The sequence below is a fragment of the Solanum lycopersicum genome, chromosome 7 (assembly GCF_036512215.1).
Source record: "Solanum lycopersicum chromosome 7, SLM_r2.1".
In the NCBI taxonomy this organism is placed as follows: Eukaryota; Viridiplantae; Streptophyta; class Magnoliopsida; order Solanales; family Solanaceae; genus Solanum; species Solanum lycopersicum.
In genome coordinates, this window is record NC_090806.1 from 42,344,092 (window position 1) to 42,416,180 (window position 72,089).

At 35.5% G+C, this 72,089-nt stretch overlaps 1 protein-coding gene across 1 annotated transcript; it reads right to left on the reverse strand.

The window, feature by feature from the left end:
- Positions 1-29,568: 29,568 nt before the first annotated feature.
- LOC138337438 (uncharacterized) lies at positions 29,569-30,615 on the reverse strand. Its single transcript, XM_069287348.1, has 2 exons — positions 30,433-30,615; positions 29,569-30,216 (listed from the first exon to the last, which is right to left on the reverse strand). Exons 1-2 carry the CDS (start codon positions 30,613-30,615, stop codon positions 29,569-29,571), a joined length of 831 nt encoding a protein of 276 aa, XP_069143449.1.
- Between the last annotated feature and the right edge of the window lie 41,474 nt (positions 30,616-72,089).

Genomic DNA, 72,089 nt, shown 5'->3' on the forward strand with positions numbered 1-72,089 from the left:
ATCGTAACTTGCATTTATAATGTTCTTTTAATGATCTCACAAAAAACATGTTCATCTCCTAACATATACACATATACACATCGTACATGCTACCGTAACATAGAATCATTATTTATAGGCTAACGTAAACATTTTAGAGTAATCACAACTTTAGAAGACTTGCCTCTTGCTTCCAAGAACCTTATTCAAAAACATAATTCAACATAAGACACTCATAATCATAATATAGTTGAATACGAAATATCAAAGTCAAGAAAAACTCTGCAAATCATATACATGATCAATGCATAATGTAGGGTAAAGGAAAGGGTTATTTAAGAGTTCATTCTTGTCTTAGTTCCAATCCCTACATTTTGATATTATCAAGTAGTAGAAAAAATCATAAGAAACCATCATCTACATAAGAACATGCTTCACGCGAAATTCAAATATAACTAACCACATACTCATCTGTTCGTGTGAAATAGAACATAGAAAGCACTTTTTTCATCAAAAATCATAAATCTAGGGTTAGGAAGAAATTTTGTTTTGTAGAGTAAAAACCCTAGAATTGAAATTCTTTAAAACCCATCTTTGAAACAACCTCTTGGGGAAAGGAATCCAAAGAGTAAAAAATACATACCTTATATATGAAGAATCAAAGAAAATTGGATGAAGAACTTGAAGTCTTTGTCGTCTTCCTTATACTTTTCTAGTTCTTCAATGGTGTTTGGAAAAGAGAGCGTTCTTGAGAGAGATGAGAGAAAACTTGTTTTATTTGATTTAGAACGTGTAAAAGTTGTCTAAAACTGACCTAATATTCATATATAGTCATCCTATGAATTACCTGAAAGACCCTCCACTTAAATGAGTCCTTTGAAGAATTTAAATTACCTAAAATACAACTTCAATGATTTGGAAAAGTAGCTGCGCGTCGCGGGGCAAAATCCCGTCATTTTTATTAAATTTTGAGGTGAGGCAGTGAGGAGAGTGTCAGCATCGCCTGCCTCCAAATCTTGTGGCAGTGACCTGCATGTCTGGCTCGTGTCGCACGCCTTGCCTCCATTTCTGCCTCCTCGCAGGCTGCCAGGCAGACTAACAACACATGTTTGGGTCCTCCCCAAGGACCGTTCGGGTGGTCCTTTGGATGTCGCTACCGGAAGTTTGAAATCTTTGAACTACATGCTACCTATAAATGGCCTCTTTACAGGTTTTGGACTTTATTTGACAATTCGAAGCCTTCCCCAAAAATAGGGACGTCAACTAGTTTGAATTAGCTAGTTTCCGGACGTAAAAGTCTTTCTAAGACGTTTTGGCTCTGACCTATTCCAAATGAGTTTATTACATTAATTAAACTCTGTAATCATCATTCCAAACAATATTTAATAGATTAATATTTATTCTAAGTCATGTCATTTCCGTAGTTTTACATTATCCCCCCCCATTGGGAACATTCGTCCTCGATTAATACTAAAATCTTTTGGAGGGTAGGAATAGACTTAAAACTAGAGGTCCAACCAATAAACAACATAGAATCATAATGACTCAATGCTCATAGGAGTATATCACAATCCTCAAAACACATACCATAACATTATCCTAGCCACAATAACCCATATTAAATCATTTTGCCTTCGGATTATAGTCAACCCAACAACAAAGTCCATATTGATGGATTCCCAATTCCAAGTAGGAACAACCATGATTTGGGTTAAATCACCCAGTTTAATATGTTCAACTTTAACTTGTTGGCAGTTTGGACACTTAGCAACAAACTCTGCTATGTCCCTTTTTGAACAATCCCACCAATCGATCTCTAAAAGTTCATGATGCATTTTGGTGGTACCCATATGTATAGAATTGCGAGAACTATGAGATTCTTCTCGAATTAAATTTCTCAAATCCTCAACATTGGGTAGACATAATCTCTCTTGGTATCTACGAACACCATCCCCCCTTGGGATAATGACACATTGAGCTTACCAAATACAAATTCCTTCAATTCCATCAATAGTGGATCAAGATGCTGCTTCAATTTAACGTCCACCACTAATTATGTGTCGGAATTATGATGGACCATGAAACAACTATTTCGAGAATCTTCTAACCCAACACCTAATCGAGCCAACCTATGAAAAGCTTTCAGAAGTTCTTCCATCTCTTCTTCAATATAAGACAAACTACCCATAGTCATACGACTCAGAGCATCCGCAACCACCTTCACCTTGCCAGGGTGGTAAAGGACACTCATGTCGTAATCCTTCAACAATTCTAACAATCTTTTCTATCGGATATTCAGCTCTCTTTGTGTAAACATATATTGAAGACTTTTATCGTAAGTAAACACATCAACATGCACACCATACAACTAGTTTTTCCATATTTTCAAGGCAAAAATTGGAACATCTAACTCAAGGTAATGAGTAAGGTAATTCTTCTTATGAACTTTGAATTTTCTAAAAGCGTAAGCTATCACCTTACCATGCTACATGAGGACACATTCCAAGCCCACTCTGGAAGCATCACAATACACTACAAATCTTCATTTCCCTTCGGTAAGTTCAACACCACAGCGCAGGTAATATTATCTTTTAACTCTTGAAAAAATTTAACAAGCTTCCGACCACTCAAACATCACGTTCATTTGGGTTAAAGCTATCTAAGGAGAAGAAATGGACAAAAATCCATTAACAAACCTTCTATAATTGCCGACTAGACCCAAGAAACTTCTTATGTATGTGGGAGTCAAAGGTCTAGGACAATTTATGACCGCATCTGTCTTCATAGGATCAACCTTTACACCATCACCAAAGCTTATATGGCAAAGAAACGCAACCGACCTTAACAAAAATTCACACTTGCTAAAGTTGGCATAAAGTTTGTGATCTCCGAGGACATGCAAGGATAATCTTAAGTGACTCTCATGCTCATTTTCATTATTGGAGTACATCAAAATATCATCAATGAACACAATCACAAATGAGTTGATATAATCTCGAAAAACTCTATTCATTAGGACCATAAATTTAGTCGGGGTAATTATTAACCTAAAAGACGTAAGTTGGAATTCATAGTGACTCTAGTTCGGGAATTTGTTTTGAGAACATCTTCACCTCTCACCCTACGATGGTGATACCGCATGTCACAACTGGTGTCTAGACCCTAGTAAAAACCAGCGTCATTGACCTTCCAGAGGTCGTAGACAAGCCTAGTTACGTCTTTATTACATTTGTTAGGTTAATTTTAGCTGAAAACTTGAAATTATTTGTTTTATTTGATGTGAACATAGACTTCATAGTTATAACATGCATATGCATACAAAGAAATTCATTTCTCATGTGTATCAACGTCTAATAAAGAGTCATTTAATATTGAAATAAATTGTTTTATAGAAAGAGTAACAATTGCAAAAATGTCACCATTACAAAAGTCTGAGAAAATAGGAAAAAATACTAGTTGAACACACTCCACTAGCCTGAACCAATTACTAAGATCAAAACATAAAGGTAGGCATCCTTGAATGCCTGAGGACCTACCAAGTACGGGTGAAAAGATCTGATGTCCAAACAGTTGCAATGAATGTCTTCAAAACCCTCCTTAACCTTGACTAAAAATAGTATAATAATATGGGATTAGTACACACTTGTACAACTATGGATGTATGTAAATACACGCCAAGGACATGCATGATAATGAAGAGCTCTCTCCTAATTATATAAATTATAGAAAGCCATGCTAGTTGGACTTGCCAAATCAGATTAGGAAATTCATGTTATGAGAGTAACATGCATCATCATTCTTTTGATATTTCACACAACACATAAAATATTTCATATAGCACGTACATATATTACATATCATTCGTTCATATACCGTGAGACCTTAGAATCACGAACTTAACATTAAGAAATTCCAAAATGAGGGCTCAACATATCGTACGTTCTTCCCTTTTATGTATTCATAGGCTGGTGTTAACACCAGTTGTACCTAGGATGTTGTTTAAGACTCTTCGGGTTCACTGTACAATGACCAAGAATAATCCAGCGTCATTACTTGAGTCTAGTTCAAATCTTCATTATCCTATCCACACACCTTTGTTATCATTCATTTCGTTATATTTCATACTTTGAGGAACTTTAACTTTAACGGACATATATCATGATAAAATCATGAATTTCGGTGTAATTGACACACCGAAAAGAGGTGGAGTCACTAGCCAAGGTGAAACCAAAACATCCCTAGCTCTCTTAGGTGGAGAACCACTGGCTAGTTGCGTATGTTGCCAGCATAATTCAAAGACTAGGAGATTACGTGAGACTCATAACCACAATGGTGGACAGTCTCATCTAATGAGAATTACGTAAACCTCCGCCATTCATGAAAGCAGGCATCACCACTCATAGCCCACCTATCGATGCTCCTTTTAAAGTTCCAATTTACATTCAACTAAGATATCATCAAAGCTTGCTTCTAGCATGTGGTAGTCATAGCTCAATAGATGATTTATCATCTCTTCTTTACGTATTAACTGTGGATTGCCCTTACACTTACATATAGAGTTTTATTGAGACTTGTCTCTTAGTATTCAATACTTTCTTAAGCGAGTACTTTTGGTCACCTTATATTGGCGTAGGCACAACTTGTTTCACTTGAACTAGCCTCATATTGTGGTGCACCTTGTTCTTTCTTATATCTTTTCACTTCATCTTTACTCACCTTTCATTATTTGTTCTCCGTATAACATACACATTCTCTCTTGGAATTTACATTGAGGGACATTAATGCTTGGTGTAGATAAAACTTTTCTTACTTGTACTAGCCTATCCTTATGTTGCCACTCTTTCTTTTTATATTATTCATCGTTTATCCTAAATATACTCTCTTAGAAATTTCATGTAGTGACATTGATCTTTAGGCGTAGATGCAGGTTGTCTCACTTGCACTAGCCTATAGTCAAGTCACTCTTTTCTTTAGCTTTAGCATATTAGCTCATCATAATTACTCACCCCATTATGTGAATGATCATTTCGTCATATGCCAAAGCACGTGGCCTTTTAGTGTGTTTCACACTTTTTACTTAACCCCCCTGGTGTCACATAAATTCATCATACTAGGACTCTTTGTTATTTATTTATTTTATTATTAATTATTTATTAAAAATCTGATTTTCCCTTACTTAAATCAGAAAGTTTAATACCAATTAATTCAACATAATCATTAAATACAAATTAATTCAATTTAATCATTGCTTCCACAAAGGATCGAACCGGGTGAAGCCTAAAAATGAGTCAATTCTACTAAACACTACAAGAAGTTTGCACTCCTTATATTGATTAATTAATTAATTAAATATTTAGGGTGATTACAATACTACCCTTAGCCTTGAAAATACCATTTTACCCTTAGACCCTCCAAACATAAGATTACCCCTTTCAAGTCCGATTAAGATTCATACAGGTGAATCTTAATATTCGGGTACCCTACAGGGCTGGACCCAATCTTTCCTAGCTCAACTAACTCACTAAGTTTGTTGGATTGGCTGATTCATGGGTTCAGAGTTCTTGTTACATGTGCATCAATCCGTGTGAATCCAGTCTAATGTAGGCATTCTAGGTACGTTAACCATTACTTAGCATAGTCAATTTCGGGTTGTTACATCCCGACCTCAAGTGAATCTTTGAAATATTAATAGCACCTTAGAGTTGATCAAATAGATCATCAATACTAGGTAGAGGATACTTGTTCTTTATGTTGACCTTATTGAGTTTGCGATAATCATTTTACATTCTAAGTGATCCATCCTTCTTCGTAACAAACAAGACCGGAGTACCCCCTGGAGAAATACTAGGTTGAATGAAATGCTTGTCTAGTAAATCTTTGAGTTGGAGCTCAACTCTTTAAATTTAGCCGGAGCCATCATATATGGAGGTATCGAAATGGGATATGTATCCGGTAATAAATCAATGCCAAAGTCAATTTTGCGTTACGGAGGAACTCCTCGAAAGTCATAGGAAAAACATTTGGGAATTCTCTCACCACATGGACTGACTCAGTAGAAGGATTTTCACATTCTAGGACCTTAACCCTCACCACATGGTATAAAAAACCCTTCTCTGTCACCTTAAAAGCCTTCAAACAAGTTATTTGACCTTTTGGCAGGGAATTTCCACCCTTCCATTGTAAGATAGGTTCATTAGGGAATTGAAACATTACTACCCTTATTCTACAACCTATGGAAGTAAATCATGCATGAATCAAACCCATACCCAAGATGATATCATAATCAAACATGTCAAGTTCTACCTAATAAAAATGAGTAACTCTATTGGGTGGCATTACATGACATTTCTTATGCACAATTTTTCCAACAGTAGAGTCACCCATTGGGGTACCAATCGCAAAAGGTTCAGTCAAAACATTGGGAAGTATATCAAACTTTCTAGATACCGAAGGTGTAACAAAAGGAAAGAGTAGCACCTTGATCAAGCAATGCATAAGCATTAATACAGAAAACTTATAAAATATCCATCACTACGTCAGGAGAGTTCTCTTGTTCAACCTAGCCTTGAGTGCATAGAAACGGTTCCATTTTTTATCTTCAGAATTAAAACCACTTGATTGAGCTTGGTTATTTTCCTTACATTGGATTCTCACAATAGTAAGATCTTTCACCGTATGACAACCCTTGCCACAACCATAGAAACTATTAGTCCCAACAAGACATTCACGCATATTTTTCTTACCGCACTTACCACAAGTTGGTGTCTCTTTCAGTGGATCAACATTTCTCCCCTTTTGAGGTTTAGGATTAGAACCTCTATCATTGAGATTCTTGGTGAAATTAGAAGGAACCTGATTTGAAAAGCTCCTCTTGAATTTAGGTTTGTCGTGAACATCAAGATTACTCTTAGAAGAACTTCTTTCCAAAGACCCTGCCTTCTTGGCTTCCCTATTCTTCTTCCTTAGACGGATATCCTCAACCTGTTGAGCATGAACCATCAACCTAGAAAGAACCATTGAAGCATGGTTTCACAACATTTTTCTTCAAGCTCTTCGGACATGCCCGTTACTAAATGACCCATTTCATTCTTAGCATTAGAAACCAAAGAAGAAGAATATTTGGATAGCTTGATGAATTTTGAGGAGTATTTTGTAACACTCATCCCTCCTTGATGAAGTTTCATGAACTACTCTACCTGAGCTTCTCTTTGTTCCCTTAGAAAGAATCTGTCAAGAAAGGCATTTCTGAAGATCTCCCAAGTCACGCGATTACCTCCTAAAGCCCTACTTTCCTTCCAGTGATTATGCCATGTCTGACCCACATCCTTAAATTGATATGTAGTAAGTTAATCCTTCTTAGTAGTGCTCAGCTCCTTAGCAAACAAAATCTTGTAAACCTCATTAAGGAATTCATGGGGGTCTTTATCAACTTTTGATCCAAAGTATGATATACCGTGGTTTCACGGTATTGTTAATTCTTTTCCTTATGTTTAGTCTGTGTCCAAAAGCCTTTTGGTATTGATTTTTATGTAACTTTAACCTTATTTGCAGGAAATATGTCAAAAGATGAACGTGGAAGGTTTTGAGTGAATAAATGTAGAAGAGACCACCTACGGAGCTTATGACAGTTTGTCGAGCTTGTGACGGTCCGTAGGTGGCATCATAGTGAAGCTCCTGAATGAAGATGGGGGAGTCTTACTTGGTCAGGGATTACGGAAGTCCACAATGGACCATAATATCCATGATGGTCCATCCTGCTGGTTCGTCGCAATGACCATAGAGTAGTCCAGTACCCAAATTCCAAGAAGTTCAAGTATTATGGAACAAAGACCCTCGAAAAACCATCGTTCTTGGAGCGTTCCATCATACCTGCAGCAGAAGGTTTTGTGTAGTATGGGACGATGGAGGCCATGACGGCCGGTCGACTTGGACACATTTTTACAGATTTTCATTAATTAGAATCCTTCTTTTATTAGGTTTTTGTTTTTATTATAAATAGTTCAAAAAACCTTGTTTTTGGGGTATGGCTTTGATAATGGACTCTTTGATATTAGACTTTTTGATAGTTAGATTTTTGGATAATCTTTAGTTCTCTTGTCCAAGAATTGAACGATTAATTTCAGCAATGTTACACTTTATCTAAAATTGATTGTTGGTGCTTTTGTAGATTAATCAAGTAAATTTATGGATTTTACTCTTTCTCATCAAAGTAATTGCATGAGTTCTTATATTAATTATATGAGTAGTGTCATTATGACCATGGGTAACTAAACTCCATAACTAGGGTTGTGGGAACCATGGGTGGATAATGAGGTAAAACCTAACTAAAGTAGCATTTCTAGAATAATGTCTTTCATGCATTGATAATTCTTTCGTTTAGAAGTAATTTTAACGGATTTCCAACGTTAGAACTCGCCTTAATGCTACTTTCTGAACCAAGGATATAGATAATAGGAAAAGAATTAGCAACATAGATTTAATGTATACTATCTAATAGACTAGTATTGACTGGTACGCGGTAATAACATAGTCAAATATCGAATACAATGCTTAATATGTGGTAAAGGTAAGGGTTAGTATAGCAACACACATAGCCGGACCAAGTTGCGGAGTGAAATTTTTTAGATGCCGAACAAAGGATTTAGAGATACATAACTTATCACTTTACATGCAATATATAATGAAAGAATTTTTGAAGTTAGGAACCAGTGGGAAACACTTATTAATTGATTAAGCTCTACGATTTGAATCTGTTAGCTGTTTACTTTAATTTAGTTAATTGCTTTCATTAATTTTTAGAAATAAAAACCTCCCTTTACTATCTTTTGTTTTCTAGGAAAATAATTGACTAAATAATAGTAATAATAGAATACAATTAAGTCTTGATTATTTTCCTCGTGGGAACGATCCCAACGTCATTAGTTGGGTACTTTACTTGATACGACCACTTTACTTCTTATTTTAGAACTAAATTTCAGCGTATCAAATTTCGGCGCTGCTGGGGGGGGTAAGTAGCTTTTTTAGATTAACTTTAAATAATTACTAAAGTTTAGTAAATATTTTGTTAGTTTTACTTTTCTATTGTTTTTTATTTTTGCAGAACTAACTTCCTTGTATGCCAAATACACAAAGAGGAAGAGAACCCTAGTTTCCCTACGATCACGAATTAGAGCGTACACTACACAATATGAATCGAAAGTTGGGTATTAACGATGATGATCCAAACCAGAACATCCCAGCTCCACTTTATGTTCATGGTCAGTTATTACCCGATGATCCTGACGAAAATCAACAAAGGGGACAAAATCCCGCTACACGTCCTCAAGAATACTACAGAGGCTATGATAATATTGCAGACTGTGATGGGCCACTTGTCTTGCCCCTATACCAAAAGGCCACACTGTTGTGGTAACTAACAGTCTGATGCAAATGCTCAGTGGTAGAGGTTTGTTTTCAGGGTTACCTTCTTAGTACCCACATGCCCATATAGCTAAGGTAAGGGAAATGTATAAATGTTCTGTAGGGAGGCCTGATTTAGATTCAGATGTAATAGGGCTAAGAGTATTTCCTCTCTCACTTATGGGAGAGGCTGCTATTTTGTTCAGTGAAATCCCTTATAACTCAATTTTCACTTCAAACCATCAAAGGAACGTTTTCTTAGCATATTACTACCTGGTCTCCAAGAAAATAAATCCCAATGAAAGAGTGAACAACTTTATGGCACTACCAGGAGAGTCAGTTAGCGGTTCTTGGGATAGATTCACTTTAAACTTTAGCTTCCCAAATCAGTGCATAGATTATGAGTAACTGAAGAAATACTTCTATCGGGCACATGATGATAATAATAAAGCGTTATTGGATACTAGCGCGGGTGCTTCTTATGCGGAGTGTTCTTATGCCGAGATTGCCAAAAAGTTAGAGAAAATCTCCCAGAATAATAAATCTTTGAGTAATAGGAAGTCCGATGCTGGAAGAAATACCTTCGCAGTCCAATCTACACACAACCCAACCACAGATGAGATTCTTCAAGAGATGGCTCTGATGAGAACTGAGCTAGAGTTGGTATTAAAACATATCACTGGGGGTGCAGGACAGATAAATGCAGTTAACTACTTGTGTAAACAACTACCACAAAATAATGAATGTTATTATGGGGATGATTCCAATACGGTAAATGAGTAGACGGGGTTTCCGACCGAGTGACCATGTCTCAAATAAAGAGAATTGGCGCAAAGGTCAAGGAAACCAAGGTAGGATCTATGGTAACTATAACCATGAAGGTCATTATGTCTAAGATGGAAACTACAACCGTGACAACTACTTCAAAAGGGGTAACTATGGTAACATAAAAGATAGGAATGGGCCCTATGTCCCTCCTCAAAAAAGTGAAGTTACTCCTAGGGATGGTTGACATAGTATGGCGCGAGTTGAGGATATGTTGCACAAAATGATTAGGAGGTCCGATTCTAGTGATTAGCACATTAAAGAGTTAAGGAGTGATTTAGCGGGTATAGGACAGAAAGTCGATACACATGGAATATCCTTAAGCAGCTTGATTTGCAAATGGTCTAATTATCTATGACAGTGAACACACGACAAGTATGCACTCTTCCTAGCAATAATGTCCAAAATACGAAAAATGATGGACACTGTATGACAATCACTACTAGTGGTTGTAAGCAAACCATTAACCCACTTATGTCGTCTCATGAGGAAAAGGTGACAAAAGATAATGATAAAGTGGTAGAGGTCAGTGGTGAAGTAGAAGATAACATAGGAAACGATACTAAAATGCCTACAAAGGTAACTCCCATGCATAGACCACCACACCTTTCCTCATAGATTAGTGAAAAAGACTGAGGATGGTAAATATTGGCGTTTTATAACAATGTTGAACTAACATTCTATCAATTTACTTTTGGTATAAGCTCTAGAACAAATGTCCGGTTATGCCAAAGAGATGAAAGATCTAGTTACAATGAAAGATCAGTAACTTTTGAGGATGATGATAGAATGTAGCATTGTAGTGATATTGCTACTAGATCTCTAGTACAAAAGAAAGAAGATCCAGGTGCATTCACTGTTCCTTGTACAGTCGGATCATTTCATTTTGCAAAAGCATTATGTGATTTTAGGGCTAGCATAATTCTCATGCCCCTCTCGATTTAAAAGAATTTGGGTTTGGGTGATCCAAAGCCCACTGCGGTGCAGCTACTTATGTCCGATAGAACAATAAAAAGCCTTATAGGGATACCCTACGATGTAATAGTAAAATTGGAGTGAGTCATATTTCAGGCAGATTTTCTTATTCTTGATTGTGACATTTATTTTGAAGTGCCTTATATTCTTGGGAGGCCATTCTTCGCTACGAGTAGAGCCTTAATTGATATGGAAAAGGGGCAGATGATATTTCTGTTGAACAATGAAGAAGTGACCTTCAACATTTGTAGGTCTATGAGGTAGAGTGGTGAGCTACAATCGGAATCTGCCTTATCCTACAAAGAAAAGATGAAGAAGCACCACGACCTAAAAATTGAAAAATGAGAGTTTGTGGTTGGGGATTTGGTGCTTTTATAAAATTCTAGGTTGCGTTTGTTCCCGGACAAGCTCAAGTCTAAATGGATGGGCCCTTACTTGATTACCCAACTATTCCCTCATTGAGCTGTTGAGTTAGAAACCAAAGAGGGTGTACGGTTCAAGGTGAATGGAATATGAATAATAATTAATTTTGGGCATGTTGAATCGGCGAATGAAGTGATCGAGGCATACCATCTTGATGAAGTCTTAGTAATCAAGTGTCTTCAGTTGTGCCGCGATGTTAAATCAGGAGCAGGTTTGAAGGCAACCCAATACTTAATAATTTTCTTTATAGTAATGGTAGCATTTTCTACTAATTGGTTTTAAATTTGCAGGTAGCACGTCACTAGCAAATTTGGCAGAAAATAACTCTACAACCGTCATTGATGGATACATCGAAGGACCATAACGCATGCGACAGACCGTCACATGAATCCGTCATACCAGGTACGTCTTTCATTTATTCTAAAAATTAGGGCACACGTGATGGAACAGATGATGGACCGTTGCATCTGCGATGGACCGTTGTCGGGGAGTCTTTATGTCATTAACCAGCATACCTAACCAGACTCGGTTGGGGAATTTTAAAATTTGTCAACATTTCAAAAACCCTACCCATTCATTTCTACCATCTCATTCCCTCTTTCTCCCATTTCCCTCCCTTTTAAACTTTCAACTTCCTACCTCTCTTCTCTATCAACTGATCACTTCCCCAAAATCCCCAATTCCAGAAATCTCCTTTCTACTAGTAAGAGTTTGTTGTTGTGGTTGTGCTTTTGATAACCAAGTGCCTCAATTGCTTATTTTTCTCCTCTTCTCAGGTATGTGTCTCCGATCTCTACCCATTTACATTGCATTTTTGTTTTTCAATTACTATTAGCCTATTTCTTTTTGGTGGGTCTATATTTTTTGATCCAATTTTGTCTGAACTAGGTTGAGAATCCTCAAATTGCCTTGTTAAAACTTGAGAAATTGGTCCTTTAATATTGCTAGTTTGCTAGGTTGTTGTGTTAGAAACATGTAGGTTAATACTAAGTATTCCATTTGATTCATAAGGGGATAATTGTGGCATCCTCAGTTCTATCATTGAATGATAGAATGAGACCCCGATGACAGACCGTCGTATCCACGACAGACCGTCCTAGGGTCTGTTCCAACACCCCACTATTTGTTTTATCTAAGTGTCAACCAATGGACACATGTGACGCACCGTTGTTCCAACGATGGTCCGTCCTGCACAACCGTCATGGTTGTCACAGACCCTTGTCCTAAGGTTCTCCAACTTTTTCTAAGTGTCTTCTGACGGAAATCTACGACGGAGTGTCATACCGTCGATGGTTCGTCCTGCCAACCATTCTGGTTGTCAGAGACCCTATTCTAAAGGGTCTCCATTTTATTCAAGTGTCCTCTGACGGCCATCTACGACGGACCGTCATAGCCTCGACGGTGCGTCCTTCACAACCATTTTTGTTGTTAGAGACCCTATTCCTAAGGGTCTCCAACTATTACAAATTTTTAACCAACGGACACATGCGACGGACCGTCGTTCCCTCAACAGTCCGTTCTGCGCAACCGTCATGACGATCAGAGACCCCTTTCCTAAGGATCTCCATATTTTTCTATCTGCCCCACGACGGACATCTATGATAGACCGTCATTATAAGGACGGTCCGTCCTGCTTATCCGTCATAACTATCAGAGACTTTCCTTTATGAGTCTCCACATACACATAGTTTAAGAAAGACATAACTGACCCCATGATGGTTGGTCATACTTATGACGACATATCACCTGGTCCGTCGTGTTTCAATGTTACTAAAGATATCCAGTAACATTAATAATGATTCTTTAAAGGTACTTTTAATGATTCTTTAAATGTACTATCTCTAATGGCACCAAAACAAGACCAAGTTTACGGACGTTGGCGGGCAAAGTCTGTCGCCCTTTCTGCCCAACTATTTATAGGCTCTGATTATGAGCATGACCCCAGGTACGTGCCCCAAGGCACTTCTACTCCAGCACGAGCTGCATGTGCAACTAGAGATACGCCAAAAAAGGTGGCATCCGGCGCAGTCACTGCCTCCCAGTCTGATGAGGAGCATACACTGACTGGCACACCTTCTGGGTAAGATACACATGGAAAAGGAGCATCTGGTTACTTAGGAGTTTCATTGTCAAAGGAAGCCTCTGAGTCAGTAGAAGTCCTGCATCCGCCACAGCTTCACAGTCTGCCTCTTTTTTTGAGGCTGACAGTCTTGATTCCACTCTAGGATTACCGACTGTTACTCTCAACCCGGTTGCCAACCAGCCCAACCGGTGGTTTGTCGACGGGCAATACCAAGTGTATTCAGATCCCAAGTTTCTAAATGATAAAGACATCATGACGTGGACCCTTACACTGGAGAGGTGGGTCCTTATGGGAAGTCTCCCCACCATGCAAAATAGCCACAATATCTTCACCAGACACCAGCTAGAGTGGACAGCTTGCTCTTCAGGCCGCTAGAGCGAGGAGTTGCTTCGAGAGTTTTATGCCTCTTATGTGGCTACTCTCCGATCATAAAAAGATAGGTAGGCTTCCCTTGCCAAATAGGCCCAGTCGAGAACATCATAGTGCGCATCATACAGATCGATATCTCCCTGTCAGCCATCCGCCAATATCTGTACGGCGAGGATGTTGACGCCAACCGGACCCCTCTCACTACTGAGTTTGACTACCGGTGGCAAATTGTAAAAGATGGCCAATTCTTACATGAGCCATCGCTGAGAGTGACCACCAAGAGGTGGATGACCCTACACTTGTCTATTGATGGAGAGGGTGCCTACTGGGTAACTTAGTCGAAGGTAGCCATAAGGAAGTCTAACATGACCATTATGGCTATGTTTTTATGGTTGATTGTCCCCCACTGCATTTCCCCCACGGCTGCTGATAATATAGTTACATGGGATCGTGCAGTTCTTATGGCGGCGATGATAGCCGGGTTTGAGGTGGACTCTGCTTGGCTTCTACAAGCGTTCATGCACGATAGGGCTTTCAAGGTCAGCACTACTTACCCTTTTCCGTGCATGATATTTTTCTTATGCAGGTCCGCAGGTGTGCCCATCTGGCACATTGATAAACTCATGACTCCGCTGGGCACAATTGATATCGGTCTTATAAGTGACGAGGCAAATGAGTTGTCTCCACGCAGAGGGCCCACCTAAAATTTGCCTCTGCTTGGTGAAAATTTGGCTGATACGATAGCACATGCTCGAATGGCTACATAGGATGCTTCTGAAACAACTGACACTACCCCGGTCGAGTCTATCCTGGGTAGTAGAACTGCACATACCTCCTCTCCCTTAGCCCCTTTCCGCGCTCAGGTCCTAGTTGATAGGGTCCAAAAACTAGAGGCTCAGATGGCCTCACTTCTGCATCACATCCAGCCCTAGATTTAGAGGTCTATTGCTGAGGTGGAGCAGCGCTTGAAGCGTAATATGGCCCAGCACACAGAGCAGAAGATCGCTGATGTTCATAAGCGCTTAGACGCTTTTGAGTTACGGGTTGTAGCCCGGCCAGCTCCTCAGGTGGACGTGTCGACCCTTCAGGCTGCAGTTGAGAGTCTACGAGCAGATATTGATATTTTCCTAGAGGTAGGGGTGCTTGAGTCTGAGGACCCTTCTGCAGATCCTACTTAGGACATAGTGTTGGCGACTTTATTCGCCAATTCTAAGATTCCACAACCTCCCCCTCAAGATCATGCCAAGAGGCGTAGGGGTCGAGAAGAGGATGAGCCTAGAGCTTAGAAGAAGGAGCACCGTGAGATGGAGGCTGCAAGGAGAATCTTGATTGCTGATGAGGAGGCGCGTCACATAAGGGATTTAGAGTCAGCAGCGGGGGCATTTAGCTCTAGAGATTTGGAGACAGCGGGAGGCACTATTGATTGTGATGTTGCTGATGAGGACACTATCCAGACTCACCAGCTTGCTGATTGCCGGCGCTTTGTGTCCTAGGTTTGCTTTACCTATGACTCTCGTATTCATGTTTTTTATGCATTGGGGACAATTGCATATCTTTTTGTTGGGGTTAGGGTAAATTGAAAGTGAGTGCTAGGGTGAAGTCTGAGTATCCCAATTCACGATCCGCTTTTGGGATTTCTTGCCTATGTTCTTTTTCCCCAAGGACTTGATTATTTTTATTGTTGAACAGACATGTCTATATCTTGTGTACATAGTATAACTGTGAATCATGATGGCTAAAACAAAAATGATATCCTGATGTAATGAAAACTATGCATGGCTAGGCACAGTAATTGATAAATGTGTGGCTCTAAGCATGACATAGAGATACACCACTGCATGAGTCTAATTCTAAACTCGAACTAGGGGTTTGATAATCAGGTAGAGTCATGAGATGTCAAGTGAGTGTGAGAAAAAATTGAATAGTCCACTATCTCTATTGAGATAGAACTTGCCTGGTGAGTCCTGCTAAAAGTAAGCTGTAATAGACAATTAGGAAAGGATCATAGTTCCTTGTTCAATATAGACAATTTTTAGCCTAAATAAAATTAAAAAAAACGAATGAAATTAATCCCTTTTTGATCCAAATGATATTATCTTAAGATAGACCTTTCTTTTTCACCCCAACTAATCTTTTTTGGGATTAATATGTTGGCCTTGACCCAACCTTGGGTATTGTGTACTCTGACTCATGATAAAGCCATGAGTTGAGCGTGGCTATTATGAGGAATGCTCTGGAAAGTGAGGTTTAAAGAACAAAGAGAGAGAAAGAACAAAAGTAAAGTGACTCAAGAATCAGTTTTAGAAAATATATAATAAACACAAGCAACAAAAGAAAAGAGTCACTTACACAAATGAAGAAAGAAGGGAAATAGCAAGGCGAAAGAATGAGAAATTGGGCGAAACACAATGATAAAAAGTGGTACACTTATCCGATATTTCAAGGAGGAGAAAAAGTCACTAAAGTATACCAACATATATCCTACCTGACCTTGATCCTATGTTACAAGCTATGAAAATCCTATCGTGATCCTAAGAGTTGTATGGCGAACTTAAAGAAGTGAAAATAACGGAAAGCCTATGGCAACATGTATGAATTAGTTTTGAATTCTTTCTGAGAGTGACTGTTGAAAAGTAATCCTTATGCACAAACTGAAATCATTGTGTGAAAAATGAGGATGTTGTTTTGAAGTGAGTAAATTAGTTGCAATACAAGAAATATTAGCACCTCGATGAGAAATTGAAGAGGATAGGTGTCAGTGCGTGGTGAGTCTATATCATGGTCTGGTTCCACAAAATTCAAGCCTAATGGTGATAACATACATAAAAGTGACGAGACTGATCGGGATTGATAGCCAAATGAATGCGAAAGCTAAAATAGGGGTACTACTGTACAAAGATTTTTTAGTGAGTCATAGTGCGTTACTCGAGGACAAACAACGAATTTAAGTTGAGGTTGTTGATATACCGTGGTTTAACGGTATTTTTAGTGCTTTTAAATTATGTTTAGTGTGTTTCAAAAGCCTTTTTGTATTGATTTTATGTAAGTTTCTCGTTATTTGCAGGAAATCTGTCAAAGGATGAACATGAATGTTTTTGAGCGAAGAAATGCGGAAAAGACCACCTACGGAGATTATGACGGTCCATTGAGCCTCTGACGGTCCACAGGTGGCATCGTAGTGAAGCTACTGAAGGAAGATGGGGAAGTCTGACTTAGTGTACGATTACGGAAGTCCATGACGGACGGTCATAGCCACGACGGTCTGTCCTGCTTGTTCCTTGCAATGATCATAGAGTAGTCCCAGTACCCAAATTCAAAGAAGTTTGAGTATTATGGAACGTAGACCCTCGACGGACCATCGTGCTTGAAACATTCCGTCATACCTGCCGTTGAGAGTAATGAAGAAAGCATAAAAAGAGTTTGTGAAGTATGGGACGACGGAGGCCTTGACGGCCTGTCGTGACTGCGAATGTCCGTCATGAGGTCTGTCGACTCGGACGCGTTTTGACAAATTTTCAGTAATTAGAATCCTTCTTTTTTTAGGTTTTTATTGTTATTATAAATAGTTCAAAACCCCACATTTTTGGGGTTAGACTCTTTGATAATAGAATCTTTTATATTAAACGTTTCGATTGTTAGATTTTTTGATAATCTTTAGTTCTCTTGTTCAAGTTTGAAGTTTTAATTTCAGCAATTGTTATACTTTTTCTGGAATTGATTGTTGGTGCTTTTGTTGATTAATCAAGTAAATTTCAGGATTTTATTCTTTCTCATCAAAGCAAGTGCATGAATTCTTATATTAAATATATGAATAGTGTGATTATGACCATGGGTAACTAAACTCCATAACTAGGGTTGTGGGAACTATGGGTGAATAATGAGGTAAAACCTAACTAAAATAGCAATTCAAGAATAATTTCTTGCATGTATTGATAATTCTTTCGTTTAGAAGTATTTTTAACGGATGGCCAACATTAGAGCTCATCTTAATGCTACTTGGCGGGTCAACAAAGTAGATAATAGGAAAAGAATTATCAACATAGATTTAGTGTATACTATCTAATAGGCTATTGTCTATTGGTACGAGGTAATAGCTTAGTCAAATATCAAATACAATTCTTTATATGAGGTAAAGGTAAAAGGTAGAATAGCAACACACGTAGTCGGACCAAGGTGCGGAGTGAAACTTCTAGATGCCGGACCAAGTATTTAGAGATACATAACTTATCACTTTACATGCAAGATACTAAGAAATAATTGTTATAGTTAGAATTATGAATTTAGGAACATGTGGGGAACACCTAAGCCGTAGTTACCGTTTTTACTGATTAAGCTCTAAGATTTGAATTTGTTAGTTGTTTACTTTAATCTAGTTAATTACTTTCATTAATTTAGAAATAAAAACCCCTCTTTGCTATATTTTATTTTCTAGGAAAATAATTGACTAAATAATAGTAATAAAAGAATAAAGTTAAGTCTTAACTATTTTCCTTGTGGGAACGATCCCAACCTCATTAGTTGGGTTCATTACTTGAAACGACCGCGTTAATTCTTATTTTAGAAGTATGTTTGAGCGTATCAAAGTATATGGGAGTATTCATTCTCATAAATTTCCTTAAATGGCTAGCCGTAGTACTAGCATGTTGGTTCTCTCAAGGTAAAACCTTCATTTTTGCTTGTGTCGTAATGACCTGAGCTTTGGTGGTGATGGCTTGGGCCATTTGATAAAGGGACGCTCTCACCACACCATCCTTCATAGACGGAGGATTCACCTGAACATGTTCATTTGCAACAACTTGCACTTAAGGAGCATTTCTATTACCTTCGCGAGTAGCTTCCGCATTCGCAATCTCCTCTCCTAATGTCCTTACGGTTGTCCTTCTTGTCTGAATCGCCTAAAACCACAAGAAAGGGATTATATTCTTAAGGACACATAGCGTCAAAACTCTAGAGGCATGACATACAAGTATCTACAAAAGACAAGTTTCCTAATCTTTACGTAGCCTCTTGACCATAATTGTTGTGTGCTTCACAACCATGAACAAGATACTATGTAACGTGTTTTAGTAAGACGTAGATCCTAAGGATATTCAACCTAATGCTTTGATACAATGTTTTTCACACCCGTACTGGACACCCCAGATGAGACCGACGTCTTCGTCATCAATGGATATTCAAACAGGCCCTTACCATTCGTCATAACACGTGATTAATAAAAATTGCGAAAAATTTGAACTTTTACAGTCTACTTGAAGTATACTTAGACTTCATACTTAACATTCATAAAGACATGCGATATTATAAAAATTTGTCTCACATATATAAAATCATCTAAAGAGTGCCAATCTGGACTTAACCAATATATAGTCAATATTCCATATAGGCCTTAATACAAAAGTATCCAAATAAACATGAGTACCTACCAACAGTTAGAGAAAGAGTTCCATGCTTCTTCAATTCGACCTCCTTAAACATCAATGGTTGAAACCTACACTTGTAGTAATATAAAGTAATGGGGTTAGTACGCCACATGAACTAAGTATTGGTATATGCACATAATATATAATGACATGCATAAAAAAGTATCATTTTTCATGTCTTTAGAAAAACATGATAAGTCATATGAAAGTCTTCAATGCAAATACCATATAACATACAAGTTATGGACTTCATTAACATAAAGCATGATCATAATAAAAGACATATTGTAAGAGACTCATATTAACATTTCATATTCAATAGATCATATAAAAATAACTTATAAATCACTTCCCAATGATCCCATCCCCAACCTACAAGTGCAATGGTCATGTGAAGCCCCATACCCCCTCAAAACCAAATAGATAAGATAGGATACCATTAGTAATGCTTTGCTTCATTTAGCTTGTAACATAAATAGTCATTAATTAATTTAATAATATAAACCAATAACATATTAATCATAATGACCAACATTATATAGAAGTTCATCATGTATCATAATAATATACATTTCATGTTATCATATTACATAAGAACAATCTTCTAGGAATTCCCTTTTAGTCCAATTGTGCAATGTCTAGGTAGAGTCCCATACACCTACCTCCAGTTCATAGTTTCCTCAAATCACCGTAGTCAACGTTCATTAACTTTTCTTCATTTTAACATTTGGTTACATTCTCCTTAACCGACATAGATTATGTGAGCTAAATATAAAACCCGGTGTAATAAAACCCCACACTAATTAAATGTGGACTGTCGGCCAAAGTAGAACCTAATATGAAATAGATTTCTACATGGATCCACTAGCTAGCATTTTATGGTGGAAACATAGTTCAAGAATTAGAAGATGTATCATAAACCCATAGTTCCACATTACATGGTAGCCGCAAACTCATGAGAGTCATTTTCAACCTACCTTCCATCTAGGGAAGGGACACCCCTCATATCTAGTTCATCGGTGCTTAGTTTAAGTCCCTTTCTTTGAATAACCTTTAGGTTGTCTTTTATCATATACTTATCAGAGGTCATCGCGTATTAAATTCTTGTATAAACATGATCATGATCTCTCAGGGATAACATGAGAATTTCTTTTTATTCTAACCTTCGTTTGTGTGATTAACATAACATGTCATCTTCTGTAAAGCATACAAGAGAATATCGTAACATTCATTTATCGTGTTCTTTTCATGATCTAACATACAACATGTTCATAGAAAACATATATACGTAGCAACATAATACATACTTCCATGACATAGCATCCTGATATATAAACTAACATAAACATTGTAAAATAATCAGAACTTTAGAAGACTCACCTCTTGCTTCCAAGAACCTTATTAAAGAACTTAGTTCAACTTAAATCATTCATAATCAAAAAATAGTGAAATAATAAATATAAAACAAATTAAAAACTCTTCAAAACATATACAAGATCAATGTATAGTGCAGGGTAAAGGAAAGGGTCATTTAAGAGTTCATGGTAGTATTACTTCCAATCCCTATGTTTTCATATCATGAAGTAGTAGGAACAATCATATGAAACCATCATCTAGATAACAACATGCTTCACGCAACATTTAAACACAACTAACCACATACTCATCAGTCGTGTGAAATAGAACATAGAAAACACTTATTTTTCATTGAAAATCATAAATCTAGGGTTAGCAAGAAATTCTATTTTGTAGAGTAAAAACCCTAGAATTCATGTTCTTAAAAACTTATATTTGAAAGAACCTCTTAAGGAATGTAATCCCAAGAGTGGAAAAACCATACCTTAATAGATGAAAATCCATGAAAATTTGATGAAGAACTAGAAGTCTTCGTCTTCTTCCTTAAGCTTTTATTGTTCTTCAATGGAGTTTGGAAAAGAGAGTGTTATTAAGAGAGATGAGAGAACACTTTTTTGATGTGATTTGGGACGTGTAAAATTGGTCTAAAACTAACCTAATATCAATATATAGTAGTCCTATGAATTATTCAAAAGACCCTCCACTTAAATGAGTCTTTTTAAGAAGTTAAGTTACCAAAAATACGACTATAATGATTCTGGGAAGTAGCTGCGCGTCACGGGATAAATCCCATCATATTTATTAAATTTTGAGTTGAGGAAGTGAGGTGCGTGTCAGACAAGCATTGCAAGGCTTACACTAAATCTTGAGGTAATGACCTGCGTTTCAGGCTCGCGTGACAAACCTTGCATCTAGTTTTGCATGCTCCCAGGCTACTAGGCAGCCTGCCCACCCATGTTTGGGTCCTTCACAAGGACCCTTCAGGTGGTCCTTGGGGTGTCGTTACTAGACAGTTGGAACCTTTGTACTCCATACTACCTATACAAGGTAACTTTACAAGTACTGGAGTGCATTTAACACTTCGAAAGCTTCCCTAAACATAGGGACGTCAACTAGTTTGAATTTGCTTGTTTCCAGAATTCAAGGTTTTTCATAGACATATTGGCTTTGACCTTATCCAAATGAGTTTGTTACATTAATATAAGTCTGGAAAAATAATTCCAGACATTATTTAATAGATTAAGCTCTAGTCCAAGTCAAGAAATTTCCAGAGTGTTACATATGTCGAGTAAATTCTTCTCAACTCTTTATTATCAAGTACGGAATGTGTTAGGTGAACCTCATTGATATTGTAATCATCAAAAATAATTTAACAGTTTTGTGAAACCATGAAAGGAAAGTACAAATTTGTATTGCCATATATTTCATATTTGGTATGTGAATACCTGTATAGCCTTTTTATAGTTCCTAACTGACCTGAGTGGCCTCTTAAATGAGAATCATGAAACTTTTTGGTCACTTAAACATTGAGGTTCTCTTATTTCCCCATAAATCATTCCATTTTGTAAAATGTGCCAAAAAAAATACTACATACTAGGACTTTACTATCACACTATAGTCGAACCAGAAACACTATAGGTGAACTATCACATACGCCTAAATTACACCTCCCTCAAAAAGTATAACCAATCGTTATCAAGTAAACAACCTTACTAGTATTTTGGGGTCGATCCCACGAGGAACATATTTTAGACTTAACTCACAATTATATCTCTTTATACAAGGTATTTCAGAATTAGTTAAGTAAAAGGAAGGTTTTTACAAAACATATTTCGTTTAATTGTATGATAATGAATTGAACAAGACTAAACTTTGGTTCTTAAAAAGATGATAAAGTACCTAGGTGTGCGTGTTCTCCACAAGTTCATAACGCAACTTTCCTAGTAATAACAATCCATTCCTAGGTATTATGGACAAAGTTCTAAGCTATGTAGCTTTAAATCCTTGGTCCCGTATCTACAGAATTTCACCCCGCTCCTTGGTTCGACTACATGTGTATAATTTACTTACCCTTACCACTACCTAATATTAGACATCATATCGATATATATTTTTTTTAAGTACCCTTGTGGGGGTAAGGGGCTGAGCAACACCCCAGGCCTTAACATCAATAAAAGTAAAAGATACAAGGAGGGGGGCATAAACCTTACCTCCGATCCTAAGATGGTTCAGAAGTCAACTTTCCTAAAAAGGAAGTTCGACTCATCCCCTTACAATAAAATATAAACAAAAATACTAAGCACCTAGAAGAGAGGACTCCTCTCAATACAAAGTATCTAGGAAACGTAAATAAGGGAGACTCTCCCCTTACAAAAGTAAGACGAGAATAAGGGTTTATCCTATTCAACGAGACTATACCAAATAGCATAGTCTAAGTGAATAGTCTCCTAACCAAAAACGGTATAAAAACTATACCATAACAGAGACGATCACGGAGGTTTCTTGATTCTTTTCAATTTCTTTCTCCAGAAATTAGCCATGCAAAGTTTTTCTAGAATGAAGCTTCCTCTCGCAAGAGTAGGTAATTGATCCTTGATGTAAAAGTGTTGAAAAATGTTTGTGTTGTGACTATATTTGGATAGCCAATCAGCCATGTTGTTTGCCTCCCTGTACACATGAGTAATCTTGAATCTTTCAAACTGATGCACTATTCTGTGGATTTCAAGGATGTATGGCTTTAGGTTCCATGGGTACTTGGTTTGATTCGAAAGCCAATGAATGATAGATTCTAAATCAACTTTAAAGTGTATTTTTCTATATCCATGCTGAATGCATTAATCTAAACCATGGCTAACTTCTTGAATTTCTGCTTGGTTGTTGGTACCAATACCCAAAGGAATATTAAATGCATATATCATATTACCTTGATAATATCTTACTATTCCTCCTCCTCCAATTTTTGTCGGGTTGTTAAGGCCACTCCCATCAGTGTTGAACTTGAGGAATGGTTGTTGAGGTTTCTCCCATGTTACTTCTTTCACCATAATAGCATGTTTGTAACTTACCACCATTTCGATAAGAGAGTTCCAATTGTTAGGACATTCGATGTATGGATAGGCTGTATTGAGGAGATGGTTTATGTCTTTGACTATGTTGAATTTTACTCGAGTTGTGTTGGATTGCATTGCTCAGTATTTTGCTGCGCATCGATTTTTCCAGAGATTCCAGAGAATGATGACTGGCAGCAGCCTGGTTGCCAGCTTCTGCACTTCAGTTGCCTGCGCCAGGTTCCTCCATTTCTGCAGCAGTGTGTGAATTTTGGAGTTCTCATGTTGCATCCCTGTAGCTGCAGAAAAGAACCTCCAAATATTGTTCGCAAAATGAACAGTTACAAATATATGATCTATGGTGCCATCCCCAGGGCTGTAACAGTAGGAACATTGGTCTGCCTCCCTCCCAAATTTAATAATTCTTTCGTTAGTGGGGAGCTTACCACGCAATGCCCTCCACACTAAAAAAGAAATTTTAAAAGGGATTAACTTATGCAAGATGTTCTTACTACAATTATCTTTCTCCTTCCTCTGACGAATGTGTTCCAAGGCAGTAGCACAGGATAACTGCCCTTTCTAAGAAGTTTTCTAGACTGCCTCGTCCAGCATGTGTTCCTGAAACTTAATGTCAGTATTCAAAACTTTTGAAATCAGTAATGGAGGAACCCATTGTCGAAGCAATGTTTCGTTCCATCTTGCATTAATTAGAAAATGAGAAATAATGGTGTTGTTTAGGCTCGTGATATGATTGCATTGAGGAGCAAGTAGGCAAAAAATTATTGAAAAATAAAATGAGTTTGTGGAGGATCGATCCCATTTCTACTTGGTCTCCATCAAAAAAGTGAGAAAAGAAAAAAAAGGAAAAAGAAGTGTAGGTGTTGGGATCCGACCTCAAGTCTCCAAGCTGAAAAATATAAATCAAAAATTTAATATGAGGATATGTGTTGCTCAAGGTATTCGAAATCGGGTTCCCTTGCCCAATTTCTATATTGATACATAACTCATACATGACCAAATATTTAATGATTGATGCCCATAAGAATCAAACTCAAGACCTTGACATACTTACAAGATGCATAAGTCTAGTACCACATAATCTTGGGTAAGTATGAGTCCCTTAGATGAATTATGAATGAAGCTCATGGATTCTACGTATGGATTCATAAGTGCAGCGTACATTTATAAGTAAGTGAACCTAAGGTGTATGTGATGAATTGATGTGACTCGAAGGGGGTTAAGTAAGAGTGTGAAACACACTAAAAGGTCAAGTGCATTGTCATATGACGAAATGAACACTCATGTAATGGGGTGTGTAATTTGAAGAGCTAATATGCTAAAGCTAATGAATATAGTGACAACATGATAAGAGGCTAAGATGAATGGTGAGGCAAGTCTCAACCAAGCATAAGAAAATGTTACCGAATGTACTTACCTATCGGATTGTAGAATGATGAAGAGTCAAATCTCAAGCATACTTTAAACGAAAGTGTTAAGAATGAATTCATAGTTAATAAGCGAAGAAAGAGTAACTACATGACTATAGGCTAGTGCAAGTGAGACAAGCTGCATCTACACCTAAAAATAAATGTCACCAAATTAAATTTCTAAAAGAGTATATTTATGCTAAACGATGAATAAGCAAAGAAAGAGTGGCTACATGAGAATAGGCTAGTACAAGTGAGATAAGTTATATTTACGCCTAGAATCAGTGTCCCTCAATGTAAACTCCAAGCGAGTATATGTATGTTATACGATGAGTAAATAATGAAAGGTGAGTAAAGATGAAATGAAAAGATGTTAAGAAAGAACAGGGTGGCACCACAATAGAGGCTTGTGAATATGAAAGAAGTTGTACATGTAGACCAATATAATGCCACAAAAAGTACTCACCTAAGATAGTGTTTAATATGATGAGACAAGTCTAAATACTCTATATGTAAGTGGAAGGAAAATTCACACTTAATACGTCAAGACGAGATGATTACTCATCTAATGAAATATGACTACCTCATTCTATAAGCAATCTTCAATGATGAATGAGTTTAATGCATTTAAGATCTTTAAACTTAGCATCGATAGACTAGCTATCAGTGTTGATGCCTTCTTTCGGGAATGGCGCAGGTTCACGTAATTTTCATGAGATGATACTAGCCACCAAGGTGGGTATGGGCCTAGTCTTTGAACTATGCTTTAAGCATAGAGAACTAACCAGTGATTTTCCACCTAAGCGAGCATGGGATGTTTTGGTTTAACCTTGGCCAGTGATTCCACCCCTTTTCGGTGTTGGAAAGACACCAGATTTAATGATGATCACATGATCTATGTCGGTTAAAGTTGAAGTTCCTCAAAGTATGAAAGATAATTAAATGAATGACAATGAAGATGTACGTGCAATAGAATCATTAGGGGAAATCAAATTCAGGTAATGATATTAGGTCATTCTTGGCCATTGCACTTCATGATCACGATGAGAGTCTTAAACTTCATCCTAGGTATAGCTGATGTTATATCGGCCTACAAATTAATGAAATGAATAATGTGACGTACGTATGAATGAAAGAAGCAGACTCTGTGTTTGCTAAAGAAGGCTCCCATGTTGAGTTCACATATGTTGAGCCCTCATTTGGGAAGTTCTAATGTTAAATCCATAATTCCAAGGTCTCATGGTATATAAACAAATGATATGTGATATATTTATGTGCTATATGAAATATTTTATGTCCTGGGTGCAATATGAAAGCATGATGATGCATGTAACTCTCATAGCATGACTTTTGTAATCTTTTTTGGCAAGTCCAACTAACTTGGGTTTCCTGAAAATATGTTCCCATATTAACTCTTAGACCATGTACTCAAGGTAGAAGCCAATTTGTTCATTTTCTGATGAAGTGTCCACATAGGATCACCACTTACTTCCTCTTGCCAAGAGCTTTGCACAATAACCTTCAAATTTTCATTTTCAGTTCAACAGTGCAAAAACTTAAAATATTTTACTTCTTGGGCTATTCTCACCTCCATTTCCATTAATAAAGGGCAATGGTTCGAGCAAACAACAGGAAGATGAGAAATAGTAGTTTGTGGCATACATTCCAACCATTTATCGTTGACCATGGCTCGATCCAATCTTTTCCACACTCTTGATCTTTGATTACACCAAGTGTAATGTTGACCACTGTAGCCTATGTCCATAATACCACAAGCCTCAATGATATCAATAAATTCCAGACTTTTGTTCATATTATAGGGCAAGCCACCATGTTTTTCATCAGTTAACGTAATGACATTAAAGTCTCCAATCGTACACCATGGGCTATCAATATTGGAGATACGATAAAGTCTTTCACAAAGAGGTCTTCTTAAGTGTTCCTTACACTTAGCATAAACAAGAGAAAAAATAAATTTCTCATTGTATTCAACATGTTTGGCCCAACAAGTGATATGTTGATCATGAATTTCCAAAATATCACATTCCATATCATTCGTCCAAAAAAGCCAAATTTTGCCATTATTATTACAAAGAGCATTATCCATAGAAAAAAAAAGCTTGTATTTGTTGATTTGAGAGTTATCTGCAAAAGGTTCAAGAATAGAAATCATAGACAAATTATGCATTGTCTTGAGATTTTGGAGTCTTTCCAAAGAGCCTTGGGTGTTGATGCTCCTTGCATTGCAACATAATGTACTGATAATTAAAAACATTTACTTCGTGACCTTGTGTTGGGTCTGCTTGTATTAGCAGATGTGCTTTTTGTGACGGTGTTGTTATATTGTCTGACTTCCTTTCTACCCCTTGGAGATAAACCTTGTTGAGTAGTGACTTCATGGATTTCAGACTCAAACTCACTTTGGAAAGTAGAACCAAAAGCGTTGATCAACTGTGCACTAGTTTCATCCTTTTACTCTTCTCCCTCATTTTCATTGAGAGATTGAGTATCTTCGTCGAACTCATCTTCTGAATTTATAACTTCATAATCTGAGTTGTCATGGCACTATTTTGGAGATTTATTTTCTCTTTGAATCTGCTCATTATCACAGTCCAGACCTGCCTCACTTTGAATTTTTCTTTTAATTGCTTCTCTTCTCTTTTTGCTAGGTCTGCCTTGTGATCTATTGTTTTGTTTTTCGACAGGAGTTTTATTTCCCTGCTGCTGATGCTCAGAATTAACAGTATATTGTTGATTTCCAGCAGCATTTACACCCCCTGCTTCTTGATTTTCAGCTCTTTTCAAACTTCGATTAGCCTCATAATTTTGCCTTTGACTTGAATTTTTCTGCTGCCCCTTATTGCTGGAATTTAGAGACTTATTTTCTAAGGCTCTAAGGTCTCTCCTATTGTCAGAGTGATCAAAAACCAGAGTTCCTTTCCCCTTTTTGGATACCCCTTCCTTCAGATTAATGGGCTTCTCCTGACACCCTCCATCCATACCTCCATAAACTTCAACAGCCAACCCAACATTCACAATATTATCACCAACATTTACAGGGGATTGCTGGGGTATGGGTAGAGATAACTCAAAACTTGTTCTCTTGTTATTATTGGCTTGTGTGAGTTGTGTTTGATGTTGCTGCAAGTTTGTTCATTGATTTGTTGATGGTGAAACAATATTTGTTTCTTCATTTTGTTGTGTATCACTGTCTGCATCCCCTTTCCTTTCTGAATTGTCCATGTGCAGGTTTTGGACATTTGTTGTTTGTGTTGTTGGTGGTGATGCAGTAACTGGCTCTTGGATTTGGTTGATATTGCTGTCTGCAGCACCTTTCTTTCCTGATGTGTCCACCTGCAGCTCCTAAACAGCCTGCTCCTGCACTTCTAAGTCACTATTAAAGTTATGAGTAGTAATGGAAGGAGGTATACCTGCTGCCAGCTGGCTGTCATCAATGACTTTCTTGTATTGTGGTGAGCGTGCTCTCCATGCTGTTTTGGGTTCAACTTGCTCCAAGTTTTTTAATTGTTTTCTTCTTTGTGTCTTCCACTACTCCTCTTTTTCTGAAATTTCTTGAACATAATTTCATTCACCCTGATTTCTGGTCTCTTGTTTTTTTCCTTCTTGGTTGTTTTCTTTTGATTTTGCTTAACATTTTCCTGTATTACATCTCAACCTTGATTCTGATCTCCTCTTGATTTATCTATTTTTTCAGACTCCATTTCTTTCCTCTTGTTCACCTCTTCATCTCTTCTTTTTATAGTGCAATCATAATCCATACGCCCTTGATATTTACAATACATACAATAGTCGGGGATACCTTCGTATTGAACCTTTAACCATCTCCCCTTGTTGGGGTCTGATTTTTTTAATCCCAACCATACATGTTGAGCCTTTTCTTAGTGATATAAATTTGAACTTTCACCCTAGTAGTGCTACCTCTAGTCTTTTGAGAAGTCGGAGAATCTAGATACACGACTTTTCCGACAGATTCCAAGATAGTAGTCAATAGAACTTTATTATAACAATGCCATGGAAAGCCTGGCACGTCAACCCAAATAGGAACAATAGGAGTCTCTTCCTCGGGGGTAAAATCAGGGGTCCAAGCTTGAATTCTCATGAACTGCCCTTCAATAGTCATCCTCAATTTTGTCCACACAGTTTGATAATCGAATTCATTATCAAGATCAATATACACATGCCTAGAGTTAAAGTGAGTAATCTTCACCCCTCCAGTAATTTGAGTTTGAAGGGTAAAGCTCTTTCTAACCAACTCCATTTTGGGCATTTATTTGTGAATTTTCCCACACTGTATACTTACAACATTCAGCCAATTTCACATAATAGTCATTTTCATCTAAGAGCACAGCAGGATACCCTTGTTTAGTAGTATGTATGGGGTCATTCAACACAATTGGGATCTCATTCTTAGACTGATTATACCTCAAGTGGGCTGCAAAGGATTGAACAACAGTGTATGTAGCAGGTTCTGAAATTTTACCCTGTTTAACATTGTTACTAATGTTTTGCCCTTGTTGTTGGATGTTAGGAGGTCTAGCATTTCCTTGCGCAGCATTGTTCATCTGTTTATTTCTATCTATCTGAGAGTTAGGGTCATACCTAGTGTAGTTGTTGGAGATCTTTGGGAAATTGCTTTTGAAATCCATGGTTGTCCCGTTGCTTTGATTTTCTGAATTTGTTTCTCCTTGTTGACTGTTTTCCTGTCTTTTAGACTGAGTTGAGCTTTGTTTGTGAATTTGTTGGCTTTCCTTACCATTTGCAACATTCTTTTGATCATTTGTTCTTTGCTGCATTTCCATGCCTGCAGGTTGTGTTTTGTGACTTGCATGTTCCTGCCTTTGAGGCTGTGTTTGACCTTTCTCTTCTCCCTTGTCATCTTCATTTGGCCTGACCTATGAAGCATCAACAATAATGTGAGGAGTTATATAGGATGAGTTACCTATAATTCCAAAGGAAAAGTTTGAGGATTGTTCAGAATTCGATGAGGCCGTTGTATGCAACTTCATGTTGTGGCTGGTAGTATCCTGTTTCTCAATCAAAATTCCCCCAGGTTGTGTCTTTCTTCCTTCTCCCATTGTTGGTGTTCGAATTTCTTGAACCTACCACACATTGTGTTGTTCTGCATTTCGACTAGAGACAAATTCATGTTCTTCATTATCTTGACTCCCCTGTTGCAGTTTGAGTGTAGAATCATAGTGGGATAACGAATTGTTGTTGAAGTTGTTTCTTCCTTCAGTATTTTTAGAAGAATCTGCTGACTGAACGTCAATAGATTGAAAGTTAGTCCCCATTATCGAGTTTCTATGGTTTTCGGTGTTTTGAGCTTCTCCTACGATAGACTTCTCACCGCTGGAGATTCCCCCGCCTCTTTTGCTTGAAATTTCAGTGGGATGCTACTTATCAACAGCGGGGTAAACCCCAGTACTCAATACGTTACAAGATTGGCTCAAAGTTGCTCGAATTTAACTGCGCAGACCAGGCGATTCCCTCGGGATTCTCACCAAATTCATTTCTTGATTGCTGTCAATTGGTAAAGTGGAATCGATTGATTTTTGAGTAGTATGTAGATCGTGAGTAGTATTATCTAGTTCCACTATCGATTTTCCTCGATTCCACATAGAAATCCCTGAAGAAATATTTTCTCGTTCTCGATCAAACTCCTCTGAAAAAGCAGCATTCTTCACATCTGTATCTATTGAATACGAGGAATTGAGAGATGAATCATGGTGCGTGTCATATTGGGTTTGTTGCCATCTTCATGGCGCCCTATTTGGCTTTGTTCCAGTGTTTTTTGGAGGTCCACCGGCGGTGCACGCGCCAGCGTAGCAGTGCGCGTTTCAGATATTTCTGTAGCCGTTGTAACAGTAGGCGGGAGCGTCTGAAGAGAGAGCGATATTAAAATTTTTTCAGAGGATTTCTAGCAAGTCTCATATCGATATATGACTTAGTTATTGATGCGCAGAAATCGAAACTATCCTGCTAGATAGTATCACACTAAATCTGTGTTGATAATTCTTTTCTTATTAACTACCTCCTTCGTCCGGCTAGTAGAATCAAGGCAAGTTCTAAAGTGGAACTCAATAAAAATACTTTTAGACGTAAGAATTATCTATACATGTAGAAACACTATTAATAAATTGCATTTTTACTAGTAATGCTTTGTTAATCCCTCATTGTTCCCAAAAACCTAGTTGTGTATTTGTTACCAATGTTATCAAGAACACAATTCATATTGATAGATGAAGAAATGATTAAATTAAACATTAAGGATAATAAACCCACAAATTTCATTTGAATGGAAAACCAAAAGCTTCAAAACAAAATCCGAATATGAATTTTTTGCTAAAAGTTGCAAAACAAAATCTCCAAAACGTAAACTAGAACAAGGGTAGTAGTATCTAACCCCAATAACGGGGTTTAATGCCTATAAAACATAATCTTAATTAAAAAGAAATTCAGATAAGGAATGTTTTGTTCAGGCATGTGACTTCCATCTATGAGACCACTCACGAGCCATCGATCACCTTAGTAGGTATATTTTAGCATGTTTTTCAGTTGTCTATGTTGTTTTATGCTTTAACCTCTTTCTTGCAAGTCTGGACACGAAACATGTTCAAACCAATACAAAAAGTATCTAGAAACATACAACTTCTTAGTGAAATGTATTACCATGCACTCCACGGTACACCAACAACCTTAACATACATTCGTTGTTTGTCAGCAAGCGATACACTATGACCCTAAACAACACTTGTATAGAAGCAAGTAACTTAAGCTCGAGAGACAACATAGGTATCTATCCCGCCTCTTTTTTAATCTAGTGCAGTCCTACACCTCAATCTCGATAAACTAACTCATGTGGATCATAGATGGCACGAATTTACCATTCAACAAATACCTCCACTGTTTTCCTATAACCAAGGTACCAATTTTATCATAATGTAACAAGTTCCCACACTTGAAAAAAAAATCCTTAATTTTCACAAAGTGATTATGAATTTTGGGTGCTAGGATATATTTCAACACGCATGCTTAGGAATGAATTCATATACAGTTAATTCTCAACGTCAAAGGCTTGCCCTTATCTTCACTGCTCATGTTCACCAAAGTAGTCTCTAGCATCACGGTAAAACATTCTTCACTTGTAATGTACGTTCACAGTCAAGTGTGGTATATTTGTGTACATTTAGTGACTATCTACCCTTCTTTATGTTACAACGAGGCTTTTAACCTCTTCTTATTGTTTTGATGCCCTATTTTTTTTAATTCTTTACATTGCTCATTTTAGCCTTAGGTGTGACTTTCATTTTTTTAGTATTTTAGTCAACACTCTTTTCTTCTCTTTTTCTTATTTTTTCTTTTTCATTTAAATCCGGGTTTTTGTCTTTTAAATTTTTCATTCATTTTTACAATGTAAAATCATTCTCGTAGTTATGCTTTTCTTTACAACATCAAACTCTTTTCACACCCATTTTTGTGTCTTGTCTCATCATAGCCACCCTCAATTCACGGATTTTCCACGAGTTGAGGTGCACAATACCCGATGTAAAGACATGGAAAAGACGAGTTCACTTTTGCATTACTCCTCCTCAACTTAGGCTTTTGGTGTAATTAGAGGTGCATATGTCCAAGGAGGGATTGGGGCAAAAAAATTTACCTTGGGAAGGTGAGTTGTTGAGTTAGAAAGAAATGGTCCATTAAAGTCTCAATGTATTTGAATCAACGGGACATTCAAATATTTGTTCATCCTCTTTTTAGGTTAATTATGAACTATTTTGAACAAGGGTATATGATTACTTCCGAGCTTCTTGAGCATATTCCGTTAGAAATACTAACAAGACAAGTTTTAAGTAGGCACCAACTGTTGAACAATCAAATAATCTTGTACTCACTTGCCACATCATTGAATTATAAGATTATAAGAATTCACAGTTTATGTTTTAGTACAGGTACTGTAGTTGGTACATTTTCAAGTAATATTTTAGAAATCACTCATTCAACTTCTCTTGATCCTATTCATGTAAGCAGTGCTATTTGACATGGCTCAACTTATATTAAGTTTTTTAGCGATCATTCTTCAATAAATTATGCTTCCACACATACACTTACTAGTACATGCCTGTTTAACAAAAAAATTAGCAGTTTCTTTGCGAAAAAGAACACATGCAAGAAAACCCTAAAAGATGATCGTGACGTAGGCTACTCAAAGTTAACCCTATCATATTCCATTTACCCCCACCCCAACATAAGAGAGTGAAATTGTCTCCAATGCACAATAAATCATAGAGAACACAATGGTTTGTGAAGTTAACATATGGGTCATTTCTCCGAAGACGTATAATCAAGTGGAGGGGGGGGAGAGAGGGGTACAATTTCTTGGAGGTCGTAGGGTCAGCAATTCTATCATCATTTGTAGTTCCCACATCTCCATGGATGACATCATAATTAGTCCTACCAAACGCTCTATCCCCACCATCAGTAGTGTGCACTGCTCCTCTCAAGGGCCTTTAACTCGATTCCCCTACAACTCACTCTTGCACTCTCATCTGGCATAACTCTTCTACCATGATCGAGGCCCTTCTAGCCTTTTCCCGGTGCTTGCACAATGCCTCAAGACTAGTATCTTCTACGAGCTCAGAATGGTCATGCATCAACTATGTCATGCATCAACTATGTCTCTCACATCTTGAAGATAGAATCAACATCTACTCATAATCTAGACACTTTGTCAGAATGAGAGTGAGATCTCTGGTAGGTGCTGGTCGTGCTAGAACTCATAGATCAAATGCATCTAGGCATTAATGAACCGCCTGAATCTGCTGCTCCGTCTGCTTGGCTACCCTCTTTTTAATGCGCTCCGCAGCATCTGCTATTGAATGAGTATATCACAATGGCAGATTGGCGCTCCAGTGTTATTGCACATCTAAAAGATCAACACGGAAATGGGTAACTAGGGGATGTCATAAAATACTGCTCATGTTTTTCAGCCTTCATCTTTGAAAAATTAACCCCAATATTTCTATTAGCATTGTCATCGTGAATGCCCTGTCCCACGTGAGTACATTTTTTGCCATTTTAAGAGATACTCTTTTTCCAACTAACAACACAAAGAATTGTCCACAATTTTTAGTGTTGACTTACGTACAATACCTCGGGGTGCTATGACCCAGTCATCCCCCTCACCATTTGTAGCGATATATTTTTGTAGCCATATTTTTACCGCCTCCCACTACTCGACACTCGTTTGAAAATCACATGTATTGATTATGTCCACTATAATCAAACTATGTGGTGTTAATACTCTAGTCTTGACCAGTGACGTGGCAGTAGAGAAATCTGTGGATGGTAGCTTGCGAGAAGTTTATCTGGCAGTCTCAGACCAATCTATAAGTGAGAAGGTCATGTTTCACGGGTTTTGCCCTTTTGTCAGTAGACCCTCACATAGTGGCAGCATAGGAAATATAAAACTCCCACACAATATCCTTGTTGTACGTGTATAGGCCCTGTTCAATCCAGTCACACCTGTGGAGGTTGAATAATCGTTGCACCTTTGTCACACTGTATGTAGGATTTTTGTGAGGACTTGTCGTTCCACAGCGATTAGTTGTGCCATCGACCCCTTCTAATTATTGTCTTGTAATAACTATAGACTTTCCATTCACAGTCAACACACCACCTATTTTGTTCATCTACTCGTGGGTGGGGTCATATGTTTTTGTGTGCAGGTGCAACTCTAGAGCTGGTTGCGTCAACAGACGAGGATTGTTATTAGTATTCCCCTAATCCAATGGCTCCCTAAGGGTTGGAACCGCATGCATTAGCCAACAATGACCCTAAAGATTGGACATACCTTAATACTGAAGCAGTGGAAGACTCAGAGCCAAATATTGAGGCTCCTTCTGAACAGGAGGCATCCCTAATTGTTCAGCCAATCAGTCTATGCTCCACATAATATTGGGAGGCATTCACTACGTTGGTAAACATCTTCTTGAGGTGCACTAGTGATTCGGGATGCTGTAGTTAGTGGTCTAGTGCTCGGAGGACGTAGGATGGGTGTCTCTTCGAGTCGTTGTGATCATTAATTAGCCGAAAGGATGGGGCGACAAACTTTGATTTGCTCCTCTTTGAGTAGACCACTTTCCTCTTGGGTGCCACGGTGCATGAGGAATATTTTTAGTGATAAAAAAGCTTAATGAAAATCTAAAAATAGTTGTAGGACACGAAACAGTAACAATAATAAACAAAGAAATGATAAATTTTTTTCATAAGGTGCAGTTTCATCTTGACGGGCCCCATCGACAGTCCGTGGAATGCTTTCGTGGTATCGATCGGTTAAAACATACTCTATATTGAAACGATCGATCTACAGAACAGCCTGTCGATCAATCGATGGACCGTAGTCCACATCTGTCATTTTGCACTTGTACCTATTTGTGTGCATGTATAACTATGGACCCGATTGATGGTTTGTTGATTGAACGCCGATTTTTAGACTAGGTCTCGTGACTGAGGCACGTGCTAGATTGGAGTCCATCTTCTGTTCAAATTCTTATTTTTACGAACAAATTTTAGAAACAATATAGTCTATTCATGTATTTCAACATAACCTATACTAGTTAGTCATTCTTAGCATTCCAATTTCGTACAATATTTTTACACAAATGTGTATAAAGTAAGAACCCTAGGTTGGAACTGACAAGTGGAATTAGATACACATATTTAGAGAAGCTAAGATGCTATACAATCGCTATCCATCACACCAACGGTAATCACTACTAAACTATTAACGTGTATTGTTAGTTAATTCAATCCCAAGGTCAAGATCCCAACTCCCGACTTCCTATATTAAACTTTGAACACGAATTTAGATTTACATGAAGTAGAATTTACCTTAAAGGACATTAAGTTTAGTGTGATCTTGTGCCTACAATGATGTGCAATTCAACGAAGAAGCTGATGCTCGCCAAACCATATCAGTGGACTTTTGGGGATGAAAAGATAGAGAATTTTTTAGAGACATGTTTGGGATATGAGGAAAGTGAGATGGCAGAAGAATTTTAGAGATGTGATAATGGGTTGGAGAGTGATTTAGGCTGGATGATAATAATGGGTAATGATTATGGTAAAAAAATTTGAGAAAAATGGAAAGTGGGAAGGATTTGAATGTTTAGGTTTTAAATATTGGTGGCCGAGTCGGGTCTGTTCACTGACAGACTAATCGACAGGACCTTGTTCATGGGCCATGGATCGATCGAGGACCATCGATCAATCTTATACTTAAAAGAAGTTTCAAACATACCTGGAATCTACAGATGTAATTCACAGTCTGTTAATTGACTGACGGAATGTCGATGGGGTTCGTAGACCTTTGCACTAAACCATTTCTGCAAATTCTGATTTGTCCACTTGAACATGTAATCATTACTCGACAATTATTTTTTGGACAAGTTTTAGAAATGGACCCTATTCTAATCTTTATCCAACATTAGCGCACAACGAAAAAAGAAAATGAATGACCTAGATAAAGAAAACACAATAAAAATTGTTTCTCTGCGGAGAACAAAACCTATCGTTGGCTACAGTGTACACTTTAGGTTGCCTCCCAAGAAACGCTTGATTTAACTGTGCGGTATGACGCATCCGCTTGATTACTCACATTTTCTTAAAATAGTAGGCCTCAACCACTTAATGAACACTTTTCGCATACCCAATTATATCTTAATCCTTTGTCCATTGATTGTGAACCTTGTTCCATCCTTGTTTTCCATCATGACTACTCCATGTGGGAACTCTTTGGTGATGAACAATTTCCATCTTCATTTGGACTTAAGTTTTTGTGAAAATAAGCGCATCCTAGAGTTGAATAGAAGCACAAGAGCACCAACATGTAATTCTTTCTTTTCTATTCTTTGATCATGATACCTCATCATATCCTCTTTCTAGATGAATGAACTTTCATAGTCTTTTTGGCAAAACTCATCAAGCACATTCAACGATTGTAACCTCTGATTTGACGTTCCTACCCAATCCAAGTTGAGTCTCTTCATTACTTACAAAGCCTTATGCTCTAGCTTGACCGGTAATAGACAAACCTTCCCATATATAAGCTTTGTATGGAGACATACCGATGGGAGTTCTGTAGGAACTTTGGTAGGTACAAAGAGCATCATCTAGCTTCCTCGATCAATCAGTTCTATTGGCATTCATATTTTCATCAGAATCTGTTTGATCCCATGGTTGGACACTTCAACTTGCTCATTAGTCTGTAAGTGGTAAGGAGTAGCCATATTTTTGCAAACACCATATTTTTCCAACAGCGCTTTGAATAATTTATTAGAAAAGTTAGAACCTCCGTCGCTAAGAATGGCCCTAGGTGTACAAAATATGGAGAAGATATTCTTTTTCAAGAATGCGGTGACTTTCCTCCTTTCATTGTTTGGGAGGTCAATTGCTTCAACCATTTTGACAACTAGTAAACCGCTACAAGAACATACTTCAGTCCACAAGAACTCACAAACAAGCCCATGAAGGCAATGCCCCAAATATCAAATCATTCAATCACTAGAATGAGATTCATGGAATCTCTTGCCTCCTTGAAATCCCTCAATCTCGTTAGCAATGATCATATGATTGAGTGAACTTAAGAGCATCTTGGTTGATGGTGGGACAAATAGTACCCACATTGCAAGATCTTGTGCGCAGTTCGAATACCACAATGATGACACATCTCACCGACACTCAATTTTTTAACCTCAGGCACACCACAACGAATAATCCATTTGGCACAACTCCAATATAAGTAAGGCTCAACCCAAAAGAACTTATTCACATTGTATAAGAAGTTTTTCCTATGATGGAATGGTAAATCCGATGTGACTAAATGACTTGAAAAATAGTTAGCAATGTTTGCGAACCAAAAGATCAGACAAAACAAGTGGCCAATATATGTTCAACTAGAAACGCATAATTAATTTTGCATCTTCCCCCAATTTGATCATAGCTTCATCCCCTAATCAAGAAAAATGATCGGCCACTTGACTTTTTGTCGTCTTTCGATCCTTCACCTCAAAATTAAACTCTTGAAGAAAGAATACCCATATGATAAACCTTGGCTTCACGTCCTTCTTCATCATCAAATACCTCAATGTAGAATGGTCGATATGAACTATAAACCTCGTGCCAATCAAATAGGATAGAAAATTCTCTAATGCAAAAACCACTTATAGAAGTTCCTATTATGTTACAATGTAGTTCTTTAGGCTTTATTCAGGGCTTTAGTCGTATAGTAATTAGCATGAAGGATTTTTTATTTTCTTTGCCCCAATACAACACCGAGTGCAATACCTCTTTAAACACAGATAACCTCAAATGGCTCACCCAAATCTTGTGAAATATTAATAGGTGCAGAAACAAACTTCCCTTTCAACTCTCCAATTGCTCTTAGATAAGACTCATCAAAATAGAACTAACAATCTTTCATTAGAAATTTGCACAATAGATGAGCAATTTTTGGAAAATCCTTTATAAAATTTCGATAAAATATATCATGCCCAAAAAAACTTCTCACACCCTTGACGAATATTGGTGGTGAAAGCTTCTCAATCACCTCAACTTTGGCCCGATCAACCTCTATCTCATTTTTTAAAATCCAATGGCCCAACACTATACCTTCTTTCAAAATGAAGTGTTACTTCTCCCAATTTACCAATAAAACGCATTCTAGACATGTCTTGAGTTCCTCGGCTAGATATTTTAAGCACCAATCAAAGGAGTTGCCAACCACAAAAAAATCATCCTTGAACAACTTAATAGTTACCTCCACTATATAAGAATATATCGACATCATAAAATGGTGGAAGGTTGTAAGCGCATTACATAACCCAAATGACATCCTTTTGAATGCAAAAGTACCATAAGAACAAGTGAAGGTGGTTTTTGCTTGGTATTCGAGGGCAATAGAGATCTAGTTGAAGCCTGAAAAACGCTTAAAAAATAGTACCAAACCCTTCCTATGCCTAACATTTGGTCCATAAAAGGCATGGGAAAATTGTCCTTTTATATCTAAGCATTCAACTTCCGGTAGTCCATGTACACTTTCCATACGATCAAGGGCCATATAGGAACAAACTCGTACCTTTCATTAGGTACCACTGTCATCCCAACCTTTTAGGCACACATTGAACAAGGCACACCCAACTTCTGCCCGCAATAGGATAAATGACTCCAAAATTTAAACACTTGATGAGCTATTTTTAACTACTTCTTGCATAAGTGTATTCATCCTTCTTTGGTGCTTAAGACTAGTTTGTGATCTAGCATGAGTTAGATTTTGTAGGAACAAAATACCGGGGGGGATTTCAATAGTATCCACAAAAGTCCATCCAATAGCTTGCTTGAACCTCATCAACACCGCCACAAAGCACTCTACTTGATGCCATTTAAGTGTGCTGCAATAATCACCAGCAAAATGTAATCTCTACCCAAAAATGCAAACCTCAAATATGGTAGTAGAAACTTATGGTCGAACTTCAGTGCCTCCATAATAGTTGGTCTTGCATGTGGAGACTCGCAATACATTACACCTCAAATTTCTTTGACTTTGATCGATATTCATTTCTTTAAAGTGATGTCGCCTAATCATTATACTCTTCAATACAATCAATGTGTAAATCATGATGACAGTTGTCAGTTCTGAACACCGATCCACTCTTTAATTTGCTATTCAAATATAATTTCAACTCCGTAGGTTATAGAAGATAGAGCTCGCCACCTTTCATCATGGACCTACAAATATAGAAAGTTGCTTCATCCTTCTTCAAACTGAACTTCATCTTCCCTTTTTCCATACAGACAAATGCACACACAGTGTAATTGATGGGCCTCCGTAGGATAATGGGATCCTCAAAACCAACATCATAGTCAAGAATCATAAATTCCACCGAAAAGATGAAAGACTCCAATTTCACAAGACATCATGGAGTAGACCTATGGGCCTCTTCGCAATTCAATCAGCCATCGGTAACCGCATTGTGGTATTCTTTGGGTCCCCCAAGTCAAACTTCATTTAAATGGACAGTGGCACGAGATTTATGTTTGCACCAAGATCATAAAATGCCTTTGAGAAGTGTAGCAACCCAATTGTACATGATATAGTCAAGGCACCCGGATACACCTTTTTTTGCACAAAATACCTTGTAGCAATAGCACTACATTGCTATATTATGTCGTCCTCTTCAAAACTAACCAAACTTTTCTTTGTTATCATGTGTTTCATAAACTTAACACATCATGAAATTTTCTATAGATCTTCAATATATGGAACATTTATTGAAAGTTGCTTCAACATAGTGATAAATTAGCGATATTTACGATCTTCCATTTTCTTCACCAATCTCTGTGGAAATGGTTGTGGTGGTCGAGGTAAGGGGACCGATTTCTGAGATAAGTTTTCTCCTTTCATTGTTGCATCACCCAACTCTATACTATCGTCTATTACATTGTCTTTCTTTCTCATACCACAATCTATTGCAGCCAACATTAGTGGATCAATTGTCTCTTTACCACCTCGAGTAGTTACTTGTGCGCATGTCACACCCGGGTTGAAGAATAAAAATACAACTGTCATCGTTAACCTCTCAAAGGTCACAGAAAAGCCTATTCTTAGCTTTAATCACATTCATATAGTAAAATTTGTGGAAAATATAAAACTTTTAAAACATAATGAAGTATACATAGACTTAATATATTTTGTACAAAGACTAGTATTCTACTAATCTCAAATTAAACAACCATCTACAATTGATGAATAAATTTAAATCAACAGATCAATATATAATGTAATAGTTTGCCAAAATGGCCTTTGTACAAAGCTTTGAAATACACGTCTGAAAAGAAACGCTAGGGACAACATCAACTATCTATGTCTAAAGTACTATGCTAGATAGATAAGTGTAGATTCTCTAACATCAAGAGTACCTACCATAGTCTGGAGATCAATAATCCAAACAGCGATGAGTCTTCAACCTTCTCTCTGACCTGTACCTATAAAGATACTAATAGTATAGGGTTAGTACACACTTGTACTAAGTATGGGTATATGCACACATACACATAAGGAGTATGCATGATCAAGGAAAGATTTTCCTTTAACAACATGCTATTTTTGGAAAGTGGCATTAGTAGACTTTCCTATTTAGTTATTTGTGAATTCTAGTATGAATATGACGTATTTTATCGCATTCAAAGCACACAACTCTGTTTTCTTATATGAACATAAGACCTTAGAATCATCAACATAATTTAATAACAACTCGAACAAAAATTCAAAAACTTACTCCTCGAAACCTGAGAGCCCCTTTTTTATACTTAGTTTATTTTTTAAAATTTTTTTCTTCTTCTTGTTAAGTAGTTCAAAGATATGTTTAATCTTCTATTTTAATTAGAAGTGCAATGAATAACTGTAGTCCCATACCTAAAATGAATCAATTAAGTAATCCAAGAGACTAAGGAAAGGATTTGGCTACCCTAACTACAACTTATTCTTTTCATTGTTGTTAGATTTGACATGAAATGTTTATAAGCCAATCTTTATTGGCTAGGTCACTTATGTCATCATTTTCATGTTATGGAGAATGTGGGACATTGATTTGCCATTATATCTTACTCCCCTTTATTTGCATAATATTAGAAGTCATTATAAGCCAATTTTATTTGGCATTGATCATTTTTATAATAAAAGAAATCATTACTGGCTATGCCCATTATTTTCTAAAAACATCATCCTTATCCAAACTGTTGATTGATATTCTTAGGCTTTTAATTTCTTAGCTTCACTTTAACATACACATCTTATTCTTTCTTTCTTTTTTTCTTTCTTAAGGACTTTTTTAGAATTAAGATTATGTGAGCAAACTTGAAATCCAGTGTCTGCCACACACCAAAAAGGGGTGATTCACTGATCAAAGTGAATCTAGATCATTTGAGCTAACATGAAATCCATTGTCTTTCCCCCCACAAAAAAGGGATGGTTCACAAGCTAAAGTGAAACCAAGTCCAGTGTACTCCCTACACCAAAAAGAGGTGGTTCATGGCTAAAGTGAACCGAATACTTTGTTTTAGCGTTTGACCAACATAGACAATGTGAGATAAACATTAAATCCAGTGTCATCCTTATACAAAAAAAGGTGAAATTACCGGTCAAGGTGAAACCGCATCATACCTAGATCACTTAGGTAGAATCCATTGGATAGGTCCTTTGCTTGCAATATAGTTCGAAGACCAGCAAAGATACAGAGACAATTTATCAACCTTGGTTGTATCCTCATCTCATGAGGCTTAAATGTGCAGGAAGAAGCTCATTGCTAGTCTATCGGTGCTTTGCTCAAATGTTTTTCTTTACATATTTTAGACTTGACTCAAACATTATGAAAGCTTGCCAAGGTTTAATTAGTTCTTTGGATAACCAGTCATCCCTCTATTTCCTTGACTAAATGTGGTATTTAACCTTACATTATCATCTTGGTGTTAATTAGACTTGTCTCTCGATTATTAACACCATCTTTTGTAAGTATCTTTAACATAGTAGTCTTAAGTGTAAGTGAAACTTGTGTAAGTTTATTTAACACCCCATCTGGTCACTTTCATAATTTAAAGATTTTTAATGATGTTATTACTCACCTTAACTCGTTTCATATCTTTTACTATCTTTATACCATTCTTTATAAACGTTAAGAACTTTGTTCAACGTAGTTATTATGTTCTTAGTTCATTTGGAAAGGCTATCTTGGGACTTGTCCCAATGATTAGCATACCCTTGGTTATGAATTGAAATTTAAATTAGTCATGCTTAATTGTGTTTATATTAACCATTATCTAATCTTCACATCATACTTTGAAGCAATATTGTAAGACAATTTCTTCAACTTTTTCGGCAAGTCATTGTTAGCCTTTTTATTGAAATAAACCAAAATTTCACTTTAACAACTTTCATTATGTTATAAATAACCACATAAATTAATCCCATAAATTTATTATAAAGATCCCTCCAATAGGCAGTAAGTCCAATTAACAGTAGCAAACTTCACAATAGACTTTTAACAAACTTTATATTATCGAACACAATTAAACATTACATAATTCTTTATTTCATATAACTAATATACTAATCATATGAATCAAGTATATATATGCCTAATTATTCATTAACAAACCAAGAATACCTTTGGTTATGAATTCAAAGTTATATCAGTCATACTTAATTGGGTTTGCATTAACCATTAGCCAATATTCCTAACATACTTTGAAAGCAATATTGAAAGTCAATTCATTCCATTTTTTGGGCAAGACATTGTTAGCCATTTAATTGGCATAAACCAAACATTAACTTGTACAACTTTAATTATGTTATCACTAACCACATTAATTAAACCCATAAATGTAATATAATGATCCCCTCATTAGGAAGCAAGTCAAATTCAAAAGTAGATAACTTAATAATAGGCTTTTAACAAACATCATATTCTCGAACACAATGAAGCATTACATCATTCTTTATTTAATTAAACTAATACCTTAATCATATGAATCAAGTATATATGACTCATTAGTATTTAACAAATAAACAACCTATACTTAATGATAAGTTAGCACCATATTCCAACAACACGTACAAGATTACATCTATAAACATAAAGAAAAGAAAACACAAATAACGAGGGAGATGGACGTCCAACAATATCATTGGAAAGCGACCCTAGTTTCAAAATTCATGAATTCAAAAGTTTGAAAATTCTATTGGTGAAATATTTCCATGAGAGAAAACCCATACATCATGTAGAATTGAATCTACAAATATCACCTTGCATGAAGCCCTTGAAGGATACCTTTAAATCGCCTAAGAGAACATTTGTCTTTCTACGTTTTTGCTTGTTGCCTTTGAGCTCCGTTTCTAAGTGAATTATTATGGGTTTCAGGTCTTAGGAACTCATGTTTACATATTAAAATTTATATTAATTAAGTTAATTAAATTAATAAATTTGTTAATTACCTAAATTTCCCTCTGAAATTGACTAGTATTAGAAGAGCACTTGGCTTAACTGATATCTCAAAATTTCTTAGTGGTTTAGGTTTTTACCAATTAAGTTAATTAATTAAGTTTCTAATTAAATAAATTAGATTACCTAGGGTAATACCTAAATTACCCCTAAGTTTTTAAGACCATAACTAACCCTTTGGACCATCCTAAGTTAGGTACTAGGAGGTTTCTTAGTTAGTTACTTGTCTAGTGAAAGGATTTCAGTTTTACTATTTAAGTTAATTAATTACATTTCTAATTTAATTAATTAGGTGACCTATGGTAATTACTAAAGTACCCCGAAGTCGTTAAGACCTTAATAAACCCTTTGGACCATCCTAGGTAAGACACTAGGATGTTTCTTGAACTAGTTACTAGGTTAGAGTAACCCGGTTGTATCTTAGGTAGTTGGGTCTCTTGGTTAGTTTATTTAGGTAAGTAATAGGTTAGTTAGATATTTAGGTAAGTTAGTTAGAGCCTATAACTGATAAGTAATCTCATCCACAAATGGATTTACCCCCAATTGTGTGCTTTCCCCTAACCACCCTAACCAAATATTTGCACATGTGCTTCCACATGTGTTGCTACTTATTTATTGTTGTGTGTACTCTCCAAACTAAATTTTCTTGGGGGTTTACTTGGAATGCTTACTTACTGTACCAAATATCCTTACTATGTCCTTGGGCTCTACATAATCTACATGCCCATTCTAAATGGTCATGTCTATGGTGCCTAGGCTTGACACTTAGATGTGTCATACCTAATGTGCAAATACTAGAAAATATATGTTTTTAGCTTAGGATCTTCATTGAAGCTACATTTCATAAATAAGCTCATTAATGTTAGAAAGTTGGTTAACACCCTTTAAGACAATATTTTCTAATATGCCCATTATTTTTCTTATTTAGGTATTTGCTAATATAGATATTTGCTAATACCCCTTAGTAGATTTTCTATTCTATGCCCACTTTTTATTAATATTGAGCATTGGGATGCCTATGTACCCTTAATACACATTCTTCAAGACCTATCGGCTTTTACTTGACATGTAATATTTCCATAATGTTACATTATCCCGTCCATAGGAACATTTGTTCTTGAATGAAACTACATATCATTTTAAATCAAAGAGGGTAATTTCGAAAACTTATTAACATACTTGAAACTTCACTCTTTGTAAATTTCTGATGTGGATGATGCATATTACTCAAACTTTTATGAATCTTCATATTTGAGATTAAGGAAATCACTTCTCAATCGCACATAACTTATTGCATATCACAACTCATGCAACACAAAAATCATGTTTACTCTATACAAAAAAAAGCAGCATGAGTGCAAGAATGAACTCATTTTAACTCATATAGTGCAACTGTAAGACAGATAGCTATGGACTTAGAACACCAAAAACACCTATTTTCACTAAGATTTAGAGTCGCATTAATGAAATCGGACTAAGAAACAGTATATGTACCCTCTAGAACTGAATAAGTGAGGTAAAGGGATCTCATATCGGCCTTGTCCTCCCATGTTGTTGTCTTAGCAACATGGTTCCTCCATAACACCTTTACGGTGACAACCTCCTTGTTCCCTTACTAGTTCACTAAGCAATCTAAAATTTCAACGGAAACCTCTTCGTAGGAAAGGTTTTCATCTGCACCTAACCCTTTAGATAGCATCTTGTTGTCTTTATGATGGAAAACTATTTGGCCTATTGGATTTGAACTACACCCTTCCCATTCTGACTCTAACTCATTCGGAAACTAAAACCTTACTAATCTGTTTCAATAGTCTATGCTACCACAATATTTATAAAGCCAATCCATACCCAAAATTATATAAAAATTCAAGCATGGTTAATTCTATTAGATTAGCATAAGTAAATTTATTGAGAACAATTATTGGCCAATCTCTATTTACACTTTCTGCCCTAACACTGTCTCCTATAGGAGTATTAAATAGAAGTGGTTCATGTAAGATCTCAGGAAGCAAATTACATTTACTAGCTACTAAAGAAGTAAAAAATGACAAAGTGGATCCTGGATCTAACAATTCATACAAAGGAAAAGAGAAGTCATGCAACATACCAATGACCACATCAACTTACTTGTGTTGGTTCTCTTAAACTTTTAAAGAATATAATTTGTTCCTCTTGATAGTGTTAGCTTCGATAATAGGATTAGGTCGAGGTTGAGCATCTTTCCTTGCCTGATTTCACATCTATGGGCAGTCCCTAACCATATGCCTCCTATTTCCGCACCTATAGCAGTTATTAGTACCTAACATGCACTTACCTCTATGCATACTTCCACATTTAACACACGGCTTCTTGCTACGCTGGGCATTGATATCATTGCCCTTTTTAGGGCCAGACTTGTGCACTTTGGCATTCGAGTTCCTAGAAGTAGTAGGATCACCTGAGTGCTGGTGCCCATTCTTTAACTTGAGCTTGTCCTGGACTCCAAATGAACTCCTACAAGAGCTAGAACAGTCCTTATCAAAGGCTCTAGGCTTCTTGTATTCTCTACCTCTCTTTCTCCGAGGACTCTCCACTTGCTGTGACTGAACCATCAACCATCAAAGGTCCATGTTTTCATGCAACATGGGTTCCTAACATTCCTTCTCCAGATTCTCTGATACATTTAACACACGGATTCTTGCTAGGCTGGGCATCTTATCCTTGCTATTGGACACCAGAGAAGAAGCATATTTCGAGAGCTTACAAAATTTCAAGGAATACTCTTTTACTGGCATTACCTCCCTATTGTAGGTTGATGCTCCTCAATCATAGCCTCTCTCTACTCTATGAGAAAGAACCTCTCCAGGAATGTAGTCTTGAAAATGTCCCAAGTGATGGGAACTTAACCTACTGCTCGGCTATCTGACCACATCCTGAGCCACGTCTTTGACTTTTTAAGCAGCCAACTTTACCTTTTCCTCTTCATTAACATCTATATAACATAATATCTTATGAACCTCATCCACAAACTCTTCGTAATCCTCATTGTTCTTGGACCCGTGGTAAATTTAGGATTCTTTCTAGTGATGTCCCTCAGTCTGCTAGCCATGGTGCTAAGATGTGGGTTCTCCCTGGGAGCACCCTCTCTATTGGCCTAGGCTGTGATAGGTTGTGCCTGAGTCATGATGTCTTGGGCCATCTGAACAAGTGCTTTTCTTACTTCTCCATCCGTCAATGCAACTGGGTTGACAGGCACTTGCACTACAACTGCTAGGGCTTGAGGAGGATCTTGGTTGCCTCCAGCAGCTACTTCTTTGACTCTTTTGCATGTATTTCTCCTTTATTTCATTTTCTAGATGTATACACAAGAAGAATATTTGATTCTAGAATGACACAAAATTTCAAAGTTTCACACGGCACGATAAAGAGTAGAAGAAGGAAGATAATTTACATCATCTAGTCTCTATGTCATGATAGTGGTGCGCTTCACAACCATAAGTTAGAAACTACGTAACGTGGTTGTTTTGAGCTTTAGTTCCTAGGAAATTAACCTAATGCTCAGATTCCAAGTTTGTCAAACCTAGGTTTAGGAATTCGAATGCAACCAGCATCGTTAACATCTAGAAGGCCGCCAGACAAGCCTCTTCTTATGTTTCATCACATTCATATAGTAAAATTTGCGTTAAATTTAAAACTTTTAGAACATAATGAAGTATACATAGACTTCATATTTTCAACATATATTAGTATTCTATTAAGATTAAATTAAAACAACCATCTACAATTATTGAGTCAATTAAAATCAACAGATCAATATATAATGTAAAAGTTTGCCAAAACGGCCTTAGTGAAAAGCTTTGAAATAAAGGTCCAAAAAGAAACGCTAGGGACAAAATCCACTAGCTATGTCTAAAGTATTAGAATAAATGATAAGTGTAGCATCTTCGAACATCAAAAGGACCAACCAAAGTCTGGAGCTCGACAATGCAAAACGCTTTGATTAGTCTTGAATCTTCTCTCTGACCTGCACCTATAAAGATAATAATAGTATAGGGTTAGTACACAGATGTACTAATTATGGGTGTATGCACACATAAGCATAAGGGCTATGCATGATCAAGGTATGATCTTTCTATAACAACATGCCATTTTTTGAAAGTGACATCACTAGAGTTTCCTAATTAGTTATTTGTGAATTGTTGTATTCATATGACGTATTTTAATGCATTCAAAGCTGAAAACTAATTTTCTATATGAACATAAGAACTTAGAATCATCAACATAATTTTAGAACAAGTCGAATGAAAAATCTAAAATTACTCCTCCAAACCCGATAGCCGTTTTTTTTTCTTACTTTATTTTTTGTATATTTTTCTTCTTCATGTGGAGTAGTTAAAAGATTTATTTAATCTCATATTTTACTTACAGGTGCAATGATTCATTGTAGTCTCGATTCATTGTAGTCTCATACCTACAATGAATCAAGTAAGTAATACAAAAGACTAAGGAAATGATTTGGTTACCCTTACTACAAGTTATTTTTTTCATTCTTGTTAGATTCGGCATGAAATCTTTATAAGACAATCTTTATTTTCTAGGTCACTTATGTAATCATTTTCATGTTATGGAGAATGTGGGAAATTGATTTTCCATTATAATATTCTCCCCTTTATCTGCATAATAAAAGAAGTCATTATAAGCCAATTCTATTTGGCCTTGATCATTTTCATAATAAAAGAAATTATTATTGGCTATGCACATTATTTCTGTAAACTTCATCGTTATGAAACACTGACGATTGATATTCTTAGGCTCTTACATTCTTAGATCACATAGAACATACATCTCTTCTTCTTTCTTTCTTTCTTTCTTTCTGAACGACATCTTTAGAATTAGGATCATGTGAACTAATAAGAAATCGAGTGTCTGCCCATAACGAAAAGGGGTGATTAACCAATTAAGTGAATTTAGATCTTATGAGCTAACATGAAATCCAGTTTCTTCCCCACACCGAAAATAGGTGGTGCACCGGCTAATGTGAAACAAAGTCTAGTGTACTCCCGACACCAAAAAGAGGTGGTTCACGGCTAAAGTGAATTGAAAATTTTGTTTTAGTATTTGACCAACATAGAAAATGTGAGATAAACATTATATCTGGTGTCTTCCTTACACCAAAAAGAAGTGGAATCTCCCGCCAAGTTGAAACCGCATCATACCTAGCTCACTTAGGTAGAATCCATTGGCTAGCTCCTATGTTGGCAACATAGTTTGAAGACCAGGAGACATACAGAGACGATTCATCAACCTTGGTAATAGACTCATCTCATGAGGCTTACATGTGCAGGAACAAGCTCATTGCTAGTCTATCAGTGCTTTGCTCAATTTCATTTTCTTTACAAATTTTAGACTTGACTCAAATATTATGAAAGCCTGCTTCTAGTTACGAGGTTTACTTAACACTTTGGATAACCGGTAATTCCTTTCTTTACTTGATTAAATGTGAAATTTAACCTTACATTTTAATCTTGCTGTTTTATGAGACTTGTCTCACGACTATTAACACCATCTTTTGTATTTATCCTTAACATAGTTGTCATAGGTGTCTTGTCTCACTTTCTTTCACACCCCAATCTGGTACCTTTCATGATTAAAAGATTTTAAATTATGTTATCACTCACCTTAACTCATTTCATGTATTTTGGTAGCTTTATACCATCTTTATAAACGTTAAGAACATTGTTCAATGTAGTTACTACGTTCATGGTTCATTTGGAAAGTCTATGTTGGGACTTGTCCCAATGATTGGAATACCCTTGTTTATGAATTGAAATTTAAATTAATCATGCTTAATTGGGTTTATATTAACCTTTATCAAATCTTCACATCATACTTTGAAGAAATATTGTAAGACAATTTTTTCAACTTTTTCAGCAAGACATTGTTAGCCTTTTTATTGAAATAAACCAAACTTTCACTTTAACAACTTTTTATTATGTTATCACTAACCACATAAATTAATCACATAAATTTAATGTAATGATCCCCCCAATAGGCAGTAAGTCCAATTAACAGTAGCCAACTTCACAATCGACTTTTAACAAAGATCATATTATCGAACACAATTAAGCATTACACAATTCATTATTTCATATAACTTATATCCTAATCATATGAATCAAGTATAAATATGCCTAATTAGTCATTAACACATAAAGAAACTATACATAATGATAAGTTAGAAGAACATACCAACAATATGTTGAAGATTACATCTATATACTTAAAGAATAGAAAAAAAGGGAGAACTAGGGAGATGGACGTTCAACAATATCATTGGGGAACAACCCTAGTTTCGAATTCATGAATTGAATCATTTGAAAAATCTCTTGGACAAAGAATACATGAGAGAAAACCCATACCTTATCTAGAATTGAATCTACAAAGATCACGTTTCACGAAGCCGTTGACGTATACCTTGAAATCGCCTAAGAGAACTTGTCTTTCTACGTTACTACTTTCTTCCTTTGACTCCGGTTTCTAAGTGAATGATCGTGGTTTTTAGGTATCATAAAGTTATGTGGAATAATTCTATTTTAAAAAAATTAAGTTAATTACATAAATTAATTAGTTAATTTCTAAAATTTCCCTCCTAAATTAACTAGAATTAGAACAACACTGGACTTATCCAAAATCTGGACATTGCTTAGTGGTTTTGGTTTTGACCAACTAATTTAATTAATTAGGTTTATAATTTAATTAACTAGGTAACCTCATGTAATTACTAAAGTACCCCTAAGTTGTTTGAACCATAACTAACCCTTTGGACCATGTTAGGTTATGTACTAGGATGTTTCCTTGTTAGCTACTTGTCTAGTATAATGATTTCGGTTTTTACCATTTAAATTAATTAATTAAGTTTCTAATTTAATTAATTAGGTGACCTAGGGTAATTAATAAAGTATCCTTAAGTTGTTAGAACAATAACAAACCCTTTGGATCATCCACGTTTAGGTACTAGGATGTTTCTTGAACTAGATACTAGGCTAGTGTAGCCCGATTGTTATGTAAGTTAGTTAGATCATAGAGTTACGTTAGGAACCTCAGCCCCACATGGCTTTACCCCACATTGTGCGCCGGCCCCTAACCACCGTAACCGAATGCTTGTACATGTGCTTGCACATGTGTTGCTACTCACTTATTGTTGTGTATACTTTCCTAACTAACTATTCTTGGGAGCTAATTTGTAATGTTTACTTATTGTCCAAAGGATACTAACTATGTCCTTGGGCACTGCTTAATCTACATGGCCTTTTTAATTGGTCATGTACTATGGTGCCTAGGCTTGACAATTGGATACCTCGTACCTAATGTGCAAATACTAGAAAATATATATTTTTAGCTTAGGGTATTTATTGTAGCTACATTACTTAAAAAAAACCCATTAATGTTAGAAATTGGTTAACACCCTTTAAGCTAGTATTTCCAAATATGCCCAATATTTTGCTCATTTGGGTATTATATAGAAATTGGCTAATATCCCTTAGACACTTTTCTATACTATGCCAAATATTTCCTAATATTGGCCATTGGGATGCCTATGTACCCCCAATAACTATTATTAAAGACCTATTGGGCTATTTACTAGACATGTAATTTTTTCGCAATGTTACAACGCATCCAAATCATTTTTTAAGTTCTGGATAGTGTTGCTTGGAAGAGTACAAGGTTTGTGCGAGTTCATTGTAATAGACAACTGAGTCATTTGTATCCCAAGATGCTTTATCAAGAACGGATGTGAATCCGCCTTTTTTCCAATAAAATTCATGTTGCTTCTCATCTTCTTGATATTCTCATAAGTTGCATAAAAACCCCTCAACAACTTCTGCAACATATCTTCAATACGTGCCATACTACCTCTGCCTTCCTTAGGAAAAGATTCCTAATTTTGATGAGGCACATATTAACCAACCCGATCATTTGTGTTACCATAGTTTTCCCAATTGAAGTTGTTGTCGCGAATGTAGTTCCCATCATTCTTATGTTGACCCTCTCAGTGGTAGTTATCATAGTTTCGACCTTGGTTCCCTTACCTTGGCACAAATTTTCCTTGTTAGAACCTTGGATATTTGGCCGAAAAGTCCCTTCCCAATGTCTGATCATTAACTGCATATGCATCTTCTACATCATAACACAATTGTGACGGTGGTGGAGTTCTAGACAAATAGTTCATTGCGTTCACTTTTTCTACTCCCCCGCACACATGGTTCAAGACCAACTCTAAATCGATCCTCATATGTGCCATCTCTTAATTAATCTAATGTGTCTAGATTGTTTGTAGTTTGAAAAGTAAAGGTGTTTCTCCTAGTGTCCGACTTTCTAGTGCTTCAAGCACTCCCTTACCATAGTTGTCCTATCTCCGATTGAACTACTCTTTCAATGAATCATTATCAATACAATTGTTTGGAACGCTTCGCATGAAGGAAATGAATGTATCCCAAGATCTACTAGGTGGTTCGTTTTGAAGTGACTTCATCTATATGTTTAACACATGCGTGTACTACTCGTTGTGTAGTCAAATTTCCTGTCAGTCACGATTGGCTTTGAATCAATATAAAGCTTAGTAGATCGTGAGTCTTGGTTCTTAGCGAAATGCTACGCGCTATCTTACATACGATGATTTAGATCACCAAAAAGGAATCTCTAGGTTGAGCAACATATTTGATATCTTATCCGTTTATTCAACTTCTTGTAAATTGGAAGAACATTTCTAAGAGTTCATCTTTCCACTTCTCCCATGTATAAATAGATTTTTAAGGGATTTCATTGAAACACACCTCAACATCTCTAGTAAAAAATAGAGGGAACACTCCCAGCCCGATAACATTCATATCCCAATTAGGTCGACCTATTAAACTCTTACTGTAATGTTTCGCTTGTCAATGTGAGCATGTGGATCATCAATTTGAAATCTCTTATATAAGCCTCTGGTTGTAAGAATACGCATCATTCGGTCGTATTCCTTTCGTGTTATTTACGCCCTGGAGGGATAGGTCGTAAAACAAGAGGTAAATAAGACTCGAGGATATTCTTGTCGACCCTTTTATTGTCATTCAGCCGTACTCCTTAAAGGTATTAGGGCCTTAGTAGAGATCCCATAGGATTAAGCTGGGGTGCTTCTAGGTCGTAAGGAGTGAATGGTTCACCTCTGCTCTGTGCAGTTTGCATACACTAGAGTAAGACCCTAATATAGATAAAAACAAAAGAAAAAGTAATATTAGGAAATATATGACTAAAGTTCAATAATGTAGTCAAACATAATGTAAAATCCAAAATTCCCCGGCAGTGGCGCCAAAATTTGATAAGCTCATTTTACACATCTATAAAGAAGTATAAGCCATCATTATAAACTAAAAACCCCAACCAGTAACTTTGAGTAGATCCCACGAGGAATATAGTTTAGACTTAAAATTAAACCATAATTATATCTTTTTAGCCAAGGTACTTTTGAAACAACTAAGTAAAGGGAGAATTTTTGTGAAAAAAATTTCCTTTAATTGTATGATCAATAGGTGAACGAGAGTAAACTTTGGTTGCTATAAAGATGAGAAAGTATCTAGGGTGTGTATATTCCCCACAAGTTCATAAAAGAACATTCATAGTAATAGAAATACTTTCGGAGTGTATTACAGACAAAGTGATAAGTTATGTATCTCGAAATCCATGGTCCGGTATCTAGAGAATTTCACCATGTAACTTGGTCCGGCTACGTGTTTATAATTTACTATCCCTTACAATTATTTGTTTTTAAACATCATTTTTTATGTATGATTACTTCCCACCATTGACACTAGCTTTTTAGTTAGTATCATACTAAATTTGTATTGACATATCTTTGCTTATTAACTACCTCCTTGGTCCGAAAAGTAGCAACGAGGCGAGTTCTTATTTATGCACTAATTAATAAGACTTCTAAGTGAAAGAATTATCAATACATACACAAGCACTACTCAAGAATTACTTAATTACTAGTTATGCTTTGTTAATCCCTTATGGTTCCCACAACCGCAGTAGTTGATTTAGTTATCCGAGTTAGAAAGAACAAAATAATATTGATAAATGCAGAAATCCTTAACATACCGATTAATGATAATTAACCCAGAAATTTCACTTTAATTCAAAACTAAAAGCTTCAAAACAAATTCGAAAATCAATTATTTGCCCAAAGTTGAAAAAATAAATCTGTAAAACATAGGCTAGAACATTGGTAGTAGTAGATAACCCCAACAACGAGTTTTAATGAGTTATTTATAGAACAGAATCCAAATTAAAATGGACTTCAAATAAGGAATGTTTTTCATGAAATGTGGCTTAAATCTACCAGACCACTCACGGGCCGTTGATCGCCTCCGTCGGTCCCTTTTCTAAACTTTTTCACATGTGTTTGTCATTTTATGCTTACACATCTTTCCTGAAAGACCATACCAAAAATTTGTTAAAAATAATACAAAACGTCTCTAGACACACCTAACTCTTAAGTGAAATACATTAGAAATATCGTGCACTATAAGTAGCACATAACCCTTATAACTATCGGTCACCTTTTGAATCTACATTATAATGGTCACTTACTTAGGCAAGGCAGGACGACGATGAAATAGATGGTCCATCATGACTTACAGAGCCCATAAGGCACCTTGTGAAGGTCACTTCGTCAACTTTAAGTCAAGGTCATATCAGTATTTTCTTCTTTGCCTTTGGTGCTTAAACTAAGTCGCTTGGTACAAGATACATCATTGTAATTAATCTAAGTCTAGTAAACTGGTGAGAAACTACGTAAACCTATCATTCTCATAAATTTGTCAAAGTAGGAAAGAAAAGAAGAGAAATAGGCAACAATTTCTCCCCTTAACAAGTAGAGGTATTTTTCAAGTTCAATCCCTAAATTCAAAGGATTTCTCAGTAGTTTTCATCACCTGCTATGTGGGATTGCACATGTGGCTTCTTTCACCCATTAGGTCCCTCGAATTTAGTAAATTCTTCATTTTCTCAATAAATTGTGTAGAACTAGGGTTCTTTAATAGTAGGGAAACATTGTCATTCAGGTGCTATAGTCTCTATGATGTTAATACATGTTAATTGGAGAATTAGTGTAGTCCCAAGTATAGAACTCAAAAGCTCTAGCTTGTGGTAATTATCAATATTTTATGAATTGTAGTTGCTAGGCACATTAGTCTGATAATCATTCTTCAGATTTGAATGTCATATATTTCAGTATATGTTTGTTGCATTCTAGATATTTATAATTATTGTAAGAAATTTTGCACTTCAATTGAATTTTCGTTTTAATTTAGTTTGGAGTAGACTTAACACAAAGATGGACTAGTGTCTAACATATGCTCAAGTCCCTAAACGACGTGCCATCTTAGGTTTACTTATCCACTTTGTTTGTAACCCGTTATAGTGATTGCATTATAGTCATGCCTTTTTTCCATGAAAAAGTATATTAGGTCCTCTCAAATAGGGCGCCTACATCGCACTACATGTTTAAGTAATATGGTGTATGTCGGTAAATATTATCTACCACACTGAAATTCATGTGTCATTGACCATGTATTTAGTTAATTACCTGCATGATTAGTACTTAGTCATTGTATCCAAGTTAGTTTTCTATTATGCTTCAGTATATGTGTTTCGACGTTCAGTTGTTATTTTGTTCAACTAAGCATATATCTTGCATACTCATCACATTCAAAGTACCAACACATATTATGTGCTACATCATTGTATGAAGTAGGTTTAGGCGGTAAACATCTATATAATGACCATCTTAACTTCATATTTGTAATCAATAGCTTCAGTGATGCGTCATTATTGTTTGACGAGAACAAACCTGTTTTGATTTTTATTTATAATCTTATTAGAGTTAGTTGGGGCGTGTCCCAAAACATTAATTCTATTAGAGGATTTCATACATAAATTTGATTATTTTTGAGTTGTTAGTGTCATATTTTCGTCATCACTATACTCTCTATAGATTTGATACATTCAGGCGTATTGAGCTTTTTCACATTTATGATACTAAACTCTTTAAGCTTCCACATAATGCAACTTCTAATTGAACTTGTATAGATATATGAGCTCATATGTTAGCTTTGAGTCACTTGTGACAGTAAGAACCATTTCTCTCCTAGGGGATAACATCGGGATATGACAATTCAATATCACCTTTAATAACCATATCTCATTGTAAGTCATTGATTTCTAAACTAGCCTTTAATGTTATAGGGTTATTCTTATCCTCACCCAATGCAAGAGGAGTAGTCTGACTCTAACCCTATACATACATACATACATACATACATACATATATATCTATATCTATATATATATATATATATATATATATATTTGTGTGTGTGTGTGTGTGGTTATTTGGACATTGATGGGCTGGAACATACTTCTTGACAAATCAAAATGAAAGACGGTTGATCTTCCTAAAATCATACACCTTTGAACTAATCCTTAAATAGGTATTCTAAAAAGAAACAGTTCTATTGGACTTGTAATTTATAGATTTATTCACAATAATATGGACTTTTCATGGGCTTGTCTCTCCTCTATACACGTCAATTTCCCTCTCCTGCATCAATTCCTTCTCAATCTCACCTCAAAGGGTAGTAGGTTTAAATGTCTTCACCATGAACATGAAATCTTCCTTTAAATCCCCCATAAAGCTTGATTAAAGGTGTGATTCTGTCTATGCTTGATTCGTGATTATAATTTGTGCTTTTAACTTTTAAAACCTGTGCTGAAATTTATCCACCATACTAGTTTGACTTAATTAATTGAAATCGTCCACTTGATCTTCTACTAATTCTTCCTCAAATTTATGGCAATGTTTGTCTTTAAACTCATGTAGGACAAGTACACCAATATTCAATACAATTGAATGATAGCGTTTCTCCGTAAGCTCATTTAGATAAAGAACAACAACTTCAAATTTCTAATTTTTGGGGGTTCTATAAAGGTTGAATACCTACGATACTTTTGGATCCACACTTTAGAGTCATGACACTTGAAAGAAGGTAACTCCTTCTGGGGTGGAGGAACATGCACACCTTCAAGTTTAGGTTGCCTGTAGTCAGTAGGAATGGGTAACAATCAACCATTGACTGTTTCTCAATAGCAACCCTTTCCGACGTAGTAAGACGATGTAAGATTATTTTAAGTGTAACTTCTAGTTTGATTATTGCGAATATTCTACTAATTATGAAACATTTCTTCTTACTATAGGTAACCTAGACTTCAACCTATGCATGATACTCTACCTTAGTAGGAGTTACCAAGCATTGGTTGTTTTTCAATAGGATCCTGTTAGGAACCCTTTCCAACGTAGTAAGACGATCTAAGATTAGTTTAAGTGTACATTCTTGTTGGGTTGTTTTGAACATCCTGTTGATTGTTCAACAAATCAATTAACTAGTGATCATGAAGATCAAGTTTTTCATCTAACTGCTTCATACAAATACCCTCAACCATCTTCAAGATTACATGTCGTATGATAGAAGGTTGTGATACCAATTGTCAAGATAAGTCTTATTTAATTAAAAGTAAATAGAAAATAACCAACCAATATATTTTTGGAACAATTTTCTAGGTTTTCATTTTTAACTAAATAAAACTAAACTGAAAGCTATAATTGTGTTATAGTGCAAATAGAAAATTGATACAAGATAATCAATATTCCATTGATGTATGACTAACTTGATAGAATATGAATGATAAGGGAAATAGAGGAGCAAGTACAAGAAAAAATAGGATATAAAGCATCTGGAGAAGCGACAAGAAAAATACCACCTTTCATGTAACACCCACTATCCCATGTTAGGGTGTTTATTGTTAGGATATATTAAAAACTATTCGGTTGAGTTATAGTATTGACTATATCCTTTATCAAGACTTCACGGTTTATGTTTATTATTACAATAAAGTCTTTGTTTAAATAGATCATTGTGTTTATATGTGTGTCCATTCCTCATACATTAGAGAATTTTTTAGTATCGAGTTTCTCAACTCATACGAGAAATATTAAAAATGTGTTTTCTGATAATTTATAAATTGAATGTTCACAATCAAATATAAAGTGTGGCGAACATCTTGATGACTGTAACACAAAATTAAATATAATTCAATCTTAATTATGGAAATGATAAAATTTCAACTTCTTGAGTTAGTACATTTTGCATGTACTCAACAAACAAAAGTTGAGTTATGTATTTTGATTCTGAATATCAATAAATAATATATGTAGCCATTTACAAGAGATTTTACATTTAATTTTGATGAAGTTATTATGATTTTTGTTGTTTGATTTATTATTTTAATTTATTAAAAGGTGATACTCTATGATGAGTCAACAAATTCCTAATGGAATGGGTAATAACAAATTGCATTTGTGAAATAACAATTAATAGATAGAACCATATCTCGAATATTAGAAAGAAGACACCCTTTTATGGTTGCTTATAAGTAGTCAATTGAAAATCCTACAGCTGGATTATATATGTATATCAGTCATTTTTATTAATTTAATATTAAAGGAAGATTATTTTTTTCAGAAGTTTGCTATAATTGATTGGTGTCGGTAATTTTAATATGGGGGGTTTAATAAGTTGTAACGGTGAGAATTTTAAATTAAATAGAGCAGATCAATTAAGTGTTTTTAGTGGTACAATCTGTGATTAATTATGATATCGTCAATTCATGATTTTACGAATTAAATATTTTAATTTGAAGCCTATGCTAATAAATTTGCGGTTCTTACTATGATTGATTAATTAAACGAGTTTGGAAAATAAAAGGGCTGATATTTTTTTCAGTGAAAGAATAAGTCTTTTGTTACTTTTATTAGTTTAAAACTTAAAAATCTTTTTATTTTCCTGAAAAGATGAAAAAAGAGAATACTGCAATTCATTGTTTCCTCAAAAGATGACAGAAGCAAACAATAGTGTTTAATGGTTATTGGTTGCTATTGATGGTGTTTCATGGTTGTTGATTACCCTTGGTGTTTAATGACTTCTTAAATACACTTAATGATATTTATTGATTGTTGATAACTATTGATCACGATTGTTAGATACTCTTAACAGTGTCAAAAAATTCTTAATGGTATTTAATGGTTATTGATAACAATTGATCATGGTTATTGGATAACCTTAAAAGTGTCAACATACCATAAAGATATTTAATGACTATTAATGACTATCAATTATAACATTTCATCTTTCATACCTTTCCCTTATAATGAAAAGTATAAAGGGATGGGGGGGGGGGGGGTTCTCAAGGAAATATTATCATATTCTTAAGATTTTCATTCTCACACAACACTTAATTAAGAGAGTTAGTCAGGAAATAGTAGAAGACTACAATACTTGAGTCCTAGTCCTTGAATAAGTTGTGTGAAAGCTATAAAATGTTAGAGTTATAGAATTTATTTAGTTTTCATTATTATGTTATTATGTATGTTTGTGAATCTCAATAATGCTTCTATTGTGCTTGTTCTAACAATTGTTATCAAGAGTCTTCTTACTTATAATTAATAATGTAATAAGAGTCCATAATTTTGATACATATTAGATTATATATGTATATATCATGTTGTTGCTTTGACGAACATCTCTTCTTTGTTTTTGAAAAAAAATGTATTTGTATTCGAGTGTTGTAAGGGTTCATCCCTTCTTCTAATAAATTATATTAACAATTAATATATGAGATTATATGTTGACATTGATCCCCTTCCCCATCGGATAAATTTGTATATTTTAATACTATTATTTTTGCCTTTTTGATTTGACGAATATTTTTAACTTTCTAATTAAGTTTCATGTTAAGTCAATGCACAAACTAAAATATATACACCTGACTATACTTCACAAATTACTCTCCAAATGAGTTGGACTTGTTTTGGTATTTTATATAAGCTTGCTCATATATTTTCTTTAATATGTTAGTCTCCCTATAAATTCTAACTTTTCATTATCATAATTATATGTCTTCTTTTTAATAAAAAACATATGCTACTAATGATCTGTTAAAAATAACTGTCAAATTAACTATGTCTCACTTTACATCTATATCCTTTATCTTGAATAAAAAAAGTTGAAGGTCCTAATTATTTCGACTTGAAACGAAACCATGATATTATTCTAACATATAAGGGTTTCAAATATTTGTTGGCTGAAGAATGTCCCATTAACCAACATATTCGTTTGATGAGGAGATTAAGGCATACGAGAAATGGGTCAAGGCTGATGAAATGGCAAAGTGATACATTCTAGCCTCAATATCAAATTTCCTTTAGTATCAAATCAGCCTATGATGTCTACTTATGTCATGCTCGAATCATTGAAAGAAATATTGGAAGAGCAAAATCGTGCTATCAAGAAGATTGCCTAAAGTCTATCTTGACCACAAAAATGGTTGACAGATCATCTGTGAAGGATCATTTCCTAAAAATGATGAGTTATTTGAATGGGCTTGAGATACTTAGGGCGGCTATTGATAAGGAATCTCAGGTGGAGGGATCCAATAGACTCTATAGGATAGTTTTCAACAGTTTTGCTTCAATTATTATATGAACAAGATGATTTTTCCCTAGCAAAAATTATGGAATGAACTGACAGCGGAAGAATCCATTATAAAGCAGAAAACTCCTCTCTCTAGGGAATATACATGGTGGGAAATCTTGTCGCTTCTTCGTGTAAGTGGGCTAAAAGCAAAAAGAAGAAGAAGTTGTTTAGTGAGGTTCTGGAAACGGGAAGTGTTATATGTGGTGTAGCTAAGCCTAAGGGCAAGTGCTACTACTACAAGCAACTTGGTCACAACAAAAGGCAATGCCCTGACTATCCAGCCAAAAAGAAGAAAAACTTTAATTCTTGCTTAAATGTCATTGAAACCTGTTTAGCGTATATACCCAATTATGGGTTGTAGATTTGGGAGGCACAGATCATATATGCACTTCTATGCATGATTTTAGGAAGTTTGCATTTTTCATGCGAATGGGAACTAGCACCAATCATAACAATAGGAAATATCTCTTTTTTTTAGTAGTTCAAAAATTATTATTTTTAAAATATGTTCTTTATGTATCTTCAATAGGAAGGAATTTTCATTATGTTTGTTATGATATTGTATTTGCATATAATTGTGTTGTTATTAAGTATTATAAGCAATTCACACATGGTGCTAACTAAAATACATATTATCTTTGTAGTTGAAGTCTCCCATGATATGCTACACCATACTGATTTAAATAATATTGATATTTCTCATAAAAGAAAACATATTTCTTAATTGAGTCAAACTTACTTATGGAACTTAATCATATGTCGTATTAATAGAATTAGGATTTCAAGATTAATTTCTTATGGACCTTTGAGTTTGTTTAAAATGGAGGAACTATAAACCTATGAACCATGTTTAGGGGGAAAAATGACTAAGAGATATTTCCCTAATAAATGAAATAGATCCAATAATATGTTAGAATTAATTCATTCTGATTTGTGCGGTCTTATGAATATACGAGCAACGGGTGTTTTTGATTATTTATTGACATTACAAAACGACTATTAAAAATAAGGATACATTTATTTGGTGCCCCATAAATCTGAATGCTTTGAGAAGATAAAAATATTTAAGATATAAATGGAAAAGCGACATGGTTAATATATCCAAACGTTACGATCAAATCATGGTGGTGAATACCTTTCGGCATAATTCATAAAGTACTTAGCATAATCGAGCATTACATCTCAATATTCTGCTCCATGAACACTATAAAAAATAGTGTGGCAGAACGAAGAAATAGAACTATTTTGTAAATATTTTTATAAATGTTAAGTTCTTCAAATTTTTCTTTTAGCTTTTGAGTTATGCCTTAGAAACTGCAAATCACATTCTAAATTATGTTTGTTTCAAATTTGTTAAATTAACCCCATATGAATCGTTGAATGAGAGTAAGCCTAGTTTATGACATATTAATGTTTTGGTATGGCCAAAACATGTATGAAAAGGGAAAACAAATAAGTTGGAATCAAGGACAACATTATGAATTTTTATTGGATATCCCAAAGGAACTAAAAGATGTTTATTTAATGTTCCTAGGGAACAAAAGGTTATTGTTTAAACCAATGCCATGTTTTTGAAACATGACTATTTAATTAACCATTTCGTGAAGTAAACTTCTATAACAAGAACTAAGCAAAGGAATAATTACTAATGAAACATCAGCACAAATACCTTAAACAATTGTTCACATACAATTGGTGGTACACACTCAAAATGAACTTAGGCGGGTAGAGACTAATATAAGACTAGAAAGGTGACTAATAATTCAACAAAGTATTTTAAAGAATGTATAATTGAATTCAAGAGGTTTGGAGGTGACCCTAGTAGCTTAATATACATGTTTAGGGTCAAAAAATCTGGGTACGATTCCCCAAGGACCACCCTAAGGGTCTTTGAGGAGTACCTAAATGTTGGACAAGGAATCTTCCCAAGTTAGTGCGCAGCACTAATCTTTGGAACCTCTCTAGGCGGTGCATGATGCAAGCTACACTAGGCTCACTGCCTCAAAAATTATGGGAGGCAAAATTAGGGGCTGCCTCCGCTACGCTCAACCGCTTCCCTGATTTGGTTGTCATTTTAATGTCAAGTTTTGCATGTCTAAAAGTCCCAATAAGTATGGGTTTGTTTTTGTAAACTTGGGTGTCGGCTATAAATATTTTTAGGACCTATTTAACCCTTTTTCCCAAGTCAAAACCCCAACACCCATTATGAAATAAAATTATCCAAAATTATTTCCTCTTTTTTATTCTCTCATACCTCCATTGGAGTCCAAGCTCAAGAACATGCTATGGAGGTGGACTGTTAAAGCATTCTTCTCAGATCTTCGTGGGCTTTCTTATGTAGAATCTATGGTAATCCTTCATCCCACGATAATCTTTTATCTATGGAGTCCTTTCAAAGCTTTTTCCAAACATGATTCTCAGTCAAAAATACTATATTTCAATTTAGCAATGCGTTCTTTCTCAAATTGATTTAAAAAGCATTATAATAATGAATATATGTTTTCATACTTATTTTATGATGAATTTCTATAAATTTTTACAAAGAACCCATGATCATCCTAATTTCTCAAGTTGGCCTATAATGTGGGTGTTGTGATATTGATGATAGATAATTAGATTATGTTTAGATTATCATAAATTTTTTAGTTCTACCTTCCTTAATATAATTAAACATGAATTGTTGGGAATTGATCAAGATTGTAACACCCCGTACAAAAAACAGACCAAAAACTAGCTTTACAAAAAAAAATGTGGGTGCAACCAACGGTGGCTTTAACGGACCGTAGCCTGACCGATGGTGCGTCCTGCACAACTGTTGAATGGATTAGAAACTCCCAAAATTTTTAGCTCAGAAAAATTGGTTGAATCTTGGACGACGAACGGACTAACGTTTCAAGGTCGGACGATGTTCCTTAATCCGTGACCGTCAATAAATACTCCCTTCACCCACTCTTTGACAAGAGCTACGGATGACCAGTACGATTCGTAGGTAGACCTACGGTCCATAGGTAATACCATAGGTTGAAATATGCAGAGATTTAAGGGGAAATGCAGTAGGGTCAACTTCAAATGGTCATAAAACTTCAAACAAAATAAATTAGGTGTCCTTTTGAATACTAACAGATTGATAATTTAATTATCTTTCCATAGCCACTGACCTTGTTAAATTCAGACCTTCGAGTAAGAAGTTATGTCTATTTTAGTAAAGGTCTGTCGACCTGGCCCAGTCGTCGGACCCTACTATAGGGAGTCAGTCTGACTATGGGCCGTCAGTCCTGGCAATCATTTGGTCCTATAGGAACATTCCCTTGGGTCTTTTGGACCTTTCACACTTTGTTTAATCATTAACATATGTCATTTTCACCCTAAATAATCATATTTTAGTAATTTTAAGCCGAGGAACATAAGTAAAACATATCGAAGTCAAATAATTAAATCAAAAGTTAGAAAATTAGCAACAAAATAGGAGAAAAAATTCAAGAACCCTAGTTAAAGAATGCAACAAGCTCTAGTAGTACCAGCCGAGTAACTTAAGTATTCTTCCATGGAATTCATCACCAGCTATGTGAGATTTAAGTAGTGGGTTCCTTTCACCCATTGGGTCCCTAGTTTTCAGTCAGATTCTTGATTCTATTATCATGATTAAGCCTACTTTTTCTAGAACATTGATAGAACACCATGAACCCATTAAATACATTCTTCAAATAAGATTATCATGTTATTGCTCGGATTATCGCATGAATTGCAGAACCCTAGATTTATATTTCTTTAAATCTCTAATTACACATGCTAGGTCACATATTTCAGACATTTCCGATATACATTCCTCATTTATTAATGGGTAATTACCAGATTAATTGTTGGATTCTTAGTTTGCATGTTCAGGTTAGAGCTATCCAGTATTTATTGAAACTCAGACATAATCAGTAAATTTAAAGAATTCATAGGAATAACATAATACCGAGTTGGACTAGGGTTTAGCGTACCCAATAGTCCCAGAACTACTAGCCAAGTAGGTTGTAAGTCCCCTCTGTGGGAAATTATTTTATGATCATGCCAAAATTTTTTCATACCTTTAGCAAGGTATATAGGGTCCTCTCGATGGAGCATGTACATCGGACTCCACATTTACCTAATGTAGTATTATTATTGCTTATTAGTACCTCCCATAATTCGTTCAGACTTTCTGCCTTGACCATTTATCAGTATATTCAGTATTCAGTTTCATCATGTTATAAGTTGGTCATTGCATCCAGTCATCTTAGAATTCTTTTTATCATGTAAGATTATTATAATTTTCTTTATGCTTGTTCAATTATGTTTTATTTAAGTTTTTCTATATTTTACATGCTCAGTAACTTTCAAGTATTGACGCATACGTGCACTACATCTTCTCATGATGTAAGATCAGGTTCTCAGCATGAACATCACGCATAGATCGATTTCCGATCTCCATTTCATCAGAGTCAGTGGTGAGTCCTTATTCTCCGAGGTCAATGGTTATGAGCTTCATTTCCGTCTTTAGTCATTTAGTATCAGTTTTTTTCAAGATTTAGCTGGGGCTTGTCCTAGTACTTATAATCTAATTTAGAGGCGTATTTCATACGTTATTATTTCTTTTGTATTTAACTCATCAGTTTTACAAACATCTTAATTACAAAATATAGCTATTCCCCATCTTTTCGCTATTAGTTATGATTTAGCTTTCACATGAGTTTATTACCTTTTGTATGCTCATGATTATGAAAACATTGTTAGCTTGGGATCACTTGTGGTCCTAGGTTCTGTGTCTGCTCCTTGGGGGTATCTCGGGGTGTGACAAAGATGATCATTAACTTGGAGAATTGGTATATTTTTCATATCCCTAAACCACACCCTAGAAGTTCGGGTCAAATCTCGAATTTCCGACTAGTGTACTTGACCTATCAGAGGTTTGTACAAGACCTTACATATCATTCATCACATATACATAATGAAAAGTAGTGCGGAAATAAACTTTTCCTAAAAGGTTTCATAGTCTTTAGAAACTCTTACATATAAAATCATAGGAAATACTAAATCTCAATGTCATCAAACTTAAGACACGAGAATAATTTGGGACACGGCCCATACACAATTCTAATATAGAAATACTTAGTCTCAATAATTTGAAATATAAGACATAAAATACATTTATATATGCCCTCGAGTCATTTGAGGACATATTTCAACTTCAGTTGAATGATGCTACGATCAAAGTCATGCTTCCCAAATGCTCTTTAACTACTAACAACGATAGAGATTGATAAAAACATGGATTTGTACAATCACACGTACTACCTATGACATAATGATTTAAAATCTTGAAAACGGACATTCATTGGAAATATGAATATTTTCATTAAAAAATCATTATATAATCGTAATAATATCATATATAAACATAGAAACAGAAAAGATAACACTTGAGCAATTTAAAGCATTATTAAGAAAAACATTAAAGTGAGTTATATTCACTGTACAATTAAATTCTTCACTGTTAAAGTGAACTGCTTTCTTATTCATTTTAACATTTTCTACCTCGTAGTCTTCTCACTAAAAGTTATCCTAAGACTCACTTAAGAAACACAAAGAGAGATCACCCATACAACATCCCTAAGCATGCCTAAATGACCCTCAAGACTACTTATCATAAGACACATACACACATACAAGACATCAAATTTATGAAAATGATACTTCCTCTACCAAAGTTGAGTCTAAGTCTCACTTGAGTGAGTTGTGAAGCGATCGCCCATAAAACACCTTAAAACACTCTTAGTGATCCTATAGAATACGTAGAATAGAATCATTCTCAATTAAAATATCAACATATAGATAATATGATATTCTCTTACCGAAGGCTATCAAAAGACTTACCTTAGTAAATCAATAAGATAACGTCCAGGATTGACCTATTCAAGACTACCTAAGCTAATATCATGTCCACATGATCAAACATTTTATCAAACTATAATCATTCTTAAGACTCATCTAGGTAAGATACAAAGTGACCATTACTACGCCCCCTACACACCTTAACTAGACGTACCTTAACTACTCTAGATAAGTACTTATTAATTTAACATGCTTTTTCTCATCTTAAGTCATTGTATTCATTAGTTAATTTATGAGAAATGCATAGTATAAATGAAATTCAAGTAATGGTCTTGGAGTAGAGTAAGGAAGTTCAACTAACACTTTCAAAGCCTATTGTGCATTGTCTAAATTGCAAACCTATACCACCACCTAAACCTCATAAAACTTCTCTAATGTTAGTAGGTATCAGACATGATGGGAATAGGCAATAACGAACGTACACCCTGTTAGCAAAGCATTGTATCCGGAGTTCTAACGTACTCCGATGAGGGTATTCCACTTGACGATAGTAGAGCTTGGACACATCCCATGTAGGCATATGGTTAAGGAATATGAAGGGTGTGCTTTGTAGTCTAGTCTCATACATTAACTAGAAGTACTTTCCTTACAATACTAACTCCGTGATAACCTTCGTTCTCATAGAGTAATTTACATTAAAGGTTGCTTTAAAGGGGTTTCATATAAAGGTCATAACCCAATAACATTTACTCTAACAAGAAAGGTCCACTAGGTCTACCTTACAATGGAGATAAAAAGCTCATCATGACTTTTCTAAGATTTTATATAATGCTTTTCTAGCCGGTATCATTTAGTTACTTCAAGGATAACATTAAGGATTTCAACTTTAACATTCATAACCTTACAACTATGTTCAAAATTTAACATAAAGGGCCCTCTTAACATCATATAAGGTCTCATGTCATTTATATACACAAGACTAAGAGGTTTTAGCATCCTTAGTCAAGAAATCACATATTCAGTTTCATGCACTCATCAAGAAAGGGACACAAGTCAACCAAGACATGACACTACATATTTCACTTTAAAACATATTGCATGTCTTTCTAGAAACACATAGACATAACATATCCTCTTGAACACATCCTAATACACTATCGTATCATCATCTATATGATCATCATACACTCATAAATGCAAGTAAGGATAACCATACACCAACCCTAAGACTATGCACATAAAGGCACATTCATAGTCTAAAATGACAACCTGAATATAATCTATAGAAGAACATAATCAACTACACAAATAATCATATTTCTTCAAGTAGTTTGACAACAAGATCACATAATTGCAAGTAAAATACATAACACCTCCATCGAAATGGGACCATACCAATAAAAATATAATTGAAGTCTAATTAACATATAATAAAGAAAATAGTGTAGCGTTCCACCACTCCATTCTCAATACCTCAATCCAACGCAAAAATCATCCAATTCTGTATGACTAGGCCCTTACCCATGGCCATGAATAATAATTCAACACAATTATAACAATATTCAATGAAACTTAGTCAATTTACTACATATTCATCAATGTAATACAAACTATTTACTATAATTTTACAGAAATTAATGACAAATAGAAAACTATACTAGAATTCATAAACATTAGATCAATATCAAGTAACCCATAACTAATTTAAAAAAAGCTCATCAAATTCATGGGTTCATAGGTTAATTAAGTTAAAATAATCTTATTAATAACAATTCAATACATAATCATTTCTTAAAAACCTTTAATGCAAAAACCCATGCATAGATAATGAAATTGGACATTCGTATTTGAAAACATTAGAAAACATCTTTAAAAGTTGGGCTCCTTGATGAAGAGAGTTTTGAGGAAAAAAATGTACCTCAATGAATATAATTATTCAATTTGATGAAGAATGTCCACTCAAATTTCCAATCAAAGCCCTTCTTTTAATTTTGGTTCCAATGAAGTTCTAGGGAATTCCTAAGGGAATTTGGCTTTTCACATTGAATAATGAAATCTTTTAAGTGGTTTAGTCTTATCAACATATTTAGAGTACCTAAAATACCCTTAATTAACTTCCAATACTCTTATTTGGACTTGGGGTGAATTTATAAGTTCACCCATCATCTCATAGTGAATTTCACGCAGGAACAGACCCATATATTGCCCGTCCTTTGACCAACAGACCACCCTGCTGGTCTGTGGTCTATGACTGAAGCTTGTCTTTGCTCTCTCCTTTACCACTAATAAGTTCCAACCTATTAGACACCACCAACGGGGCGTGGGCTGACCCACTAGGCATCAATTGCCTCCCTGGTTTGGGCTGTCATGGACACTCTTGAGACCAACTTTGGGTCCTTCCTTAAGGACCCTTGGCTTACCCTTGGGGATGTTTTCCTAGACGTTTCCAGACCAAACATAAGTTTATACGATTTGAGGACTCCTCAAATGATTTTCATCCTAAAAGTACTCAGAAAATTTATTAAATATGCCTAGAAACACAATGTAATTTCAAGGAAGACCATTTGAATATTATGAATGTTCTTGGACGTTTGACCTCAAAATTTCATGAAACTTCACAAACTACCTATATTAACCATAAAAAATCATTTAATAACCTTATAAGTTCATGTAACAAACAGAAACACATAAAACCACACATGAGGCCTATAGGTGACTTAGTCGTCGAATGTCTCAGTCGTCCCTTGACATTTGACTTCCAAAAAACCTACACACTTATGTAATTCCTCAATAAATTTTTTTACACCTTTAATACCTTTAAAATGATGAAAACCATGTTATTCTATAGTTCACCTATGTCATTTTAGGGATCTTACATTATCCCCCACTTGGACAACTGTAAGATCAAGAAAATGACTTAGGTGAACTAGAGCCTAACAGGGTTCTAATGATTTTATAAGGTCCTAAAGTTGTTAAAAAATCATATTAAGGTAGTTTCTATGATTTTAGGTGATTTGGAAGTGAATGTCAAAGGACGACTAAGACATTCGACGACGAAGTCACCTATTTTCCTTAGATAGGCATTTATGTGTGATTCATGAGATTATAAGGTAACTAAATGATTCATTACGGTTTATATAGGTAGTCTGTCAATCTTTGTGATGTTCGGACGTCAAACGTCCAATAACGCACATGACCTTCGAATGGTTTACCTTGTTACGATCTTCAGTGTCTAGGCATGTTTTGTCAAGTTTAACGTGTTGGTTTTGGATGAAATTCATGTGAGAATTCCTAAACTCATATATTATCATGTTTGGTTTCGAATAATTTGGGCAAACACCCCCCAAGGAGAATCCAAGGGTCCTTGAGATAGGACCCAAAGTTGGTGCCAGACTATCCAAGACAACCCAAAACAATTGAGGAATTCGACTGCTCGTAGGCCAGTCAAAATCCTGTTGATAGGTTTCATTGGTTAGTAATTATATGTGGTAGGATATGAATCCAAAGAAATGCTTCATTCCCAAACAACGAACAAACAGGACGGTTTGTCTAGGGACGAACTGTCGATGGGCAACCGTCAATGGGTCTGATACTGCGCGCAGGCCACTGTTAAGTTTAAGGGTGAACTTGTAAATTCACCCACCTACAAATAAGAGTATTGGTGGTTCCTTAAGTGTATTTTGGGTATTTTAAATATGTTTACAAGCCTAAACCATTAAGTAGATTTCATTCTTCAATGATTAATACCCAAATTCCTTTGATATTCTTTAGAACTCCATTGGATCCAAAAATTAAGGAGGTCTTTCATTGAAGAATTGAGTTGATATTCTACATAAAATTTAAGAATTATCTTCATTGAGTTATGGTTTTTTATCCTTGAAACTCTCTTCATCAAGTAGCCCAACTTTCAAAGAAAAATTGTCCAAATGTCATGATCTATCTATGCGCTCTTGAATTTATTGTTTTAACCATTGATTATGGATTGAATTGTTATTAATTAGATGATTTTGACTCAATCAACCTATGAACTCATGAATTTTATGAATCCTAGGTTTTGACTAAGTTATGGGTTACTTGATATTGATCTAATGTTTATCAAATGTAGTGCAATTTTCTACAGGATATTGATTGATATAAAAATTGTAGTAAATTGATATTTTTTTATTATATTGATGAATATGAAGTGGATTGACCTATTTTCATTCAGTATTGTTATAGTTTCATTGAATTATTGGTTATGGCCATAAGAAAGTGCCTTGTGATATCTAATTGGGTGATTTGGCAGTAGTGGTAGGCTTACATATTTTACTTTAATTTATGTTAATTAGACTTCAATTATCTTGGGATTCGTATGATCCACTTATGGTGGATGTGTTATGTGCTTTAGTTGCAATTGATGTGGGTTGTCGGCATTTTTTGGGTAGTATGATGATTATGGCCTTGTCGGTAAACTACTTGAAGTAATGTGATTATTTTCGTAGTTGATAATGTGAGGTATGATAATATTTACCTGCATGATAATTATTGTGAAATTATATTTTTTCTTCTATCGATGTAATTTAGGCGATCATGTTAGACTATGACTATGACTTTGTGTGTATAGTCTTAGTGTTGATGTATGTTATTCCTTATTGACTATATGAGTCTATGTTGGCTATATTAATAATGATATGGTAGTGTATATGATGAGTTGAATATGATAAGGGTTATTTCTATGTGCTTCTTGAAAGACATGTAATATGTATTAAGGTGAAGTATGTTGTGTCATGTTTCGGTTGACTTTTGTCCATTACTTGATGCATGTTGGAAGTTGAATATGTGATTTATTAACGTAGGATGATAAATTATCTTAGTCTTGAATGTATAAATTATATGGTACCGTAAATGAAGTTAAGAGAGTCCTTGATGTGAAACCTTTAACCTAGTGGTAATGTTATGAATGTTGAAGTCGAAAGCCGTAATGTTATCCTTCAAAGTAAAGGATTGCTAGATTTAAGGTTTATTGTCTGTAAAGAAATCATATCAAACCTTTGTCAAGTCATGATGAACTTATTGTTGCTATCTTAAGGTATCTCTAGTGGACCTTTCTTTGTTATGTTAAATTTAATAAGGTTAAGAACTAGATATGGAACCCCTTTATATGAACCTTAAATGTTAATTACTCTATGAGAACGAAGGCTTGCACCGAGTGAGTATTGTAAGGGAAGTAGTTCTAGTTAAAGAATAAGACTAGATTACAAAACACACCCT

What these genes read in the sequence shown, in the direction of transcription:
- LOC138337438 (XM_069287348.1), bottom strand. Translation starts at nt 30,615, where the DNA reads ATGGGGACTAACTTTCAATCTATTGACGTTCAGTCAGCAGATTCTTCT. An exon ending in GAAATGCAGAACAACACAAT is followed by an intron (nt 30,217 to 30,432) that starts GTGTGGTAGGTT and finishes GATGCTTCATAG; the next exon opens with GTCAGGCCAAATGAAGATGA.